The 72,089-nt window shown below is 39.3% G+C and overlaps 1 protein-coding gene across 3 annotated transcripts; it reads right to left on the bottom strand.

Moving 5' to 3' along the window:
• Positions 1-29,359: 29,359 nt before the first annotated feature.
• CRK (CRK proto-oncogene, adaptor protein) lies at positions 29,360-65,919 on the bottom strand. 3 transcript variants are annotated; one of them, XM_051992198.1, is made up of 3 exons: positions 65,553-65,918; positions 57,177-57,712; positions 29,360-32,228 (listed from the first exon to the last, which is right to left on the bottom strand). In XM_051992198.1, exons 1-3 carry the CDS (start codon positions 65,818-65,820, stop codon positions 32,130-32,132), a joined length of 903 nt encoding a protein of 300 aa, XP_051848158.1. In that variant the 5' UTR covers positions 65,821-65,918; the 3' UTR covers positions 29,360-32,129. The 3 variants fall into 3 exon arrangements, with proteins under 3 accessions (XP_051848158.1, XP_051848157.1, XP_051848159.1); XM_051992197.1 differs by lacking the exon at positions 29,360-32,228 and adding an exon at positions 43,457-46,435 and having other exon boundaries at positions 65,553-65,917; XM_051992199.1 differs by lacking the exon at positions 29,360-32,228 and adding an exon at positions 46,337-46,435 and having other exon boundaries at positions 57,347-57,712; positions 65,553-65,919.
• Between the last annotated feature and the right edge of the window lie 6,170 nt (positions 65,920-72,089).

The following is a 72,089-nucleotide window of genomic DNA, read 5'->3' as shown; positions in this document are numbered from 1 at the left end:
AGATATCCCAATATCCCTACAGATATCCCAAAACTCCTACAGATATCCCAAAACCCCTACAGATATCCCAATATCAGGTATGTGGATTTCTGTATACATCCATACCCAGACACATACATATATAAAATATACATATAGTATATGTTATATATAATACATCCTAAGATGTTATATTATGTACACACACATATATATTTATATAATACATATATGCAAGTGCAATACATATACATACACTATATATATGCACCATATACATATAACTATGCATGTGTATGCCAGAGACCATGCTCTTCAAGACCATGTCCTTGAACACTGCCAGAGGCCATGTCCTTGGACGCAGGAGACAAAGAGCTAAGAAGAGCAGCAAACACCCTAAATTCCTGAGATTAGATAATGTGTGTCCCAAGAAATCGGTCATCTCCGCCCAAGATCTAGATAACAGTATACTCTAGGATTTCCGCCACACCTATGGTCCGACATTCTTCTCATTGTAACCCCCCACTCAGAAATCCTATTTAATTAAACTCTCTTCATTCATTAAACAGAGACATTCACCATCTTAAAGCTTGAGTTGCCTCTCTGTCTCTCCGATTCCATTCCAAAGCACGTGGTGCTTTACAGACTGATTGTCTTACAGAGCCTTTGCTCCCCCTCGGCCCTGGTTCCCTTCGATGACCCACTGTTGATGTCCTGCCGGACAGGACAACTGGCGCCCAACGTGGGGCTCTAAGTGGACCTCGGCCCGACATCGCCCCCGAGCATTCCGGGAGAGAATTCACGGTCTCTACGGAACCCCATAAGGGTAGAGGTAAGTTTTAGCGATTGTCGGTAATATGGAATCGTATTTATCTAAAGAACAAATATTCCTTAAAGATCTTAAAGGAAATCTTAAGGAAAGAGGCATAAAAGTAAAAAAGAAGGACCTTATAAAATTCTTTATATACATAGTTAAGGTCTGTCCTTGGTTTATTGTAAATGGCCCTGAAATACACCCCGGGAAATGGCAGAAGGTTGGCCGAGACCTAAAACGAGAAGGGCCAAACGTTGTAAATGTTTTCCCCCTCTGGGCATTAATTAATGAAGTCATTGAAGGAGCCTCTAACAACCGCAAGGTTCGGCAATTACCCCCGGGTCCTCAGATAACTTGGGAAGACGCTGAGGGAAATAAAGGCACTGTCCGCCCTTACATAGTTCCTAATCTACCTATTAACCTATGGGGAAGAGATATTCTCTCACAAATGGGTATTATTATGTACAGCCCCAATTCTGTAGTCACAAGACAAATGCTAAGCCAGGGTTTTCTCCCTCAACAAGGATTAGGGAAAAATAACCAAGGTATCAATCAGCCTTTACAAGTACAGCCGTACCCTGGCCGTGCTGGCCTTGGTTTTCAGAACCATTTTTTATAAGGGCCACTGGTCCGCCCAGCCTGCAGGCGGACAAGATCAAAACACTCCAGTCTGGTTTGACCAGTGGCCCCTTTCCAAAGAAAATATGTTACGCCGTCCATAGATCCTTTTCGCTTGAAATACCCCAAACCTGCCACTAGACCTTAACCCTAATTTCATTTAGGTACCCCAAAGCTAGACCTCAACAAACACCGGAAGCTAGATAATTTGGCGATCAAACTGGACCCTGACCTTTTCGGGGCACACTCAGAACCAATCTGGGTTTTGAGCTGTTCAAGCAGTATTCTTCCGGGAAGAATCTGCGTTCTTTCTTTGGTCTCACTCTATCTCTAAAGGTGGTGGGGAGAATATCTGTGTTCCGTCTCACCCTACTTCCATTTCAGGTGAAAAGGCTTCTCTAAAGTCTTTTCATGGAGCAGATGCTTTGCTTGAAGAAACTCCCACTGACCAAATCCTTTAGAAAGCGAAAGGCCCTTCCTTTGCATCTCAATGCATTCTAATCTTTTTTTCCTGTCACCAGATAGTCCTGCTGTCCAGCAGGAACTGTTGAGACACGAGAGGAAGTGTCTCTTTAACACCACCCCAGACCAAAGAGTGGTCATGTGGCCGTTCTGGGGACCTTTCCCTTCTCGGGGGTCCCAGGCCAGCGCTCTCTTTGCTCTGTTCTGGGGAGATAGCCGAGAAACGTAAGAGGAGCTGTGTTTGAGCCCTTCTCCCATGCCACTGTTAAATGCAATGGAGTCTCTAATGGTCAGGCTGTAGCCACGAGGAGAAAGGTCACTAAATTGGGGTGAGTTTAGAGAATGTCTCTGCCCACGGCAGCTACTCCCTGGACAGGGGTAAGCAGTCTTCCCTTCAGGTTTTGCTCTCCCAGTAAGATTTGGGGACTTAGATGAGCTGCCCTGCCTTCAAGTTCCAGCGTGGAATCGCCAGAGGAGCCCTCGCCATTCAAGACGCACTGCGCTGGGTAAGATGGCATCTCTTCCTCCCCAACCCTCGTTCTGGCCTTTCCTCCCCCTTCTTCCATGGAGTGGGGAGTGTAGAACTCGAGGCCTGGTTCGGACCTCTCCCATGTGGCTTGGCAACCTGCCGTTTAAATGCTTCTATCCTGCCCCCTCCTTGGGGTTACTGTACAGTGGGGAGATTGGGGACTCAATCTTAATCTTCTCTAATTTCCGGAAAGGTTATCACCAACTTTTAAAATAGAAATTTGCTAGCAATTTGGACAAGTGGGCCGCGCCCCTTCCAGACATTTACCTGGCTCTTAAAGCCGCAGCTTCTAGCCCTCGGGACGTGTGCTCGTCCTATACATTTAAACGGGACTCAGTTTCCCTGATTTGGTCATCAAGGCTGTCTACAAAGATGGGATTTTAAACTGCTCTCGGTTTTTTTCTTAGCTTCAGGGCACTACTTAAAACTTTCTTAGCTGCTTATGGAGAGATAATCTAGGTAAGCCAGGCTAGGTCTGTCTGTCTCACACTTTCCTACCTAACCCTACAGGTGGGAACTCTTTTTTGCTCCTAATTTTCTTAGTCCTAAAACCTTTTGCTCTTAGCACACTTGGTTTCTATTCTTTTCTGGATTGGCATTCTATGTCCCTGCCAACAAAGGCTTTTTTCCTGGGCTCCAACCCTGGCCAGGTTGCAGCTTCAAGAAAGACCTTTGGAATGATGGCTGGGGAATAAAATTTTAGGTCAAGGCAAATTAAATTCTTTAGAAGATAGCTTTTTATTTCCTTTCTCCCCTCATTCCTTGACTGCAGCAAGAAATGAGTAAATGAGAGAAACTGAAGCCATTCAAGAATTCGGTGAATACCCTTAGGAAAGAAGTCTGCCTTTCCTGTGTGCTTTTCTATGTTCTCTAGACTTGTTCCCTGTTTTCCCTCCTCCATTCTTTGAGAAGTTACTGAGGGACTAAGATGGGATAGTTTACCTTCCTACTTAGATGGTGTGTTTTCTAGAGGTATTGGGTAATTTGTAACTGAGTTATGCCTTAAAATTTGTCATCTCTGGTGGGCAATTGTAAGTTATATGAAGTTTGGTTCAGTTACTTGTGAACTTCAAGATCTGTGTAATGTTAAATTTAAAACTATCTACTTAGATAAGAAAAATAGTTGTATAAGCTGTAAACCCTTTACTGTGATTCTTGAACTAGGTTTTATCTGAAGTCCTTGATTAATGATAACTGATGTAGAAGATAAAATCCTTTGGGACTGCAGCTAATATTTACTGGGAGTTTTGAGTTCAAGTGTGATTGCATAGACCAGAAGTAGAACTGCCTTAAATAACTATTTTAATTTGTGGCCACACTATGATTGTTGCTAAGCTTTTTTCCTGGGGCTAGAGTTTCTTTATGTAAAGGTTTACTTCGCCCAAGTACTTGGGGCCACTCCCACCTTGCCTTTTGAGAAAGATGACCGCCTTTTACAATGTATGTTGATGGAAGGCAGGGCTAGGCCCCTGACTTGCGGCTCAAATGCCCGGGCTAATTTGAGCTCGCTGGGAAACTCTTGCAGTCTTGGGGGATTTGTCGCTCATAGGACTCTGTGAGGCCCTGAATCTTAAACTCTAGGTCTCTGGACAGGTAGGCTTGGCTAGGCCTTCTAGGGTGACTGGAGTCAATTGGCGACAATTGGCGTGTTTGGATGTTTTTGGAATTTAGATTTTGTCCAAATCCAATGGGTGTGGCCCAGTCCCAGCCAGCCCTCGCGGAGAGAAATGAGAAAAATGATCAGAGAATACCGGTAGATAGTCCCTTGGAAACAAATTAAGTAATTGGAACAAACTGCCAAAATATAAAGGAAAAAGCAAGAAAAAGATGATAAGGTATTGCTGCTTTGTCTGGGGTGACAAAGGCATTGGTGGAGGCACTATTTGGCCTAAATTTGGCTCCCTTGAAGATTGGGTGTGCCAAATACTGAATTTGTGTGTTAATAACAAAGAACCTGTTAATCCAGAGGAGGTTCTATATGCAGGACTATGGCTTTCCGGGGCTTCTATAATGTTGAGTAAGAGTCCAAGTGTAAAGGACACGAAGGAGGAAACTTTAAAGACCCAGCAATGGGACCCATTGTTATCTCTCCCTCCTCCATACTTATCCCCACCCCCAGAAGAAGCCATGGTTTTAGGAAAGGGAAGGTGAGGACTTAATCCCATCAGCTCCTCCGGGGCCCCTCAGGGCACGGGAGGATTTAATTCGATTGACCCCACCTGGACTCCAAAAAGAATCATTCTCCTCTTTTAGGAAGGAATTAGATCAAATTCAAAGAGATATCCGAAATTATCCTTTGCCGGGAACTAAAACCCCAAGTCCTAAATTATATCCCTTAAGAGAGGTTCCTTCGGCCCAAGGAGGTATAGGATTTGTGAATGCTCCTCTGAGCACCACAGAAGTCAGGACCTTTAAGAAGGAAATGAGGTCCTTGATAGAAGACCCCACTGGGCTAACAGAACAGTTTGATCAATTCATTGGAATTTGTCTCCTAGGACCTAACATGCTTCCTCCCAAACAGCTTGAAGGCGTTTGCAACCACACCATACCTGTCAACCTGATGTGGCAATATGTGGCCGCTCCTGACAGCTCGTATTTTGCCTGCTCTGCTGGCCTTACTACATTTCTGGATGCCCGATCTTTTATCAAAAAACGCGATTACTGCGTTTCTGTCTTTCTCTTCCCTCATATTAATATACACCAGGCCGATGATTTCCTTGATATCTGGGAAAGAAAAAGTACTGGCAATTTCAGGACCAGGAGGGAACCCCTTACTGCATTAACCCTGACCGTCCTCCTTGGCCTAGGAGCGGTAGGAAGGGGGACGGGTATAGCATCCCTCATACAAAATGACAAACAATATTCCCAATTGAGCGCTGCTATAGATAAGGATTTACAGGAATTGCAAGCAGGACCTAAACACCTTAAAGACTCAGTAGCATCCTTAGCTGAAGTCGTCCTGCAAAACAGAAGAGGCTTAGACCTTCTCTTCTTACAACAAGGAGGTCTTTGTGCAGCCCTCAAGGAGGAATGCTGCTTTTATTCAGATAAACTTGACCTTGTTGAAAACAGTCTACCAAAAGTTAGGGACAGTCTGGAAAAAAGAAAACAGGAAAGAGAAAAAAAAAAAAATGAATCCTGGCATAAGAACTGGTTCTCCACTTCCCCCTTGCTATCCACTCTTCTCCCTAGTATTCTCGGCCCTCTTGTGGGACTCCTTCTCCTTTCTTTTGGCCCTTGGGCCTTTAATAAACTAACCACTTTCGTTAAATATCAAGTAGATTCTGCGATCACAAAAAGACACATCTTTTATCATCAGTTACGAGACCAAGACACCTTGGAACCTGAAGAGAAGATCGAACCACTCAAATTCACTGAACAGCTCCTGAAACAGACAAGGTGTCAACGATTGAGAAAACTGTTGTTCTCATGCTTTAAAAAATCTTGAATGTCTGTGTAGTCTGTGTGATATATGTTCCATGTTCTGTGTGGTTTGTCTGTTATGTTGTTGTTTGGAAAACAACGTTGCAACTGTACATAGTAAATTGGAGCTCCATGTTTGTTTGTGTGTGTTTGTGTTAAAAGTTAAAATAAGCTTGTAAGAGATAAGGATTCAGCCTCTGTGTTGCAGACTTAGAAAATATCAAGAAGCTTGAAAAATATTTCTCTCTCTCTCTCTCTCTGTCTCTGGCTGACTGCAGCAGCCTGTGAGAAAAAGGGAGGGAAAAGAAAAAAAAATATATATATATATAGAGATTGAAAGGGATTTGAAAGTTTGGAAAGTTAATATACAGCAGTATGCTAACATTTAAAGGAAAGACGTTTGAATAGAATATCTAGGCATTCTCTGTGAAGGCAGAGTAAAACACTAAATGGGCTTCCTTGGAAATTCACCGAAGCCGCTTTGGATTTTGGAATGGGAAAAAGGAATTCAAGGTGAAACATTTCTCTCTGAGGGTGGGGAGTCCTGGAAAAAGCACCTAATCTGTTTTTGCTGATTTAAAAGCTTTGTTAAGTTTTAAGAACAATGATTAAGGATAATTTGCATGTCTTTAAGGAAAAGCCTGCTAGAGTAAAGAACTATAAAATTCAAGCTTAGCCTGGCCTAGGCAATAAATAGCTCTAGAGATAAGATGATAATCGCTGCTAGAAGAAATGTGGTAAAACTTTTAAAAACAGCTGTATTACTTTGATTCAGTTTGTTACCTTCTGAAGGTTGTTAACACAAGTTAATACTTTAAAACCAGCTCTGCTGGACATGTGTGGATCTTTGGAGGTTTATTATTCTCTATAGGGTTGAATCTTACAGGTTTTTGATAGGAAAAGGAAAGAGGAATGAGGTGATCTAGAAGGACTGATTTGCTAGGGAAATTAAAGGTTCGATTGGTATCAGAAGGGTGAAAGAAAGACTTTTGGGAGTAGGTGAAGAAGTGGGGGAAGGAGTCACCCACCCCCACTGCCTTCTGCTACTTTACCAAAGGAGTATCTGGGAAGGAAAGTTCTTTAAGGAGATTGTATAAGTATGTAGTCAGAAGGAAAGAGAAAGTTGGAAATGGGTGGATTTGGGAAGAAACCTGATATTGGGAAACTGATGGGCTAAATCTTGAAAAGGATCCCCATGTAGAAAATTGAGTGGGGAACCTGAGGGAAGTTTTTCTAGGGGGTCAGGAGTGGGGGAAGGATGGCCATATGGAATCTTCTCCGCCCCTCACCTCCCTGAGTATGTTCCTGCCGCTTTTTTCTTAACTGATTTACAGCCAGTGCAGCAAAGTGTGATTTTTAAGGACATGCTTACTTTAGCTTAATTGATTGAATATTTGTTTCTTCATAAAGGTTTTCTTGGTTAAGAGATATGGTCGTAAATGTGATCCATACTTTGGTCCGAGTATTTCTAGTTTAATTGCTATGTTAAAAAATTTCTTTTATGTGGAATTGGGTCTTTTGTATAAAGTTTAAATTGATTGTATTGGGTCATTCTGAGGTTATTTAAAGGGTCTCTGAACATAATAGTTTTTTCTCTTTGTCCTTTTGAAAATGTTTGTTATGGACAATATGCAATTTGGGATATTTTTCTATGTATTGGGTATTTTAAAAGCAAAATGATTTGTATGTATAATGTTCACTCATGTAACATCTACCTAGATATGATAATTGTTCTAAGTTGTGAACTTACTGAGGCGAAATTTCTTTCTGTTATTACTGTAAGGTTATGGTAACTCTTTAAGATTTATCCGAAATTTGATGACATCTGTCATTGGAGTTTTTGGGCTTAGAGTTAATTAGCTAATGCTATTTGGGAGTTTTAAAGCTCCACCCTGTGACAGTTAATGGGACAATTGATTGATAAGCTGTTAAAACTCAATTGCTTATGTTATGTTATAGTTATGTTCTTGAATTTTTCCTTCTGTAACTGTTCTCTCTGATCAGAGCAATGGTCAATAGAATTGTTAATGCAATTCAATTATGTCATGCCTTGCTATTTTCAGTCTGGTTATATGTAATCATTGTATCCTAAATGCTTGGGCAACTATTTCGCCTAGTCAACTGTCTGTTACTGGATATTTGTGTTTTGTTCCTTTAAGGTTTCTACAGGATAAGTGGACAATTAACAAGGGTCTGTAAGACTGCAGCTGTTTGCTTGGCCTGTAAAGCAAACTCATCTCTTCACATAGGAAACTGCTCGTCAATCCATTTTGGCCTCCTCATGTTTTGCAACAGTTTGGTGAACTGAGTCTATCAAAGACTGATCCAATCTTTATGTGCTAGATTTGTGTTTTTGTTTTAGATTTTGGTCAAATTACAGATATTGACTTGCTTCTGGAACCTGGATCAGCTTTGATCAGCTTTGATTGCCAGCATGACACACCCACTCTGCAAGGAATGAGAGCCTCCTATCACTTCACAGCCTGAAGCAGCAGTTTTAAAATGAGACCATGGACTTGATCCTGCATCGAGTGTACTTTGGACTGATATGAGGGACTTTGGGAATGGTTGATGACTGACTGTTAAACCTTACCTGGATCATCTATTACTGTGTGTTTAAGACTTGGGATGGGATTTGTTAAAACTGTAATTGCTGTTATGTTTGAGGGCTTTTTAGGAAATGCTACTGTATTAGTCTGTTATGTATAGGGATTTTGATTTGCTCTTGGGATTTATACGGGGAATGGTCATTTGAAAAGGGGAGGTAGAGATAGAACATTGGGGAAACTGGTATATTTTTTCAATATACCTGAAAGAATGGGAACTCTTAGCTCCTATTCACTTTGCCTTAAGCACTCTTGCCCCACCTCCTCCTCATATCCATACAAGGTCTGGTCTCAGGTATTGCCCCCCCTGCATTCAGTAAATAAGCTGTGGGTGAGCCAGTGACGGGATTATTGTGGCCCCATATTTCAGGATCATCATACCCTCTGGCTGCAGGAACACCCAATGACGGGATTATTGTGGGCCCGTTTTCCAGAAGCACACCCCGGAAGTTTGATGCTGGGGTGCTGGGACGGATGCCGCCCACATAGCCTAAGACAGGGGTCCTGCCCTTCTCTGGCCTTCTAAGGTCGGATTACTTGGGTACTGAATGTGGATGCCGGCCACATAGCCTAAGACAGGCCTCCCACCTATTTAATAATAAGGAAAGGGGGATATGCCAGAGACCATGCTCTTCAAGACCATGTCCTTGAACACTGCCAGAGGCCATGTCCTTGGACGCAGGAGACAAAGAGCTAAGAAGAGCAGCAAACACCCTAAATTCCTGAGATTAGATAATGTGTGTCCCAAGAAATCGGTCATCTCCGCCCAAGATCTAGATAACAGTATACTCTAGGATTTCCGCCACACCTATGGTCCGACATTCTTCTCATTGTAACCCCCCACTCAGAAATCCTATTTAATTAAACTCTCTTCATTCATTAAACAGAGACATTCACCATCTTAAAGCTTGAGTTGCCTCTCTGTCTCTCCGATTCCATTCCAAAGCACGTGGTGCTTTACAGACTGATTGTCTTACAGAGCCTTTGCTCCCCCTCGGCCCTGGTTCCCTTCGATGACCCACTGTTGATGTCCTGCCGGACAGGACATGTGTATAAATGCATAAATGTGTTACATGTGTGTCTCTATCCTCTATACCTGTGTGCATGTGTGTATGTTCCTTTACACGCACATGTGTGTGTGTATATGTGCAGGTGTATTGTATATGGGTGAATAACACCTATAGACACATCTATGACCTCATTGCTCTACGCCTCTTACTGGCTGCTTTCAAGTCCAACACAGATTTTTTTTTTTTTTTTAATGTAAATAGATGATGACCCAGTACAGAGAGCCCTGGCTCTGGAGGGCAAGGATTCGGCTTCAGAGTCTTTAGGTCCTCAGGCCTTTGCTGTTTCTTCTCTAAGAAGAAGGCACTGAATCGGATGCTCCCCTCTCGGAGCTCTGCTCCTATGCTAGAGGGAACTGGGGAGGAACTCCAAAAATCCAAGACTCAGAGAATATCACGGGAAGGGCCCTTAGAATCATCTGGTACAACGGTTCTGTTTCACAGAAGTGGAAACCAAGGCTTGTCCAAGACATCAGCCCCTCCCTGAAACATTCTGGTCTCAATCAGTTTTGAGATGGATCAGTAAAGGGATCAATTCTATTCAGGAGATGGCCTTCTTTCCAGTCCTGAAATGACTCATTATCCTGCATTATCTCAGGGATGAGCCAACCATTGAGCAAGCTTCTTACAGCAAGGCTCCAGTGGCCATTGTGATCAGTCTGTCCGCCAAGTCTTCCCAAGGCCAGAGCACAAACTCCATCCATCTGGCCCCTTTGGATGAATATAGTGGGTATCTTACTGCCTTCAGAATTGGCTTTAAGTGAAAAATCTTAAGACATATTCAATCTATGGTGAAACTTCTCCCACCTCATTGAAAAGTGAGAAGGGAAAAGTGAAAAGGGAAGGAATAAGCTAAGAGGAAGGGAATACGGGAACTGGGAGGGAAAGGGGTAAGATAGGGGGAGGAACTCTAAGGCGGGGGGAGGGACACTAAAAAGGGAGGGCTGTGAGAAGCAAGTGGTGCTCACAAGCTTAATACTGGGAAAGGGGGGAAAGGGGAAAGAAGGGAGAAAAGCATAAACCGGGGTTAACAAGATGGCAAGTAATACAGAATTGGTCATTCTAACCATAAACGTGAACGGGGTAAACTCCCCCATAAAGAGGAAGCGGTTAGCAGAATGGATTAAAAGCCAGAATCCTACAATATGTTGTTTACAGGAAACACACCTGAAGCGGGGAGATACATGCAGGTTAAAGGTAAAAGGTTGGAGCAAAATCTACTATGCTTCAGGTGAAGTCAAAAAAGCAGGGGTACCCATCCTGATCTCAGATCAAGCTAAAGCAAAAATTGATCTAATCAAAAGAGATAAGGAAGAGCACTATATCTTGCTAAAGGGTAGCATGGATAATGAAGCACTATCTATATTAAACATATATGTACCAAGTGGGGTAGCATCTAAATTCTTAAAAGAGAAACTAAGAGAGCTGCAAGAAGAAATAGACAGTAAAGCTATAATAGTGGGAGATCTTAACCTTGCACTCTCAGAATTAGATAAATCAAACCACAAAATAAATAAGAAAGAAGTCAAAGAGGTAAATAGAATACTAGAAAAGTTAGATATGATAGATCTCTGGAGAAAATGTAATGGAGACAGAAAGGAATACACTTTCTTTTCAGCAGTTCATGGAACCTATACAAAAATTGACCATATATTAGGACATAAAAACCTCAAACTCAAATGCAGTAAGGCAGAAATAGTAAATGCATCCTTTTCAGACCACGATGCAAATTACATTCAACAAAAAACCAGGGGGAAGTAGACCAAAAAATAATTGGAAACTAAATAATCTCATCTGGCCCCTTTGACTCTGGAACATGCTCCTTTTTCTGTCTGTCTGTCTGTCTTTATCTCCATCTCTCTCTTTCACTTTCTCTTGTCTCTCATTCTATGTTGGTTTCTTTCTCATCGTTCAGTCTCTCTCTCTGATTCTCTCTTGGTCTCTGGCCTTGATTCTTGGTCTCTGGCTCTGATTCTCTCTGGTGTGTGTGTGTGTGTGTGTGTGTATGTGTGTGTGTGTGTGTGTATCTTTCTTTTCTCGGGCTCATTCTCTCTGTCTCTCATTCTCTCTCAGTCTCTGGCTCTGATTCGCTCTCTCTTTCTCTGGTGGGTGTGTGTGTGTGTATGTGTGTGTGTGTGTGTGTTTGTGTGTGTATGTGTGTGTGTGTGTGTATCTTTCTTTTCTCGGGCTCATTCTCTCTGTCTCTCACTCTCTCTCAGTCTCTGGCTCTGATTCTCTCTTTCTCTGGTGTGTGTGTGTGTGTGTGTGTGTGTGTGTGTGTGTGTGTGTGTGTATCTTTCTTTTCTCGGGCTCATTCTCTCTGTCTCTCATTCTCTCTCAGTCTCTGGTTCTGATTCTCTCTTTCTCTGGTGTGTGTGTGTGTGTGTGTGTGTGTGTGTGTGTGTGTATCTTTCTTTTCTCTGGCTCATTCTCTCTGTCTCTCTCTCATTCTCGGTCTCTGTCTCTTATTTTCTCGGCCTCTGCCTCTCTCTGGTCCCATCTCAGTATCTACTCCTTCAATTACAATATGGTAAAGACAGAATCATGATCTTCCCAGCTTCAGCTCCTGGAACAACCTCCCACTGTCCATCTGACACAAGCTCCCTTTCTCCCCCACTTTCCTATCACTCTTAGAAACACAAACATTTTTCCAAGTCCCCCACAGTCTCAGGCAGAACTAGGAAATTCAACATGTTGGGTGATTTCCCAGAGGACCAGGAACACACTCCTGCCAATTTAGAGAATTATTTGCTGCCTGTGGGATGTTGGGCGTGTCCTGGGCCTTCAGGGCCTCAGTTTCCTCCCCTGTACAATAAAAGGATTAACTAGTTGGCCCCTGAAATATGACCTTGTATGAGTAGATGGTGAAGGAATAAATAGAATTGTGCAAAGGAAGAATTTTCATTCACTCAGGACCTGACACTCAGAATTTCTGCCTCTTAAAACAACTCTCCAGGGCCATGGTCTCCATCCAATGAGCAACAAACAAGGGCAGGTCCCAGAGTGAAGGTCAGGAGGCAGAGAGCCAGCGAGGGAAGGAGTGAGGTTACTGGCTGAAGGAGACTCTTCCATCTTTTTAGGGCAGCGGGCCTGAGTGTCCCCTCCCTCAATTCTTGACAAGGAAGCTGGGAAGATTTGCCACATCCTCATTTGCAAATGTTTCTGGAAGAAACCAGTTGCTATCTGTCTCCTTTATTGATGTTTGCATTCCTTAATTTCTCTGTACCTCAGTTGCCTGATCTATTCAATGGGAATAATTTTGTCCAAATTGAAGGTAGATGTCTAGCTAGAGCTAACACTTTCCGGAGCTTCTAACACTTTGAGACTATATTTTGCTCTGATTTCTCGACTCTGACATCAATATACCCAAAAAGCCTCATCTATCGCTGGGGTCCCGTTTCACTTTATTATTTTCACTATTGTTCGGCCTTTGAAGGGGACCAATGACATCACCGATGACATCACAGAGTCATATCTTGACTTTCAAGTGAATTGGATTGATGAGGCAGAGTTGCATAACGCCATCAGCCTCCATCTCTTCGGGTCATTGAAGTCCGGTGGCAGGACAAAGGTCAAGATGACCAGCGTTGTCCAGGATGCAGTGGCTGACCTGGCCCCCTTTCTGTCAGACCAGTGCTCCTGAATCAAATTTAGGGTTCTTCAATAAGCATGTATTAAGCACCCACTGTGTGCCAGACACACTTTACCTCACTTTTAAGCCCTAGCTTTCCACATTGCCTTGATTTTTTCTCACTTTCCAGTTTTGCCATTTATATCTCACTTCTACCTGCATGTTTCCTTATCTGAAAAATGGATATCATAAGTCATGTTATAGAAATATATTATAAAAGTTTATATTATATTATATATTATATATGAATGTTAGCTAGTATTTTTCCTCAATAGAATTTTATTTTTCCAACTACACATATAGTTTTCAACATTCATTTTTGTAAGATTTTGTGTTCTAAATTTTTCCTTCCTTCCTCCTTTACCTCCCCCCTCTTCAAGAGAGCAAGCAATCTGATAGGAGTTAAGCTACTATTATTATTAACTGCATGACCCAGGGCTAGTGACTAAACTAGATTTGCTTATCTGAAAGGCAGGGCTGTTAAACAGATGAACTCTTGGGTGCCTTAGCATCTCTTCAATCTCAGGGCCCCTTATTTTGTCACTTGGGCTGTTCTGATCCTGTCTTGACTCTCTGACCACATTCCTTTAGTGTGAAATAATGCATTTCCCAGAACACCAGTGTCTGGGGCCCAGGGTTCAATGAGACACCAGAGATTCAGCTTTCCCGGAAGGGAAATGGTCATCCCTTTCAAGGGCTTTAGGCAGGGGTCCTCGAACTACGGCCCGCGGGGCCAGATGCAGCAGCTGAGGACGTTTATCCCCCCACCCACCCAGGGCTATGAAGTTTCTTTATTTAAAGGCCCACAAAGCAAAGTTTTCGTTTTTACCATAGTCCGGCCCTTCAATAGTCTGAGGGACAGTGAACTGGCCCCTATTTAAAAAGTTTGAGGACTTAGGTAAGGGTTCTTAAAGATTGCCTTCTGCTCTTATATCTAGACAAACCCCATCATTTTATAGAGCAAGAGACTGAGGCTCGAAGCAGGGATTTATTTGCTCAAGGTCACTCTGAGCAACACCAGGGCCGAGGTTCAGCCTCAGCTGCTCTGGCCCCAGATCAAGGACCCTCCGCACAGCCCTGTGCTGAAACCCTGCAGGGGACACATTTCTCCGGGCTTTTCCCAAATATCAATTCCAGGCACAAGGTAATATTCATCGTTCCCATAAGGCTTTTCTTCTTGGGTTTTCCCTGGCCACGGGTGTTTCTATGACCCCCAGGCTACCATCACCAGACCACCACATTCCCCGATACCCCTCGATGGTCTTTACTTCCCTCTTGGCCCATCAGACTTGGGTCAATCATTAGTCCTGCCAGCTGCTGCCCTTGCATTTGGGAGTTGGCAACGAGACAAGCTGAGAGAAGGCGGCGGGTCATGAGCCCCCTGCCCTGTGGGCTGCTGCCGGGTCCGCCTCCGGGACACCGTGGCTGCCATTCAGAGACACAGAATTCAGTAGAGATGTGAAAAACCACATGGAAGAGGGAGATCAAGGTTACATGTGGAACCGAAACTGTCGTGTGCAATTCCTAAGGACCCACGAGGAAAAGCCTCTCCACCTCCAGAGGGATCCCAGCCTTCCCAGCAGACTTTTGTCACTTTGCTCTTCTTCCTTCTTCTGGCAACGTGGCTGATATGGAAATGTGCTTTAAATGGCTTCACATGTATAATTGATATCATATTGCTGGCTTCTCCATGGGTAGGGAAGGAGTGGGAGAGAGATTATTTGGAACTCAATTTTTAAAAATGAATGTTAAAAATAGATGAATAAATAAAAGGGGAAAAAAGAAACTATGTCATGAGAGAAAGAGCAAGAGGGATGAAGGAGGTTTTTTAAGTATTTTCTCTGTGTCAGGGGCTGGAGCCTTGATTTCATTGGTGTAGAGAACTCCCTCAGCGTCTTTTCTGCAATATAATCCCTCACAGAGTGACCTGGAACACTGGGAGGCTGGGACTTGCCCAGAGCCACAGAGTTAGTATAAGTGGGACTTGAACTCAGGGCCTGGTGCTTGTGGTTGTTCAGTCATTTCGCTCATGTCCTAATCGTCATGACCCCATTTGAGGTTTTCTTTGGCAGAAACACCAGAGTGGAAATACTCATTTCCTTCTCCAGCTCATTTTACAGATGAGGAAATTGAGGCAAATTGAGTTAAGTGATTTGCCCAGAGTCACATAGCTACTAAGTGTCTGAAACTGGATTTGAACTCAGGATTTTTGCTCTATCCACTGAGCCATCGGCTGTCCCATTCTGTCCGCCAAACTACAACACTTCTCATTACCATATGCAGAATAATTAAATGAACTTGGGCATTTTAGGCTGAGAAAAGAGGACAGGGGAAGAACATAATTATTTTCACATATCGGAAAGACTGTTGTGGAAGAAAAAATAATATTGCTTGCCATCTAGAGGTGGAGGTGGGGGGAAGGAGGGGAAAATCTGAAACACAAGACTACACAAGGATCGATGATGACAAATTATCCATGCATATGTTTTGAAAATAAAAAGCTTAATTTAAAAAAGGAAGAAAGAATAATAACAGGTAAAAATAAGAGGGAGCCAATTTAAGAAAAGCCTTTCTAATCACAGGTGTCCAATCATGCTGTGGAAAGTGGTGACCTTTCATCCAGAAAAACAACTGATAAATAGAAATTTCTATAGTATGGATTTACAAATATACATATGGATTTATACATATGTATGAATTTATGCCCATTTATGGATTTACGTGTATTGATTTACATATATATGTTTACATATATACTCTGGGGTTTTGGTATGTGGATTTACATATATATAGACATATATAGATATAGATATATACATATTTGTGTCTAATAGTAGCCATGAGAGAGAAGATAGGGGAAAAGAAAGTCATATAATAACTTTATTTAAAAGAAAAAGGAAGTTGTAAATAATAGATTTGCAGTTTCATGTGCAATTTTTTTTCAATTATACTTTATTATTGAACATTTGTTGTATCTCTTAAATTCAAAAATTTTTTAAATAAAATAACTTTTTAAAGTGGAAGATAACTTTTATTTTTTATTATTATAGCTTTTTATTTACAAGATATATGCATGGGTAATTTTTCAGCATTGACAATTGTAGAACCTTTTGTTCCAATTTTTCTCCTCCTTCCCCCCATCCCCTCCAAACAGTTATTTTGCTGTACAAAAAGAATTGGACTCTGAAATAGTGTACAATTAGCCTGTGAAGGAAATTAAAAATGCAGGCAGATAAAAATAGAGGGATTGGGAATTCTATGTAATGGTTCATAGTCATCTCCCAGAGTTCTTTCGCTGGGTGTAGCTGGTTCAGTTCATTACTGCTCTATTGGAGCCTGATTTGGTTCATCTCATTGCTGGAGATGGCCATGTCCATCAGAATTGATCATCATATAGTATTGTTGTTGAAGTATATAATAATCTCCTGGTCCTGCTCATAAAATAATATTTTTAAAGTAACAAGCTCTCTCCCCACCCCCCAAGAATTCAAGCACCTTCATTGAAAGCTCTGCACAGTCTGGCTCCAGCCTTCCCAGACATGTTACTACCATTAATTATGATGATTGCTAACATTTATATAGTACTTAAAGGATTGCAAAAACACTTTACAAATTTTATCTCATCTGATCCTCACAACAACTCTGGGATGTAAAAGTGATCATTATCTCCATTTTACATCAAATATGCTTCCCATTACCCTCTTTCATTCCAGCCACACTCATCTATCTGCCTGTGAAAATGACCTTGAAAATTTATGAAATTGGGGACAGCTAAATGGCACAGTAGATAGAGCACTAGCCTCTAGTTCAAATCTGAATTTAGACACTAACATTTACTGGCTGTGTGACCTTGGGCAAGCCATTTAACCCCAATTGTCTTGTCTATCCCCCCAAAAAAAGATTCATGAAATTCATGACTATGAAAAATTCACCATAAAAATGCATCTTGAATCCACATGCTTTTTTTACATGGGCTGTCTCCAAGTCTGGAATGCATTCCCTCCTCAGGGTCTCTTCTCACAATCCCCATTTCCTCCAAAACACTCAAGTCCCCACCTTTCCACAAGGCCTTTCCTCATCTCTCCGGCTCTTCTTGCCTTCCCCAGTCGGCATATTTCCAAATTATCTTGTGGATGTCTTGTACTATGTGTCCATATATGGAAGGTAAGCCCTTTGAGGGCAGACTTTCTTTCATCTTTGTCTTTGTATCCCCAATACATACAGCACAGTGTCTAGCACATAGCAGGTGTTCATTAATCTCGTCCCCAAAGAAGAAACGAGAAATTTCTCGTTCCTCCCTTCTTTGCAAAGAACTGTGTATGTGGAATGTTGCATAGACTGTCAGAATTCCTTCTTCCAAAGGATACCAATAGCAAAATGTTAATAGAAATAGAAATAAAATATTTAATTAATTAATTAATTTTTTAAAAACTTCTTTATTTGGGGAAAAAAATGCTTGTTGATAGATTAGGCTAGATGATAATATGCTATGTGTCTCAGAGAGGAGATTCATGTCTCAAACTGTATTAAACTAGATTATCCCTAAACAGGATTACCGACTCAGGGTTCATGGTTGCCTCCTTCAGCTTCCAACTCCCTCTAGCCCATTAAGAGCTACATTCTTTGGGCACTGATTGATTCCTGCTAGATTCATAGACTTCATTCATGTCCTTCAGTCTCCCAGTGACTTTATAACTTCTCAAAGTAGATGATCTTGCCTTCTTATTCAAGAAAATTGAAGTCACTCAACCACCAGTGTATCTGCCTCCTATATAAGTCCTCCCAATCAGCCTCTTATTCCTTAATACCAATTACTCTCTGAAAATGCCCTGGGCTATTTGGCCAGAGGAGGATAGGAAAAGTCCTTTCACTGGCCCCCAAATTCTAGAGAAAGCGCTGTAGGTGATTAAATCTGCCAATATTTCATACCCTATCTCTAAACCAAAGTTCTTCCTGTTCACTGATCTTATTGCCAAATTGTCGATTTCTACGCTTGATTCCAAGCCCAGCCCTCCATCCATTGCACCACCTAGATGCTCCTATTTTTACTCCATCTCTTTTCTCTAATTTCCTCCATTCACAGATGTCAGTGTCACAGTAACATGTGCTTCATTATAGATACATCCTTCTCATTTACCTTAGGGTTATCTATTGTGGATCATCAGCCTCTGAGAGTGAGGATGGTATTCAGTGTTCTGAGTAAAGGCATAAATGTTTAATAAATTTATTTTTAATATACCATGCTGGATGAGAATTGACTCATCTACTAGTTTAAGATTCCCCTTAAAAAGTAAAGTGTTCCAACATAGCATTTTCACTCTTTTTGTTATTGTTTGCTTGTTTATTTTGCTTCTCTTTTTTGTCTTGTGCAGCATGATAATTGCATAAATATATATGCATATATTGGATTTAACATATAAATATATGTTTAATATTCAACATATATAGGACTGCTTGCCATCTGGGGGAGGGGGTGGAGGGAAAGAGGGGAAAAATTGGAACAGAAGCGAGTGCAAGGGATAATGTTGTAAAAAAAATTACCCTGGCATGGATTCTGTCAATAAAAAGTTATTATAAAATTTAAAAAAAGAAAAAAAGAAAAATAAATAAATAAATAAGTATATGTTTAACTTTAAAAAAAAAAAAAAGTGTTCCTCTACAAACTTCCCTTTCAGAAGGGAAACATTATTGAGGACTCCATGGAGAGCTTTAAATCCTTGCTTTACATCATTCTTTCTCTTACCATCCACTCACACAAAGTCATAGGTCACAGACAGGGTTATGAAGTTAGAACTGAAAAGGACCTCAAATCAAGTACAACTCTCTTTTATTACACTTGAGGACACAGAAAGTGACTCCAATTGATCATAGCTCTGTTGTTATCATTGTACGTCCTTTGTTCTTGAAGAGGACCAATACTAACAGAATGGAGATGTCTTGACTTTCAGGTGAATTAGATTTAAATGAGGCAGGTTCTGCAAAGTCACCAGCCTCACTCTCTCCTCTAGTTTTGAGAGTCCAGCAGCAATATATAAATCAGGACAACTGGAGATATCCCCAGTTGGAAGAAACCTCAAAAGTCAAATAGATCAGGGCTTCTTAAAGTTTTTCCATTTGCAACTCTTTTTTCCCAAGAAATTTTTACAAGACCTTGGGTAAATGGGTATATAAAATAGGTATACAAATTAAACATTTACTGATGATGAAACATAAAGAAATTTATTTTAAAACAATTCTCTGATATGCATATTAATTTTACTATTTATTAAGAAGATGAAGGCAAATTTGCATACTAATAAGACATGTTTGTTTATTTTTACATAAAGAATTAAATCTGGGTGGAATATTTGATATTGCAGAACACAAAACCTTTTACTGTTACCAAATTTTTCTTGACCCCCACATGACTTCATATGGGATCACAACCCACAGTTCAAGAAGCTTCTATCTTCAATTCTGATGGATGAGGCGTTTTTCAACTTCAAGGTGATTCAGGACAGTTTTAATGGTCTTGTGATGGAGAGAGCCATCTGCATCCAGAGAAAGAGCTGGGGGGGAACTGAGTGTGGATCATGACAAAAGGATTTTCACTTTTTTTTTTTTTTTATCATTGTTTGCTTGCTTTTTATTTTCTTTTTCTTTTTTTTTTCCTTTTTGATCAGATTTTTTTTTCTTGTGCAGCATGATAATTGTGGAAATATGTATAGAAGAATTGCAATGTGTTTAGCATATGTTGGATTACTTGCTGTCTACAGGAGGAGGTGAGGGGGAGGGAAAAATGTGGAAGACAAGGTTTTGCAAAAGTGAATGTTGAAAATTATCTATACATATGTTTTGAAAATAAAAGCTTTAATTAAAAAAAAAAAGAATCTTTGCTTGGGGCAGCTAGATGGTTGTCAGGAGGACTTGAGTTCAACTCCAGCCTCAGATACTTAACACTTCTTGGCTGTGACCCTAGCCAAGTCATTTAATCACAACGGCCTTACCAAAAACAAACAAACAAACAAATAAACAAATAAATAAATAAAATCTTGCTCTAGTCCAGCCCTCTCATTTTACAGAAGAAAAGAAATAGAGTAACCTGGGTGATCAGGAATAAAAATCTTTATCCTTTATTTCCTCCATATTTTCACAGACATAAAAGTATCTGGCACTGGGTACAGTGACTGAAACATAGTAGGTGCTCATTCAATATTTAATTGATCTGTGCAGCCTCTCAGCGTGCAATTAAAAAAAAGTGCAAAATCTCTCTGCAGGAAATTTAAAGGTCAGGAGTAGCAGATGTGCTGGATTCACTCAATTATGTAGAAAGATGCTGAGTAGGTTTGGATGGCAGATAATAAATACATGACCCTCTCAGCTAGCTAACAAACCGGATTCCACAAGACCACAAAGAGCTGACAAAAATGTCCCCAAAAGTCAATGGCACTGGCCAGCGTTCCATACATTCGGACCAAAATGGAAATGGTAAGCAATGAGATCGAAGATGCTGGGATTCATGAAACCCCGATTAATACAAACAAATCAGAAAATGATCAAAACCCTGTTCCTCCTTAGCTATTGTTCTTCTCACAGAATGACTAAGCTCTTTTTTCTCCTTTATTATTATTATTACTTTCCCCAGTTACATGTAAAATAACATTTTTTATTATACATCTACATTCATTTTTTTATACATATTTCCATATGTATCATGTTGGGAGAGAAAAATCCCATGTGGGAAAAAAAAAAGGTGAAAATAGTACATGTTGAGCTACATGCAGTCTCCACAATTCTCTCTCTGGATATGGATGGCAGTTTTCCATCCAAAGTTTATTTTGATTTCCTTGGGTCACTGAATTGCTGAGAAATCTATCATCTTGCTGTTGTTATGTGCAATGTTTTCCTGATTCTGCTTGCTTTACTTAGCATCAGTTCATGTAAATCTTTCCAGGTCGTTCCAAAATCAGTCTGTTTATTTTTTAAAGAACAATAATATTCCATTATTACTTTCATATACCCTAACTTATTAAACTATTCCCCAATTGATGTAGAATATAGAAGATGTCTTGGGTTCTGTGAAACAAGCAGGGATTGCCACTCCACCAATTTTCAAGACTTGCAGACAGCCGACAGGACAGCTTTGAAAGTTATGTCTTAATTGTATTTAATTTAAAAAGAAACGCGTACTCCACATAATAGCAACTCACAGAATCATATATAATCCTCTTTTATTCCATTCTACTATATATGTAGAAATGCATATTTTATTTGATGTTTACATACAGCGTAAAACAATTTAGCAAATTCACCTCCCACAGGTGATGTGAAGAGCAGTTGAATTAAAGAATAAAATTAACATTAAAATTAAACAAAATAAAAATAAATAAATAAATACAAGTGAAATTCATATTCTTTATACCAAGAAGTTATCAATTTCATGATAAATCTGCAATTAATTATTAAGGATCTACTTTGTTCCAAGCATTGAAAGGAAAAGTTTTTCAGCTACTCCATTTCAAGAGAAAACCAATATGAGCAAGGTATCAAACAAACAAACAAACAAACACCTTTATCTCTCATCTTTAAAATAATCAGAAATCTCCCTCAGGGTATTAAAATATTGTTCAGTTATGTCTGACTCATAGTTACACCATTTGGTGTTTTCTTGGCAGAGGTACTGGAATGGTTTGCCATTTCCTTCTCCAGGTCATTTGACAGATGAGGAAACTGAGGAAAACAGACTTAAATGACTGCCACCCCCCCCCATCTCTTCAATTCAATTTGCTTCTATCATACTGTACTATTTTCACAACATGTGTCACAAAATTGATTTGAGGACATTTCTGTGCTGCCAAAATCGCTACTTATAGTTTTGAGTTTTTTGTTTATCTTTTGCTTTTCTCTAAGGCTACTTCCTATTATTTCGCCCTTAGGGCATCCTTGGTCTAAAGCCATCTTCCTCTGATCCCCAAGTGATCACCCAATCAGCATGGAACAGAGGTGAGTTCTCTATCCATCTCTCCCTCTCTTGGGCCTTTAATAGATCCATCTTGTTCCATCTTTGTAAAGAAGAGATTCTTCCTCGTACACAGAACTAGCAAGATTATGTGAGAATCAACCATGATAGACTTGGCTCTTCTTAGCAATGCTGTGATCCAAGGCAATTCCAGTAGACTTGGGATGGGAAAACCTCATCCAGAGAGAGAATTATGGTGACGAAATGTGGATCCAAGAATAAGTATGTTCATTTTTTTTTTTTTTTGTTATTCCTTTTTTTTTCTAATGGCTTTTTCCCTTTTTGGTCTGATTTTTTCTTGCACACTATGACAAATATGGAAATATGTTTAAAATGATTGTACATGTCTAACCTATGTCAGATTGCTTTCTGTGTTGAGGGGGAAATAAGGGAGGTAAGAGAGGGAGGGAGAGAGAAAAAACACAAAGTCTTAGAAAATGAATATTGTTATTGTTCAATAAGAAATGACCAGCAGGATGATTTCAGAAAAACATGGAGAGACTTACAGCAACTGATGCTGAGTGAAACGAGCAGAACCAAGAGAACCATGTAACAAGACTATATCATGATCAATTCTGCTGGATGTGGCTCTTTTAAACAGCAAGGTGATTCAGGCCAGTTCCAATGATCTTGTGACCGAGAGACCGATCTGTACCCAGAGAGAGACTGTGGGGACTGAGTGTGGATCACAACATAGTATTTTTACCTTTTTTGTTGTTTGCTTGCATTTTGTTTTCTTTCTCATTTTTTGTGCTTTTGATCAGATTTTTCTTGTGCAGCAAGATATTTGTGGAACTATGTATAGAAGAACTGCATATGTTTAACATATATTAGATTGCTGTCTAGGGGAGGGATGTGGGGAGAAGGAAGAAAAACTTGAAAGACAGGGTTTTACAAGGGTGAATGTTGAAAACTCTTTGTATGTATTTTGAAAATTAAAAGCTATTATTCAATTTTTTAAAAGAAAAAAGATACATTAACATTAAAGAACCAAAAATGAATATTGAAAACTATCTTTATATTTAATTTGAAAAATAAAATATCGATGAAAAAATATTTTATTAATTGATAAGAAAAGTTTCTTAAACTTTTTGTGTGCATCATGTATCTCCCTTTGACAGTCAGCCTGATAACTCTATGGATCCTTTTCTAGGAAGAATGTTTTTAAATATATAAAATAAACTGCATAGGATTACAAAGGAAGTCCATTACAGGGAAACACAGTCATAGAAAAAAAAATTAAGTTCAGAAACCTGAAATTAAGAATTCTTGCCTGAGAGTATGTTTTTGATTGCAAGACATCTCACACACTGAATTTTCTTCTGACCTTTTCTTTGCTTTGTCACAATTACTTTGAATTTGTTTCTCAAGGTTCTGGCAGTGTTACTCAATTGATTTTCAGCCAAAATTCTCAACATGCTTTCAATTCCATCTTCCCAGGTCATTCAAATCAATTAGTTTTTTAAACAAAAAGAAAAACATGTTTATTGCGATATTTTCTTTTTACCCACCAGTTCCTCCTTTTTTCTTCTCCTTATTCCCAGAACCATCTTTTATAATAAAAAAAGAAAAAGAAGATGAGAAAAAAAAATGGATCAACACATTGAAAAACAATCTGTTATGTAAAATGTTTCACATTCATGGACACTCACCCCTGCAAAGGAGTGGGGGAAGCATTTTCTCACATCTCTTCTTTGGGGGCCATGTTCATTCTTTGTAATTTTGCAAGTCAATAAAACCTATAAGGCTTGCAGGTGACCCAAAAAAGCAATGGAGAAAAGCATGGTGGGTATAAATGGGTTGTAGCACACTTAAGAACAGTTGGCATTTACATAGGGCTTTAAGGTTCACTAAGCTCTTTACAAATATTCTCTCATTTTAACCTCTCAACTCTGTAAAGAAGGTACTATGTTATCCTCATTTTACAACTGAAAAAATCAAGGTAGTCAGAAGTTAAAGGACTTGTTCTGAGTCACACAGCTAGGAAGGAGACACGGGTTCAAATAGGATGTGAACCCAGGTTGTCCTGACTCCTGATCCAGTGTTCTATCCACTGCACCATCTAGCTGTCCCATGAGTTTATTTTCTTTTATTATTATTATTATTAAAGCTTTTTATTTACAAAGCATATGCATGGGTAATTTTTCCAACATTGACCCTTCTATAACCTTTTGTTCCAAATTTTCCCCTCCTTCCCCCCACCCCCTCCCCAACTGGCAGGTAGTCCAATACATGTTAAATATGTTGAAATACATATTAGATGAGTTTATTTTCTAATAGAGGATTAAGGGAATCACAGATTTTGGAAGTTAGTTGGACATCTTCCATCTATTGATTATTTCAGTTTATCTTCTATATACTTTGTCTATACATAGTTTGTGAGTTGTCTCTCTTAAATAGATTCTGAATCTCTGAAGGTCAGAAATTCTTTTGCCTTTCGTTGTATCCTCAGTACCTAACAGTGCCTGATGCACACACACACACACACACACACACACACACACACACACACACACACTTATATATAATTTGGGAGAGAGGGCTTGCTTTAAAATTTTGAAGTCTTTTTATTTTAATTTTTAAAATTCAGTTATATTTTATTTTTAGATCTAAATGATCTCCCTCCCACTTCTCCCACACATAGTAGGTTCTCTTTTTTAAAATAATATTTTAATTTCCCCCAATTACATGTAAAAGCAATTAACATTAAAAAAAATTTTTTTTTTGCGTTTAAAATTCTATCTCTCCCTTCCTTGCCTCCTCCCTCCCTGAGACAGTGAGTAATCTGATAGAGGTTCTACATCTGCAATCATATAAAAACATTTCCATGTTAGTCATTTTCTGTAAAAAGAAAGGAAGAAAGGGAGAAAAGAAAAGAAAGAAGAGTAGAAGGAATGAAAGAAGGAAAGAAAGAAAGAAGAGTATGAGGAAGAAAAGAAAGAAAAAGAAAAAGAATGTTTCAATCTGTATTCAGATACTTAAGTTCTTTCTCAGAAGGCAATACCATTTCCCATGATTCTTTTGGAACGGTCTTGGATCACTATGTTGATGAGAATAGTTATTAACAGTTGTTCATCATTACAATATTATAGTTACTGTGTGCAAAGTTCCCTATTTCTGCTCACATCATATATGTCTTTCCAGATTTTTCTGAAATCTTCCTAATTATGATTTCTTAAAGCACAATTATATGCCCTTAAATACATATATCACAACTTATTCAGCCATTCCACAATTGATGGACATTTCCATTTCCAATTCTTTGCCAACACAAAAAGAGAGGCTATAAATATTTTTGTGCATATTTAAGTCCTTTTCCTTTTCCTTTTTTTTTTTTTTTAAACCTTTTTGTGGTATTTCTGGGTCAAAAGGAATGGACAGTTTTATAGCCTTTGGGTATATTCCAAACTGCTCTCCAGAATGGTGGGACCAGTTCACAACTCTATCAACAATGCATTAGTGACCCAATTTTCCCTTATGTCCTCCCAGCATTTATGGTTTTCCTTTTCTGTCATATTAGCCAATCTGATAGGTGAGAGGGGATAATAACAGGTTTTTAATCAGTGTTTTTTGACCTTCTGATTTGCTGAGTTCGGGAGCCACCTAACCAAACTCTCCCAAAAACCATTCCCACTTTCCATATGAGGGGTGGGAGGAGGAAGGCAAGGATAAGTATTTCTTATAGGGATCTGAAAGAGACTGGTTGACACCATCTTTTCTGGGGATGGAAGTCTTGTTCTCATTGCTGCCATGAGAGCTAGAACTGGACAGGGGAGGTTCAGAGGGGTGGGCACATGCCCACATAGGGGATGGTGGGATCCAATAGTACCAGAAATCGCTGGCTCATGAGGATTGCATCAAAACTGACATAAAGGAAACAGTGAAGGCAGCAGAACCCCAGACATTAAGAGCCTCTGTCTTGCACTGGTACACTCGTAGGCTGCTTGTAGTGCAACATATGGTGACGGCTGGATGGACCTGAGGTTAAGAAGACCTCACTAGCGGTATCATCCTGGGCAAGCCATTTATCTCTCAGATTGTTCATCTGTAAAATGGGAATAATAAATAGCATTTACTTCAGAGATCTGTTTTGAGGATTAAATGAGACAAAATGAGACAAAACACAGTGCACAAAAATTGCTTATTCCCTTCCTTTCCCTTTGGTGGCCCACATAATGTGGCTCCTTGAACCTCCTCAAGCATATTGTCTGGGTAGAACTGTCAGACATGAATACAAATCACATAGGACAAGAAAACACAGTTGAGTCATGATCAGAGTTCTTACAAGGAAGATACACTAATAAGAACAAGGATATGCTTGGATGAACTTGGGGTGCTGAAAGAATAGCCAATAGACAGTTGAAAATGTGGAAATGAAACTCAGAACAAAGTTCAGAGCCGGATAAAGGGGTTTGGAAGACATAGGGTTCCAGATTTACAGCAGGTGCTTTAATTTTATTTCCTCATTTTATAGACAGAGAAACGAGGGCACACCTGGGCCTTTCCAAGGTCATCCGGGTGCTGAGTTGCTTTGAACCGAAGCCCATTTATTACAGACCAAACCAGGCTGCTTATCCATCTAGAGTGAAAACGCCATAAAAATGCGTAAGATTGCCGAAGAGAGGAGAGGGATTAAAAAATATAAAATAAAATCCTGAGAAAATGTTGGGCTAAGACTAGCACCCCAAGTTGAAAATGATCTATTGATTTATATAACTGTTCTTTGAATGTGATCTTTCAGTGAATCTAATGGCTATCATAACCTAAGTAATAATGCTAATAATAATATATTACAAGAGAGGCAAAAAGAAGAGAGAATAGGGAGTCAGGAAGATGTGGACTAAAATTCAATCCCTAATAATCTGGAGGGGAGAACGTGGGCAAATCCACACCCTAACTCTAAGGCTGTAAAGTGCAGAGGAGGTGCCAGTCTTGGCAGAGGGAGTTCCCGAACCAATGAAGTCCCAGATCCACCACAGTTTCAGTTACATTATCTCTTTTGATTCTCATAACTATATTGTATGACTGTGATGATCCCCATTTTACATATGGGGAAACTGGGGCCTTTGTAGGGGAAGTGACTTGTCTAACGCCACACTACTAAGCATTAGAACTTAAATTCCAACCTTGATCATCTGACAAATACAGTAATTTACATAATACATTTTTTCTCAACTGTCCATATTCCTAACTTGTTTATGAGATTATCAATTACGGTTGCAAATTGGTGATCACCACTGGGTCCAGCCAGGCTCCATTTCACTCCCAAACCATCTCTCCAGCCATCATCCTTTACTTTCCTGTTAAAAGCATCCCAGTCACTCTTTCTGGTTTTGTAACTACAATCAAATCAACTCAGTCATTGTTCTTTAATGGGATGGGTTATTCTTCTCTCCCATGGCTAGATTCACCATCTCTGTAACTTTCTAAACCAAGATATCTTCATTAAAATGTAAGCTTTCTTGCAAGAAGCGACTATTCTGGTTTGGTATTTGTAGCCCTAGAGATTAATAAATGTTTTATCACTCAGTTCATATGGAGTATGATTTTCTATTCTTAGTGACTTCATTTGGAATTTTTTTGGCAAAGATACTGGAATAGCTTGCCACTCCCTACTCCAGCTCATTTTGCAGATGATGAAACTGAGGCAAATAGCAATTGCTTCTGTTTTGGCCAGAAATAGCTTGAGAGTCTTCCCACCGCCCCCCTCAGATTCTTTCTTTCTTCCTTTTCTTCTCTCTCTCTTTCTCTCCCTCTCTCTCTCTCTCTCTGTCTTTCTCTCTTTCTTTTTTCCTATAAAAGAGGCTATTATTTGCCTCAGTTCTTTCCTAGTCTTAATCACTGAATGGACATTGCTTCAGTCAAACTGAGACCTGGAAAGATCTTAGCTTAAAAAGCCCACAGCCTCCGGTTAAACTCAGATGGTTCTAGAGAAGAAAAAGGTGCTGTTGACTTTGCACAATTCTCTCACACTTAAATCCAATTCACTTGCATGTCCAGGCTTCATCTCCTGGAGACTTAGTAGATAAATCTTAATCAATTGCCTTCAGTTAGAAAGATTGAGTCACTTATCCAGAATTACTCAGCTAGTAAGTACATAGTCTGAATCTGAACTCAGGACTTGATTCCAAGCTTTCTACTCTATCCACCACCCACTATCCAGGCTGCCTCTAAAACGGGGGTTATGCTGTGTTCTGTGAACTAGATTTTTTAAAAATTGTTTTAGCAATTAGATTTCAATATAATAAAATTTTTATTTATTTTTTTATTTTTAAAGCTTTTTATTTTCAAAACATATGCATGGATAATTTTTCAACACTGACCTTTGCATAGCCTTGTATTCCAAATTTTCTCCTCCTTCCCTCCACCCTGTCCCCTAGATGGCAAGCAATCCAATATGTTATACAAGTTAAAATATATGTATAACTATTTTTTGTTTGTCATTTTATTTTATACATTTAAAGATGTTCTGAGAAAGGTTTCAAGATACAAAAGAGGTGAAAATCCCTGCTCTAGAGAAGATTACCCAAGAGAAAAGTAAAGTTTTACTGAAGTAGGCCAGGCCTATTATACCTGCTGTCATTCCCTGCACTCCCACTTTGGTTTTATGCTCAAATCTGGTACAGGTCATTGTTATTCCCTTATGAACATCAAAAGGCATTTATGTACAGAGCCCTACACCAAGTATGATGGGAAAAATAAAGATTAACTAACGCCTAGAATCTAACTGGATATAACTCACAATCTAGAACGTATGATCCCCCCAGAATGAGGGTAGACTAGATCATGGGAAGTCCTTTCCTCTTGGGCCAGGCTGCCCCTGCCCCTTTTGCCTGACCTTCCTAACAATTCCCCTTACCTCACTCATATGGATACTCAGGTCCAAGGAAAGAATCCCATTTTTCTACTCCATTCCCAATGACTATAGGCCTGGACTTCCAGTATCCTCCCTCTCCCAAAGATCCTAGTCCCCTGGGATGAGAGTATAAACTCTTTGCATGTGACAATCATTTCATGCTTTGTATTTCTAATACCTAGCAGTGCTCCAAATAGAACAGGCAAGGATCAATTAATAATTGATTATATATCAATTATACATAAATATATCAAATAATAAAGAATGAGCAGGAAGTTACCAGTTAGAATCTTTTCAATACAAGTCCTATCAACTACCCTAAAATTAAACTCTAAGGAGCAGGCAATTACCTTAAGTGTAGTAGAAGCACTAAATACCTCTTCCAATTGTCCATTTATTCCCTCAGTACTTAGTAGATAAAGAAATGCATAATGCTTTTAAAATTCATTCCCATATAAATGAGTCTAATTCAAAATGACATGTGAAAAGTGCATTAAAAAAGGTTAAATCCTATCTCCCTCCTAAATTCTTAAACCTTTTCCTTTCCAAGTTCACCTTTTTCTGTTGAGGCCATTACCACATTCCCAATTTCCTTGAAAGGATGTAGAAAAAACATGGAATTTAGGGTCAAAAACCTTGAGTTCAATCAATCTAAGAGTCAATAAATATTTATTAAGCCCCTACTACATGCCAAGCACTGCTAAGCCTTTCAACACAAAAAGAGAGAAAAAACAGTGCCTGCCTTTGGGGAGCTTGCAATTTAATGGTATTTAATGTACAAACAAGCCATATGCAAGATAAAGAACAACTGATTGAGAGAAAAAAGGCACTAGAATTAAGAGAGGCTGAGCAAAAGCTTCCTAGAGAAATGGAGTTTTGAAGGAAGCCAGGGAAAGCTGAGAGATGGGGGTCTTGTTCCTAGGACAGTCAGGAGGCCAGAACTTACTCTCTGTGTCCCAGATCTGGGCTTAGAGTGGAGGGCTCAAGAAAGGATTTATTATTAAAATGGGACTTGAACTTTGCTTTAAATGATAGAGCAAAAGCACAGGACAGCAAGGACTTCAGTTTGGCTGAATAGTAGCACACCTGGAGGAGAAGGAGAAGCAGCAGCAGAAGGAAGAGGAACAGCAGCAGGGGAAGCAATAGAGTACTATTAGTAGTAGTTACTATAGTAATAATATGAGAGAAAGCTAAAAAGCTATGTTGGTGTGAGATTTTAAAGGGCTATGAATGCCAGGATAAAAAGTCACTGAAGAGTTTTAAACAGAATACTCTATATTTGTGAATAAGGAAGGTTAATCTGGCAGAATGGGCTTCAAGATGGATTGGAAGGGGGAGAAATAGAAAGACCACTTAGAAGGCTGCTCCAATAGTCTGGTTGATGGTTTTTTTTGGTCCCTCATTCTCCAAGAGGACCAATGTCATCTGGAGGGTCATGTCTTGACTGGTCAGTGAATTGGATTTAAGCAAGGCCGAACTGTGCCAATCACAGCTTCACTTTCTCTTCTATTTATTGGAGTTTAGTGACAAGACAGGTCAGGACAACTGGCATGGTCCCCTACTAACTTTAGGAACAAAGAGGGTATGATAAATGGGGGAGACCTTATTTTCCCATTTTATTTTTAGTATTTTAAAGCTTTTTATTTTCAAAACATATACAAGGATAATTTTTCAACTTTGACCCTCGCATAGCCTTGTGTCTCAGATTTTCCCTTCCTTCCCCCCACCCCATCCCCTAGATGGAAAGCAATGCAATATATGTTAGACATGTTAAAATATGTTAAATCCAATATGTGTAAATATACTTATACAATTCTCTTGTTGCACAAGAAAAATCAGATCAAAAAGGAAAGAAAATGAGAAAGAAAACAAAATGCAAACATCAAAAAGAATGAAAATGATGTGTTGTGATCCGTATTTAGAACCCACAGTCCTCTCTCTGGATGCAGATGGTTCTCTTCATCACACGATCATTGGAACTGGCCTCAATCATCTCCTTGTTGGAAAGAGTCACATTCATCAGAGTTGGTCGTTGTGTATCATTGATGTTGCTACATACAATGATCTCCTGGTTCTGCTCATTTCACTTCTCATCAGTTCACATAAGTCTCTCCAGGCCTCTCTGAAATCCTCCTGCTGGTCATTTCTTATAGAATATTCCATTACCTTCATATATCATAACTTATTCAACCATTCTCCTACTGATGGGCAGCCACTCAGTTTCCAGTTTCTGGCCACTACGAAGAGGGCTGCCACAAACATTCTTGCACATGTGGGTCCCTCTCCCTCCTTTAAGGTCTCTTTGGGGTATAAGCCCAGTGGAAACACTGCTGGATCAAAGGGTATGCACAGTTTGATAACTTTTTGAGCATAATTCCAAACTGCTCTCCAGAATGGTTCATAGTTCCACCAACAATATATTAGAATGAAAGAGACTTTGATGATCAAATCAGACAAAGGGGAAGAGAAACAGACAAATGTGTGACCATTGCCACTGATGTAGAAGGCATAGGGAAGGCAGATTTTGGACAGAAAAAGAACTATGGAGACTGAATGTAAAACAATATATACTATGTTCACTTCTTTTTTGTTTTTTTTCTTTCCTCTCCCATGGTTTTTCCCCTTTGTTCTGATTTCTCTCTCCCAAAATGATTCAATATATATAAATTTTATGTATATTAAAATAAATTTTTAAAAGTAGAAAAAAAAGAAAAGTTGGGGAGAAGAAAATATATATATATATTTTTAAATGTTAACTTATTTTATTTATTTATTTTTTTAAATAACTTTTTATTGACTGAGCCCATGCCAGGGTAATTTTTTACAGCATTATCCCTTGCACTCACTTCTGTTCCGATTTTTCTCCTCCCTCCTTCCACCCCCTCCCCCAGATGGTAAGCAGTCCTTTACATGTTAAATAGGTTACAGTATATCCTAGATACAATATATGTGTGCAGAACCGAACAGTTTTCTTGTTGCACAGGGAGAGTTGGATTCAGAAGGTATAAATAACCCTGGAAGAAAAACCAAAATGCAAGCAGTTTATATTCATCTCCCAGTGTTCTTTCTTTGAGGGTAGCTGCTTCTGTCCATCCTTGATCAATTGAAACTGAGTTAGCTCTCTTTATCGAAGAGATCCACTTCCATCAGAATACATCCTCAAACAGTATCATTGTTGAGGTATATAATGATCTCCTGGTTCTGCTCATTTCATTTAGCATCAGTTCATGTAAGTCTTGCCAGTGCTGGGAGAGGAAAATATAGAGGAAAAAATTTGATTAGAACATGTTGAGTTTTAGGGACGAGGAGAGAATTCAAATGTGGAAATACTCAAAATGCAGCCTGAACTTAGAAAAGGTCATCTTTTTTTTTTTTTATTCTATTACTAATTCAGTAAAAATACTTTATTTTTCCAGACTCCATCCATATGTTTATTATGCAACATAACAAAACTTCAATTCTTAATTCTATAGTTAATGAAAATTATGACACTGGTTAGTCACGGCATTAATCTAATCTCACAGTCTTGTGTAGAAAGGTGGGGGAGGGTAGTTTTCTTTAGAAGGAAAATGAAAAAAGTGGGAATAGCTCGTTTTGGCAAGAAAAAAAGATATTTTGAAAGAACTTGGCACTGTTCTCTCTAGGAATCCAAATTCTTGAATATTACTGAATCTATGGCCTATGTATTGGAGAAAAAAAAAAAGCAGAGAAGAACAATCAAAGTAAAGAATGCTTTAAAAAAATTTTAGTGAACAGATGTTAAGCAATATTCATTACAACAAAATTCCATTACAGAAAAAGAAGTTGGCCCTTATAGTTTATTGCAAGAGGATTTGACCTATACAACTTTCTGGAATTGTGCTTGGAATTACTTACTTTCCACAAAGGCAGAAAATCAAAATTAGATTTGCCTCTTGCAAATATCTTCCATTATATGTACACACTGTGCTTCCAATGTAAGAGGCATCCAGTCAGCTTTTTGATCTGTTAGTTCTCTGTATCAGTGGAGATGGCAATAGTAACAGATAAGCCCAAACAGTAAGGAATCCCAAATCCTCTCTGCTTCTGGAATCTACTACATTCCAAATTGCAGCAAAGCTATCTTCCTAATTATGCTGTGTTTAGGCTACTAAAAAATTAGTTTACATTCTTGTATGGCAGTGGAGGGAGGAGTCCAGAAATAGTGTGCAAAAATGGGAAGGCAGCCTGATAAAGAACCCATGGTCTGTATTGGACAGCTTCAGTGTCCATAGAAAAACATAAGCAATTTCATCAAAGTCAGTTTGTCTGCGGAATTATTTTTGAGCTTATTCCTTGTTCAAGTTTATGGGTAAAAAGCAGGGGTTCCCATTACATTATTAGGGAAAGATACTAACAGCTGACATTTATGTAGTGTTTTACATTACAAATGGCTAGACAGAAGTTAAGTGCTTGCTGGACTTAATGTCGGAAAACTCTTGAATTTGAATCCCATCTGGAACACTTATCTGCTGTGACCTGGATATGTCAGCTTATGTATCTCAGTTTTAATTTCCTCATTTGCAAGATGGGAAAAGAGCACCTACCTCCCAGGACCGTTTTGAGGATCAAAAAAAGCTACATAATAAATATTATCTTCATTATTATGATGATCATTGCTTATATGACACACCATTGAGGCACATTCTTCAGTTATCATCATACCTATTTTAGAGATTGGACAACAGGCAACTTGATCATTTATTGAGCACCTACTATGTGCCAGACACTGAGCTAAATACATCACTTTCAAGGAGTTCACATTCTAGTGGGGAAGAAAGAATGCAAGTAATTCTGCCCATATGTTAGTGACTCAGCTAGGATCACAGATTCAGTATCATAGAATTCAAATCCAGTTCAAATCCAGTCCCATAGTTGTGGCCCTTGTTGCTTCAACAAATTACTTTTTAAGGGAAAAATTTGGAACAGGTTTTGCAAGGGGCAATGTTGAAAAAATTACCCATATGTATGTTTTGCAAATAAAAAGATATAATGAAAAACAAAAAAAAACCTCACAAATTACTCCTTAGCAGGTTTCATTACTCTCCTCAGAAATATATGAATAAACAAGAATCAGCCCAGTAAACAGGTCTAATGGATGTATAACTTTGGCCTTTGCCATTCAGAGTGCTGAGGGCAGGCACCTGGTCTTATGCTTGTGCCTAGCTAGAAGGTTCTTATAGAATATATAGAATTATACAAGAAAGATCACAATATCACCAACAATGATGACTCAGTGGTTTTCCCCTTTGCTCTGATTTTTCTTTCCCAACATGATTCATAAAGCAATGTATTTTAAAACAAACTAATTAATTTTTAAAAAGTGCTGCATTCAATATGCCAGCAAATTGGGAAAATCAATAGACCACTGGATTGGAAAAGACTTTTTACATCTCAATCCTAAAGAATGACAAAAACAAGCCAAATTGCTGAACAACTAACTGCACTCATTTCCCGTATCAGCAAGATTATGCTTAAGATTCTACAAATGAGATTTTAGTAATAAGCTTAATAAGAATTGCTGGAAGAATAAGCAGAGGAACTAGTGACTAAATTACCAACATTTGGTGGATTATGGAGAAATCAAGAGAGTTCCAGAAAAAAATCTACTCCTGCTTTATGGACCTAAACCTTTGATCACAAATCACAACAAAATGTGGCAAATCCTCAAAAAGATAAAAGTGCCAGATCATCTTACTTGTCTCCCTAAAAAAATCCATATTCAGGTCAAGAAGCAACAGTCAGAACCAAATGTGCACCTGACTGATTTAAGATTGCAAAAGGAGGACCTGATTTTAACTTATATCCAGAGTACATCGTGCAAAATGCCAGGCTGATTAACCAAAAGCCAGAATCATGGCTGCCCAGAGAATTATCAACAAATTATCAGATATACAGAAGATACCTCTCTAATGACAGAAAGTAAAGAATTAGAAACCTGAAAGATTGGTGGAATAAAGCAGGAAAATACCGGTTCTCCTAACTTCTCCCGCAAACAATATCAAATACCCCCTCAGAAGAGAACTTTGAACAGCAGAAATAATGAAAAGTCAGGGTAAAGCAATTGTTCACCTAAGACAACCTGGGAGGCCTTAGGAAAGACCTGACCTCCCAGGCCTGTGACTGGGCCAGTTTGAAGTGTAAACACTGCCAATAAGCAGCAAGCCCTGGGGCGGCTGTGAGGGGGGCAGGAACTTTCTGCTCAGGCTTGGTGGGTAGGACAGCTGGGGAAGGGAGCCTGCACAGGGGCTGGACTCCCACCTAGAGGGGCTGACCTGAGTCGTCCCAGCCTGAGGAGGCCACGAGGCAGTGAATTCTGCCACAGAGGGCCAGGATCCTGGGGGCTGCAGGCATTTGCAGGCTAGGTGAAGGGGAGCTAAAGCTTCCAGCTTGGGGGAGAAGAACAAGCCTTGTTCGCAGAGACAGCCTTGTTGGGGGCCCTAGTCATGGCTCAGGGGCAGAGAGGAATACCTGAAGTCAGGTGCCCACAGAGCTGAGAGAACAACAGCACCAAAAAACTTCAGTGAGATGTTATCACCCATACCTCCTGGCTAGAGCCTGATTTTAACACAAAGTTAAGTGACAAGAAATAAACTCCGGCTTGCTCTCTCTTTTTTTAAACTTAATTTTTCTTGAGGGTTTTTATTTTCATTAGGGTGGGAGATCTAAATTTTCTTTCATAAAAGTCATGGAAATGTTTTGCATAACTTCACATGTGATTTCTTAATTGTTGGTGGGGAAAAGAAAGAGAACCTAGAACTCAAAAAATTTTAAAACAAATGTTAAAAAAATTTGTTTTAAATGTAACTGGAGAAAAATATTAAATAAATAAATCAAAAACAACAACAAAGAAACAAACTGCTAACAATGATGTTAATAAGAATAATAATAAGCAAAAAAAAAAAAAAAAAAAAAAAGAACCCAACTATAAGTAGCTGCTATAGTAATAGAGATGATTGGGGTTTAAACTCAGAAGATATTGAACTTAAAATAGCTATTTCTATCTTAAAACAAAAAAGCAAAGTAGCTACAAACCCAAAAATAATTTTTAAAAAAGTTTAAGAAGGATTTTAAAAATCAGAGAGGTTAGGGAAAAAAAAAAAAAAAAAACCAATAATGGGCACAGTGGATAGAGCACCAGCCCTGAAGTTAGGAGGACCTGAGTTCAAATCTTGTCTCAGACACTCCTGGCTGTGTGACCCTAGGCAAGTCACTTAATCCCAATTGCCTCAGGGGGGAAAAAAGGAAAGAAGAAAACAAAAACAAAAACAAATTATGTCAAACTAATTCCATTTCCTTAAAAAAAATAATAAAACAAAATCAAAAGAAAGAACAAATAGAAAGAATGTGAAACATTTCATTAGAAAAGCAACTGACGTGGACAACAGATCAAAGAGAATACAAAAATTATTGGACTAACTGAAAGTTATAATCAAAGTCAAAGTCTAGATACTATACCTTATAAGATAATAAAGGAAAATTATCCTTTCTTAGAATGAGAGGAAACAGATCAAAGAGAATACAAAAATTATTGGACTAACTGAAAGTTATAATCAAAGTCTAGATACTATACCTGATGAGATAATAAAGGAAAATTGTCCTTTTTTAGAATGAGAGGAAAAAATAGGAAAAACCCAGCAATCAACACCTGAAAGAGATCCCAAAATGAAAGCTCACAGGAATACCATAGCTAAGTTTCAAAGCTCCTAGGTCAAGGAGAAAATCCTACAAGCAATTAGAAAAAAATACTTTAAATACTGAGGAATTATAGTCAGCATTACACAAGATTTAGCTGCTTCTACATTAAAAGATCAAAGGTCATGGAACAATATATTTTGTAACAAAGGAGTTGGACTTGTTTGTCCTTCATTCCCCAATCTCAGGGAGGTTGAAGCCATGACATAAATCAATTGGATGGAAGGAGGGAGGGCTGGGCAAGGTCACCTGCCTCACTTTCTCCTCCTGAGACATCTGGGTCTAGTGGCCAGATGTCATCTGGATCACTGGAGATGATTCTAGATGCAGTGGGAGTCCTTGGCCTTTGTAAGTCTTTTTTTTCCCCCTAAAGTCAGTTAAACTTTCCTGAGTCAGTTAAACTCAGGCAACCACCCAGTTAGTGATTAAGACAAGAAAGAATGAGGCAAAGAATGGCCTTTTTCATCTAATTCTTCCCCTCCCTCTAATAAAAAAAAAAAAAAAAAAAAAAAAAAAAGGCAACAAATCTGGGAGGATTTCTAACCAAAAGAGAATTATTATTAACATTCTGTTTATGTCAATCAGGGCCCAAATCAAGTGCATACAGCCTTGGCCTGGGACCTTTTATTGGCCAATCAATGAGAGTCTGAGTGTTTTGAGTTTATGGCAAACTGTTATCCTAAATGAAGGGAGGAAATGAAACATTTAAGAAACTAAAGGGCTTTCAGGTGTGAAGAAAGAGCCAGAACAAATGGTAAACATTAAAAAAAAAACCTTTAAATAAAGTCAGAATCTTTTCTTATATGGGAAAATGTTATCTATAAGTCTTAAGAATGTTATTATTACTTGGATAATTTAAAAGAGCATACATCCAAAGAAGGCTTGAGATTGAGTTGAGTATGAGGGAACGATGCTTAAAAAATAAAATTTGGTGAGGAAAGAGAAGATGGAGCAATTATCTCACAGAAATGAGTGTGAATGGAAGAACTGCTACAATTGAAGTAGGAAGAGGTAAAGAACTGGTAGTGCTAGAACCTTCTCATCTGAACTGGCATAAAGAGGAAATAACACACATAAGTCTTCTTAACATCCAGAGAAATCGGATGAGGGTTGGAAAAGGGAGACATTTGGAAGGGTGGGGAAATTAAGCAATAGGAAGGGAAGAAAGGAATTCTTGGAAGGGATACAGATTAAGAAGGCAGTGATTAGAAGTCAATTAGATTTTCGAGGAGAGATAGATTAAAACGAGAAAAGAAGGATAAAGTGACAATAGGATGGAGAAAACTGTTTAAGTCGTAATTATAATTTTTAATATGAATCCATAAAGTAAAAATGAATAGCAGAATGAATTAAAAACTAGAATCTGACAATATGTTGTTACCAAAAGACACATTTTAACATTTGAGATACATAACAGAGTAAAAATAAAGGGCTGGAAAATGCTTTTAGCTGATGCAAAAAGAACAGGGGTAACAATCATGATTTCAGACAAACTTAAAGCTAAAACAGATTTAATTAAAAGAAAAAAAGATACTTTATTGAATAAAAGATACCATAGAAAATGAGGTAGTTACAATTCTGAACCTATAAGCACCAAATGTTATAGTATCCATATTTTTAAAGAAAAAGTTCTAGGATATACTGCAACCCATTCAACATGTAAAGGACTGCTTGCCATCTGGGGGAAGGGGTGGAGGGAGGGAGGGGAAAAATCGGAACAGAAGTGAATGCAAGGGATAATGCTGTAAAAAATTACCCTGGCATGCGTTCTATCAATAAAAAGTTATTTAAAAAAAAAAAAGAAAAAGAAAAAGTTAAATGATCTACAGTTGAAAATATAAAACTATCTCTTTGCAGATGCTATGATGACATATTTGGAAAATCCTGGAGATTCAACTAAAAAGTCAGTTGAAACAACTTTAGCAAAGTAGGAGGATACAAAATAAACCCATATAAATCATTAGCCTTTCTATGTGTCACCAACTAAACCCTACTAGAAGAGATCTCTTATAGATAACCCCATTTAAAATAAGTATAGATTGTATAAAATATCTGTGGGCAACTATCTGCCAAGACAAACATAGGAACTACATGAGCATAATCATAAAACATTTTTTTATACAAATAAAGTCAGATTTTAAAAGCTGAAGAAATTTTAATTGTTCAGGGGTAGGTAGAACCAATACAATAAAAAGACAATTCTACCTAATATACTTATAAGAAATAGAAAAGTGGAACAATGGATCAGAGTAGACATACAAAACAGTAGAAAATTATAGTAACCTTGTCTTTACTGTAAAAATTTAAGCTTTTGGGATAAGAATACACCATTTGATTTTAAAAAAACCTGGAAAATAGCTTGGCATAAATTGGGTATAGATCAACATATTACACCATTTACCAAGATAAGGTAAAAATGGATACATGATCTAGGTATAAAGGAAAAACATCTAGAAGAATATGGAACATTTTACCTATTAGACTTATGAATAGAATAATAATTTATAACTATAAAAGAGAGAACACTGTAAAATATATGATAATTTTGATTACATTAAATTTTTTAAAAGTTTTGTACAAATAAAATCAACATAGCCAGGATTAGATGCTAAGCAGAAAATTGGGGAAAAAATTTTATAGACAATTTATATAGAGAACTTTATAAGAATATGAGTCATTTCTTAACTGATAAATGGCCAAAGGATGTAAACAGGCAGTTTTTCAATAGTCATATGAAAAACATGCTCTAAATCACTATTAGAGAAATGCAAATTATAACAACTTTGAGGTATCTCACACCTATCAAACTGGATGTAATAATAGAAAAAATAACAAATATTGGAGGAGATATGGAAAATTTGTTACATTAATAGGCTGTTGGAATTATGACCTGATCCAACCATTTTTGGAGGACAATCTAGAACCATGCCCAAGAATTATAAAACTGTGATTCAGCAATACCATTTTTAGGTCTGTTTCCCAAGGTGATCAGGATAAAAAGAAACGAACCAATGTTATAATTTTTCTTTGGGGTAGCAAAGAACTGAACATTGAGGGAATTATCAAATAGGGAATAAACAGGTTATAGTATATGGATGAAATACTGTATGAAATAAGCTGATTGATTTTAAGAAAAAGCATGGATTTACACAAAATAATGAAATATGAAGTGAGCAGAACCAAGGCATTATTACATATGGTAACAAGAATATTGTGCAAAGAATTGTGAACAATTAAGTTATTCTATGTATTACTCAAATTAACTATGAAGAACCTGACAGAAGATGCTATACAATTCCAAAGAACTGATAAATGAAAGTGTGCATAGTATGGTTTTTATAATATATATTTACAAATCTGCATCAAATGGTAGCCTAGTATAGGATGGAGAGAGAGAGCATGAAATTTTAAATGTGACCAAAAACAAACAAATACTTTACAATTAAAAAAATATCTTAAGAAGCTCCTTAATGAGAGAGAAAGAGGCAAGTGTAAAAGCCAGCTTGAAGTTTAACATAAAAAAAAAAAAAAACTAAGATCTTGGCAACTGATCCCATCACTTCCTGGCAAATAGTGGGAGAGGAAATGTCAAATTTTATATTCTTGGGCTCAAAGATCAATATAGATGACAAATGCAGCCGATTTCTCCTTGGAAGAAGAGCTATGGCAAATCTGAATGGCACACTAAAAAGCAGAGACAATACCTTTCCAATCAAGGTTTGTATATTCAAAGCTCTGGCTTTTCTAGCAGCAATGTATGGCTGTGAAAAGTTGGAACTATAAGCAGAACTGAAGCTTTTAAGTTGTGGTGCTGGAGAAGAATTTTGAGAGTCTCTTGGACAGTAAGGAAATCTTGAATGAATTGAATACTTAAACGAATTCATACTATTTACTGAAAGGTCAGATACTGAAGCTGAAACTGAAATATTATGTTGGGGAAAATTAAAGGCAAAAGAAAAAGGGAACAGCAGAAGATGAGATGGACGTTATGGAAGCAATGAACATGAATTTGGATAGACTTGGGTAGATATGGAGGACGGAAGGACCCGTGGTTCATGGGGTCATGAAGAGTCGAGCTTGACTGAATTGACCAACTAGAGAGAGTTCTTGTAATTTGTTTATTGATTGTTCAGATCATGATGTAATCATCAATGTGAAGTAAATAAGTTTAGAAGGAAAAGACCTCCCTCTAGTGATACCAGACAAATACTTCAGATCTGAAGCCCACTTCTGTTTAGCCACGTTGTGATTTAACATTCTGTCCTCCATGAAGGTCTTATGTTGGTGTGTCTGAGTGGCATCTAACTGATCCTGGGTCCTCGAGAACTGTACCAATAGAATGCAAAGTCTCTAGCACAAAGTTTCTCAAACTATGGGTCACAAAACCACATGCAGTCATGTAACAAAATGGGGAGCACAATACATTTCCAACAGTAAAACTATCTGCTTTCTTGAGGAATTACAAAAATGAATGTTGAAAACTATCTTGACATGTTTTTGGAAAAATTAACTACTACTGAGGGAAAAAAACAGTAAAAGTTATCAAATATTCCTCTAAGATTTAATCTTTTTTAATTAAGGCTTTTTATTTTCAAAATATATACATGGAAAATTTTTGACACTCACCCCTACAAAACCCTGTGTTCTAATTTTTTCCCTCCCTTCCCCTCACTTCCTCCCCCAGTCAGCAAGTGATCCATAATATGTTAAACATATGCAATTCTTCTATACATATTTCCACAAATATGCTACACAAGAAAAATAAGATTTAATTCTTTATGTAAAAAAAGCACATTCATTTGATTAGTATACAAATTTGCTTTTGTCTTTAATAAATGATAACTTATATGCAGACCAAAGAATTGTTTTAAGATAAATTTATGATTATCAGTAAATGTGTGCATAAAAATTTCTTGGGGAAAATGGGTTGAGTGGAAAAAATTTAAGAAGCCTTTCGCTAGAAGGCGCTACTCCATTGGAAAGCATATGACTGAAGACTGACTGAGGACAAGGTGATCAAGGGATGACTCTTGAATAAAGATAGGCTTGTCAGACTCTAGGGAAGGGATCTCTTTAAATACAATCTCTTCATTTCATGGATCAGGAAATGTGGGCCAGAGACGTCTTGTCTCTAATTTCTGTTTTAGCAATGTGACCTTGGGTGATTCTACACTTGTATAGTCCATTAATGATTCCATTAAAAAAAAAAAAAAAAAAAAAGCAATCACTGGACTAAATACCAGGAGACCTGGGTTCTTGATCTTGTTTTGAGGAATAACTATGAGTCACAATATATAGTCTACATATAAAATCTAAGTATTTTTATGGTTACCAAGCACTTATGCCCATTATCCACTTTGGCATAGGTAGTGCAAATAATTACTCCTATATTGTAGATGAGAAAACTGAGGATCATAAGGCCTTGGAACTGGAAATCACTAAATTCAGGGGCCATAGCATGGGACAACATGAGGTGAGACTCTGGAATCAGAAGACCTCAGTTCAAACACGGCTTCTGTGATTTCCTACCTGCATGACCCAGAATTCATCACTATTCCCAAACCTTGGTTCTTCATCTGTACAATGTATCTCTGAGGTCTCTCCCACCTGTAAATCTAAGACACTAAGCTAGGAATGGACTGACCTACCTTGTTTTGTCCCTAGTAACTCAGATCTCCTCCATACAATCTGCATCGGCAGGGGTACCCACAGGGATGAAATCACAGCCCCTTGTGGCTCATTTCCTGATGGCTTCTTGAGGTAGACAGCAGTACATGTGCTTCGTTACTCCTCCCTCCCTCATCGACCTAATTCAGTACAAATTAAACACCTTGCTATAGACCTATAATAAAGGATTACATCAGTTTACACAATCCTTAAGTTTCTTCCAGTGGGGTGGGGGGGAGGAAGGAAGGGGGGAATGAGGCTTTTGAAATTTTAAATTTGGAGACTGAATCTGGTTTTCTTGTGGATGCTCAAAGGTCTTCGAAACACAAGTCAATTCTTCTAACAGCTTATGAAAAGAACTAAGAAAGGGGAGGTGCATTAAATGGCAGGAGTTCAGATAGGCCCATAGCTCCCCTAATCATCGTCTCAAAGGTACTAGAGATATTAGACCATATGCAAGCTACCCAGATATAAATCTTTGTATTTAAAAACCCAGCTCCTTTATGCTGTTTATCTATAGCAAAGCAATTTATAGGATGTAAAATTGAAAGGGCCCTCATTTTACAGCATGGTGTGGAGGACCAAGGAAGAGTAACATTTAATATTCAACTAAACAAAACCTCACCATCCCTTTCTGTCATCATTTATTCATCAAATCCTTGCTTCTCAAGGTGCCCTTCAAATAACCATTTCTTGCCTTCAGGGGATAATTGAAAATAGCTCTTCCAAGAAACCCCCAATTAACTTTACCTTTAATCTACATTCCTCTGTCATTTTTCTGTTTGCATTCTGTTGGAAAAATTCAGAGTTGAGACCTCAGTGGCTACACAGGGCAACATAAACCTTCAAGAATTCCTCCTCCAAAAAAAGCTGTCCAGTCTCTAAGTCCAAGACCTCTGGGGAAGGCTAATCCATCACCTCCCAAAGGTTCCATCACCAGACTTCTGCCTGTTGTTTTAGGCGGCTTTGATTTTGGTGCAGGCTTTCTTCCACAGGGCAGGTTTCAAGTATTTGATGCCAACTATTATACATCCCCAGTCACTCTTGGATTAATCTGTATGTAAAATGAAGTTGTCTTGTAACTGTACCAAGGTTGTTGTATCTTTTTTATTGTCATTTGTGTGTATTAACTTGTAGAAACTTCAAAGATAAACTCTTCCCCCAAAAGATCATCGATAACCAAGCCAATCATTTGGCCATATTTTTATTTACTACATATATAAACATATACATTACATGCTACAAAAAAAATTTTTTAAAAATTTTTTAACTGTCAAGAAAGTGTATAGTGTTATAATACAATGGCACATGTTTATATTTTGTTTCAAATTGGTTTGCTTATCACCCTTTCCAAACCATTTACAGTGAAATGTTACTAAAGGATAATTAAAAATTATCTATTTGCATTATTAACAAAAAGAATTCCAACAAATTAACCAGAATTAATCATGTCAAACACTAATATTGAAAGAATGGGCTTTGCTGAAAGATTATATAAAACATAGCAGCCAATTTAGATTTACTTTTGCTCTGTGATGTAATGCACATTTGCAATTAAATAGTGTACTAATATTTTGCTTCCAGAGAGTATTTATAGAAGACATTTGATTTCTTAAGGTCCAGCAACTGCCCATGCACAACCAAATCTTAATGCTGCAATAGAAGAGTCCCTGCTTTTATGGTCACGATCAACCATGATTTGGGCAAAAATGTGAGTCCCAATAATTTTGCATGTGATAAAATCATATAACCATTACAAGCCAATTTAAAAGTCAAATGCAAAGCAAAATACAAAATTCCCCATCGGGTCTGACAGTTTTCTCCACAAAGATTCCAAATAGCTTACTTGTGGGGAAATAGCACTGAATTAATATGCATTTAGGTTTTAAAAATCTGTGCTCATTCACTGAAACCTGACTAACCAATTAGACAAAGCAGAACAAAATGAGTTAAATCGAGTAATTCAATCATTTACTGAGTGCCTATGTGCGTAGCATTATGCTAACACATAAAGAAAAGCTGAAGATTAAAGATCTCTCAAGTTTTACTGTAGTGTGAGGTAAAACTATTATCTTAATTACAGTCAATTCAAATTTGCATTGGATTCTCTCACTAACCCAAGGCTTCCCCCCACTTGTCACATAGCATGATTCTGGGATGCTTGCTTTCCCTTTACCATCTTTTGGCATGCTCAGTGATCACACTCATCTTTTATTAATCTATGAAAACATGATTAGGAAGGTAAACAATTTAAAAAATCTAATAAAACATGTGTTACAAAGCCAAATATAAATGTTTTTATGTTATCCACACCATTGTTCCTTACAATTAAGCAGGGACAAGTGGGAATCGATTGTCCTCCACTGGCTTCAACTCACGTCCCTCTCAGGGGAAATACTGTAAAATCACTTCCTTGTTTTGAGGTGTGTCTCTGACACATTAAAAAAAAAAAATTATAAAAGCCTCATGATCAATCAACAAGCATTTATTAAGCACCTTCATGTACCAGGCACTATGTTCCGTGTTTGTGTATTCAAAGTGTTCTGGAACATTTTTGGTCATTACTGTGTACTTGGAACAGCTCACTCCATAAGAAAATCACCAATATCATCGTTAGTAAGGTTTGTAAACTACATCTGCACACAAAGAAAAACAATGCCAGCTGACAATTCAGCCAGTTTACAATATGAACTAGTTCAAGCACGGATCTGGCCCATGTACAATGAATGGTTCATCCACAAGTTGTTGTCATGATTGGTTTAGAAGCACTGCTCCAAGCACTAAATCCTGCTGCCTTGAATGCAGGTTACACATAAGCAGAAGACTGGACTTGGCCCCAAAACCTTTCATGGAATAGTCTTAAGTGATTGGTCCTTCCACTCCAAAGACTGTATCCAGGAATTCAAGAGATTTCCCCTTAGGCCTCAGCTCAGGCCCTAACTGGGCCAAATAAGTGTAAGTGAAGTTCCTGATACTTGGGACCCTTCTGTTCCCCTTAGGAGGGAAGGTGGGGCCTGTCTGTCTACTGAGTCAAATACTGGCTTAAAGCTATGTGCTGATGAGTCCAGAGCTCTGCACATTCTACTTCACAACTGGTTCTCAAACCTACAGGTCTCTTAAGTTACAAATCTGTAGGTTTAGGGGAAAAAAGAATGCCATGTGTTAGCAGAACAAATTTAATATTAAATCAATCCTAAGAAAAAATAAGAAGCATTGACTAGAAAGGAAGACATATGCCTCGAGTAGTGTCCTCAAAATTCTTAGGATCTGAAATGTCAGACTATGTCTTACAGTGGTCATTTTCTGTAAATTACAAAGCAATCCCAAAGGGCAAGGTAACCTTTTTTAAAAGTTCCTAATCACATTGTGCACAATTTCTTCATGATGAAAAAATACAGTCTATAGCCATTTATGGTATGGATTGAGAATGAAAACACAAAACCACAAAGTAAATAAGGATAATAACCAGGATGCACCACTCCTACCTGTCCATCAATTTTCCTAAGGTTGATTTGTTTTGCCTGAGAGTAAGGGAGCAAGCTATTTAATCTACATGACTGATTTGGGAGAAAAAAAAAACCCAACCAAAATTCAGTGTTGAACATAGTGATGCTGCTTGCTCTCCCTCACGCAATGCAGGCAGGGTAGAACAGTATGCCTGACCAACAGCCATTACTACCTACGATCAGTGATTTTCTAAGTTGACCCAGAAGCCATCCAATTTCGTACCCTGAATATTTTGAAGGTTAGGCATGGAGTAGTTCAGTCCCAGGAGATCACGGGTAATGAATGCTTATATATAAACTATACTGCTTTTGACATCAGTAGGAAAATTGTATAGATGGCAGTTGGAAAAAAAAACAAAACAAAACAAAACAAAAAAAAAAAAAAACTGAGATTGTTCCCATCTGTCAGCAAAACTGTTGAGCTACACTCAGCTGAAGTCCTCGTCAGGATTCTGTTGATCCAGCAGGCGGACATGCGTGAACGGAAAGTGCCCGTGTTTGCCATTACACTCCCCTTCCCACTGGCCACTCACATTAATCTTCGTGACCTTTACCAGCTCACCGACCTGCAGGATGAGAACAAGGAAAGCACTTTATTATAGTTTAAGAATGGATGCTAACAATCTCAGTACTCTGGTTAGGAAGACCTTCCCATGTGATCATGTTGGTGCCGACTTGGCCAAAAAAGTTTAGGCACTGCCTCAGACAGCAAGTTGCCAGCAGCTCAGCCTCATTTACCAGACTGATTTCTAATGGCTAATACAAAAGGGGTATGTTTAAGAGATACCAAGAACAGAAGAAAAGAGAAAACAATCCTGGAAAATATTCTGTAGAATTTCAAATGTCTCAAGATAAAATCATTTAACAAGAACTGTCTTTCAACTACAACATTAGCCTAAATTTCTAGCTTGTACACCCAGGGTCCAATTCAGTGTAGCATACCTACACATGCTTACGCAGCCCAAACAAACTTCGAGAACTACTGCCCTACTTGACCAAAATCTACCAGGCTTAAGGGACCTCAGAAGAAGGAAAGCAAAATCAATTTTGCCATGCACTCCTAATTCAAAGAAAGAATGATAAAATGGTTTCCTCAATAAACTTCATTCCACATCTATAGATAAGGAGTAGCCCACCTATGATGGCTGCATCCCCTTCAGCTCAGTACTTCCTGTAGCCATACTATAAAGTATCTTGGAGACTGTTCTCTAATGTGACTTCTAGTCTTATACTTTCATTTTCCAGCAGAGACAAATTTTTCTTTTTCTTGCTTTGCCTTTTTAAAAGCTTCTAACATTCAGATGGCTTAACGGATCACACACTACACTGTCCTGCTTTGAGAGAGAGAAATCTACCTAATCATATATCCTTACCTGGGTCAGGAATATTGAAGGCTGGCAAGATTAAAGTCATATGGTTATCTGAAACCTCCACAAAAATCATTTAATTACTGATATCTTAAAACAAACAAACAAAAAAAAAAACCACAGGAGATCTAAAGGTAAAAACTAATTTTCTAACCATGAACAAAGAAAAAGTTCAATCTAAGCATTCAAATAGTGTTAAATAATACAGATTTAATCAATCGGAAGGTAAAAGATGCTCAATGTTATCAACTTTAGAATTTCAGTCAAAACTTGTTAAACACCTACTACATATTAAGCACCATGTGAAGCACTAGAAACAAACAATTCCTGCTCTTAAGGAGCTTCCTTTCTATAAGGGAAAAATATTACTACAGATCAGTACACACAAACCAATCACCAGAAGGAGAATCAGAATGGCCATTCTGGGAAAATTAGCACTTAAGCCAAATTCTGAAAGAAGCTAGTCAGTCTACGAGGAGAGATAAAGAATCATCCTTGGCACAGAAAATAATGGAAATCCACTGGTAATGTTTTAAGCAAGAAAGTGACATGTTTAGACTAAGGCAAAGAAACTAGCAGGAGGCTCCCTGCAATAATCCAGGAGAGAGATGACAGCTATATAAATGCAGGAATTTCAGAGGTGAGCCGCTGCAGATGCAGAATCAAAAAGAGGTGGCAACTAATTGGACTTGTGAAGGAGGAAAAGGGAAGAGTGAAGAATATAGGTAGCTGGAAAGATACATTCAGTGATTAACCTTCAAAAGGATTCAAATCAGTAAACTGAATGATTAAACTGCTACAAAAGTTAGTTCACTGATGACTTCTATAGAGCAATAATAGTTAAGCACTGGTACAATACATTTAGAGAATAGATTGGGGTATGTGGGGCAGTGGAAAGGGAAGAATGGGATTGAAGGAGAAGTTTTTAATATGTGTATGTACATACATACACACACAGTAACTAGTTTATAAAAAGTACTTTTATTAGTTCAAGAACCCCAAATATTTTCTGCTTATAAAATAGATGGTACAATATAATGGTCATGAGCTCAGGGGCAGTATGACCAGAGACAAATCATTTGTGACTCTGGGTCCTCTTCGCTCACCTATAAATCAGGTTTAGATTAGACAAACTTAAAGGTGAAGTCAATAATCTCTTATTAAAGGCCTACTATGTATAAAGCACTGTGCTAAGTGCAAAGCAAGGCACCAATGCTCCCTGCTCTCCAGGAGCTAAGTCTAATGGGAGAAGGCTAGATGCAAAAAACTACCTTCAAACAAGATACAGGATTAGTTGGGAGATGATTTTAGAGGAAAGGTATTAAATAAGGAAGGCTGAGAAAGGTTTCTTACTAAAGGTAGAATTTTAGAGTCAAGAGGATGAGAAGAGTTCCAGCCATGAGGGAAAGTCAGTGAAAATGCTACAAGTCAGGACACAAAATTTCATATGAAAAATCAGCAAGCCAAGGAGGCCAGTGTTCTTTTTTGTTCTAACATTACTCTAGAACCTTATGATTTAAGAGAGATAAAGGCCTTGGAGGAGAGATTGGGGGTATTATGAGGAACTTATTTCCTAACGTTTTTTAACTTGAGGTAAAAAAAAACAAGTCCTTCTAGGAAATTAACATTTCTGGGGGAACAAAAACAAATTTATTGATCCTGTTGTTAACCTTGGAAACAGACAAATAAGGGTATTCCAGGACTCTGAGCCTAATTTCAGTTAATAAAAGGTGGACCTAGAATCTGGATCTCAAGCCTTTCCCTAGAATTTGACCTCATTTCTCACATAAGTTTATCAAGTACCTTAGACCATGATTTCCCAAGAACAGTCCAGGAACCCTGAAATGTGCTCATATGGGGATAAGAAAATTAATTAGCTCAATCTGTAGATACTGAGAAAAGAAAGAAATTCTGGATAAAAGGGGACTTCTCGGGGCATATGTCTGCTGGAGTGACCCAAACAGCACTCTGACTTTAGTTTCTTCCCATTTATATTAGCTCAGTGCTAACTCACCAGATTTTTATTGCTGCCATTTCACCATTTTGGGGAACATCTCTGCCTTGCCATACTTCTTCAGCCAAGAAGCCAAAGCTTCTTCAATGTGTGATCGTTTAGATACAGCTATTACCCCCCTTCCCTCTCCCCATGGTACAAGTCATAGAAATTAATGCCTCTGGTCTGACAGTCACATGCTGTATTAAGGTCAAACTACCACCAAGTACATTCCACTTACCCTTTTTTGTTTGTCATTTATTTACAGCTTTGACAAGCATCCACTGGATGCCATTTGCAGAGTAATATAAAACGACACCCGTCCCTTGACTCAGAAGACTGACATTCTGAAGGAGGGGCTGAATGGAATAGTGGATAAGAGGGCAGAGATGACCAAGAAAACAGATGATAAAATACACTTCCCTCCCTTGGCAGCATGGAAGAAGAGATATAAGACACATTCCCCTTATTGGTCAACTTTGCTTGTCTGATTTCCTCTAAAAGTGAAACTTCAGTGGTTATCATGAAATGATCTATGTTTAAAAAAAAAAAAAAAGCATCAATAAAGCTTATAAAGAAAATGGAGTTCAAAACTCTTAGTTCTAACTAGCTAAGACCTCCAGATCTGAGTTACTTTCTTTCTCGACACCTGAGCTTAATGAACAAGTTTGTATTTTATGTTCCCATATGTTCAAAATTCTGAGGTGATATATTTTGGAGTGCTGCTGAACCAGATAATATTCAACAAAATAATCTTAAAAACAGCAAAACCTAGATGTTATATGTGTTTTTAAGTCAATATACACCTACAGAAATCCTTATGTATGGTTTAATGGCCCCCATTTCTATTTGTGTCTGACTCCATTGCTTTAAAACACTATTGCAAGGATCTTAACCTGGAGCCTGAGTTTTTGTTTTTTAAATATTTTGATAAGTCCATTTCATTTGTAACTGGTTTTCTTTATAATCGCAGGCATTTTATACTATATATTTAAAATCATCATTTTGAGGAGTTCATAAACTTTACTAAATGACACATCCAAGAGGTCCATGGCACACAAAGATCTATCTGTACTCACAATTTTAATATCACCTTCACATTTCTATTCATTCTCTAAGGGAAACAGCCTCAGAGACCTCAGTTCAGGTCTACCACAGCCACTAATTACTTGACTCTGGCCAAGCCATACCTTTTGTGCCTAAAGAATGTTTCTACTTATTAATAAAAGAAGAAAAAGAGACAAGAAGTTTGCTGGTGATTTTAAGAAATATTGGAGGTTATTTGGGACTGAAAGAACTACAAAAGAATGGCTCACAGTTCTAATGAGCTTGTGATGGTGAGAGCCATCTACACTCAAAGAGAAAATGATGGGAACTGAGTATGGATCACTATATCGCATTTTCATGCTTTTCGTTGTTGTTTGCTTGCATTTTTTCTTTCTATTTTTTTCCCTTTTTGATCCGATATTTCTTGTGAAGCAAGATAATTGTATAAATATGTACATATAGATTGGATTTAACATTTTTTTTACCATTTTTAACATATATGAGATTTCTTGCCATCCAGGGGAGAGGGTGGAAAGAAGGGGGGGAAACTGGAACATAAGATTTTGCAAGGGTCAATGTTGAAAAATTATCCATGCATGTTTTGAAAATAAAGTTTGAATTTAGAAAAAGGAAAAAAAAGATACTAACAAAAAAAAATAAAATATTGTTTCTAAAGGAAAAAAGAGTGGCTCACTTAGCCCATCTAGGAGTCATGAGTTCATAGGCAGATACCAGAATGAGATGTTCTTTCCCCCAGGACTCTCCCAGGACCAAGTCCCTCCCTCCCATAACTATTCGTTAAATTTTTTGCTTGCTACTAGTTAGATGCTCACTTAGCCTACCCAAGACCACAAGTTAATGAGCAAAACACTTAATGAACACTCCTTTCTTTACCCAGAGCCAACTTTCTCTCTTCTTTCTGTTTCTGTTTCTCTTCCCGGAGTGTGACAAAGAACACTTCATCCTGGAATGCTCATAGTCCTTCAAGTATCTTTCCTCCCTATTCCCCTCCCTATCCTGTCCTGCCTTCCTCACCAAGGCAGGAAAGGAGGCCTGGAGGAAGATAAGGAGGATGTGTGGTTTGAAACCATATGCACTACTTCCTAATTCAGAGCAGACAAAACCTAGCATTTTCTTTCAACATGTTACAACCTTAAGACACAAGGGAGTGTGCTCTTCTATAAAAACAGCGACTCATATTTGCTTTGCTATCTAAACAGACTACTGTCAATTGAAAGATGATTTCACGTGAATATTGGGGGGGAAATCAAAAATATCAAGAATAATTCTGCTTTCATTGCTGAGGATTACCAAATGTGCCCAACAGGCTGAGAGCGGAGCTGACTGACTCACTCCTTGCCAGTTTTCAGGATATTAAGCCCTCTGGCCTGTACACTATGGCAGAAAAGCCTGAGTGAGTTCTTATTAAGAAACCTATAATCATTCTCCAAACAAAAACTACAATAATGCAAAGGATATTCAAAATTTATATTCCATCACCTTGAAAACATGCCTTCTCTGCCCTGAGAGAGAGCGAGAGAAGAGAGAGAGGAGAGAGAAGAGGGAGAGAGAGAAAAAGAGAGAGAGAGAGAAAGTGAGTATGTGTGTGTTTGCTAACTCTGGGGTTCTACCTCACACCTATCCAATGGGCAAAGATAACCAAAAAGGAAAATGGAAGGAGTTTTGGGAGAAACATTAATTAAACAAATGGATTGTTGGCTAAACTAATCTAGTTGAGCCACTAAAGAAAGCTATTTGAAAATATTTCCATAAAGTCACTCAACTGTACCTATAAGCCAAAACCTTAAAGAGATCAAAGAAAAAGGAAAAGAATCCACATGTACAAAAATATTTATAATAGCTGTTCCTTCTGTAGTAACAAAAAACTGGACACTAAAAGGGAGTGTCCATCAACTGGACAATGCTAACCAAATTATGGATTATGAATGTAATGGATAATTAATGACTGACCTTAAGTAACAAAATGGATAGTTTTAGAGATAATTGGAAAGATCTCTAGGATGTGATGTAAAGTAGCTTGTATAGTACCAGAAATATATATGTATAGTATAAATATATAGTATAGTATATACAGAATATGCTGTGTATAGTATAAAAAATTATACTTATGAAAAACAGCTTTAAAAGCCTTACCACTGATCGGCGCAATGACAAACCTAAATCTCAGAGGACTGAAAATGAAGCACAATGCTCCCCACACCTCATGACAGAATGATGACCTGGTGCAAAGTAAGACATATTTTTGGACATGGACAATGTAAGACTTTGTTTTGCTTGACTAGGGGTATTTAGTACGAGGGGGTCTTCGTTTTTGGTTGTCCAAATGGAGAGAAGGGGAAAGAGAGAAAAAGAAATTTCTGTCAGTCCTTACTGGCTTACTTCTAGGGGAAAGTGTTAACAGAGTCACCCTAAACTTCCAAGGATAGCATATGGGTTGGACAACATTTGTCTTTTCCTCAGCAGCAAAGATAAAGCCTATCTCTCTTGGGAAAGAAAAAACTATCACAGTATCACAACCTTCTGCAATATTTTTCATCTTAATCTTCTAATTCAAGTAGTCTGGAGCCCTTGTCTCTGTCAGCATTTTAACAGAGAACTAAATAACATCCTGAGATACAGAACTGGAAGATAAACTATATTATAGAAATTAAGATTTTTTTAAAAAGTCTAGCTTAAAGGTTTCCCCTAATTTCTTTTCTTTTCTTTCTTTTTTTTTGGCTGAAGCAATTGCGGTTAAGTGACTTGCCCAGCTCACGCAGCTAAGAAGTGTTAAGTGTCTGAGGTTGCATTTGAACTCAGGTCCTCCTGACTTCAGGGCTGCTCTATCCACTGCACCAATTAGCTGCTCCTCCCCTTATTTCATATAAGAAAACAAAGACCTGTAGGAGGCTAAATAACTTGATTAAAACTTGTAGAAGGATTAAAACCCCAAGACCAGCTAGAGCCAGTACCTAGCTAGAAGTCCTTCTTTTCTGTGGCCTTCAATCATTTCCCATAGCAAAGTAAAGCACTCCCAAGCTCCATCCAGGCACCTATAGCTATATCCACCACAGAGACAGGAAACTCATGGCTGCCCTGCAAAGGTTATTTCTGAAGCACCAGAGATTTGCAGTTTTCACCCAGACAACAGAGATCCACCCTTTCTTCAGAGGCAGAGAGAAGTGACTTTCATCTATCCACCCACTCCACAAATTTTCCACAAGGTACATATAAATCAAAAGTCCATAAGAATATGGGTCTCCAAGAAGTAAAAGCTCATTCTCCCAAAAGGTCATGATACAATGTGGGCCTTCCCTCTTTTCACTGAGGCCCCTGAGCCTACCTAGTAAGGAAGATACAAAACACTTCTTTAAAGCCTAGGATGTGAAAGACATTGTAAATGTGGATACAAACTCAACAAGTGGAACAAATCTTTTCATTTTACAGGTGAGGAAACTAAGGACCACAAGGTGCTTCTTCAAGAAAGATTCCTATTGGTTGATCCTATTTATCATAAACAGGATTAAGGATAAGCTTGCCAGAATTGGCCACTTGCCCTTTAAATAAGCAGAAACTTTGGGCCAGAGTCCATTAAAATGAGGTGCCATTTCTTTGCTAAGATGCCCCCATGGCTACCATCACTTCCCCTTGGTCCAGATGAGTCCTGGTGGTGATGGATCAGTGTCCTCTTCACCTCCACCTCCAGGAACACCTCTCTTCTTCCCAGCAATGTCTTCTTACACAACGAATTTCCTCCCTCCTTACCTGAGAGTTACCTTATCAATAATATACTGTATTATTTATTGTTGATACATGTATGTTCATGTCTCCCTTGAATTTAAGCTCTTTGAGAGCAGAGACCGCCTCATTGTTGTGTCACCAGCTGCTAAGCCCAGAGTTTAGAACACAACAGGTGCCTAATAAATGCTTGTGAATTAACAGCTCCTTATCTGTGTGCTGGAGACCTGGCCCAAGACACTGAGGGGTTTTTTTTTTGTTTGTTTGTTTTTTAATAATTTATGTCCAAAGAAGCCCTACTCCTATAGCAAAGATTCTCCTTATTTGTAAGCTTAAACAATATCATCAATTAAACACAAAGTGCTAGAGTGTAGCTCCTGACCAGGATATTCTGGTACAGAACTGAGGGGCTGATGAGAAACCAGGGCCACCACATAGCAATGAGGTGCTGTGAGATTAGGATCTGCTATCAAAATATAGAAGAGGAAGGTTAACATCTGCAAACCACAAAATAAGATGCTGCTATTACAGCAGCTACTTGGGTACACTTTAAGGAACTGAAGAAAAAGGAACGAAAAGCTTCCTCTACAATGGACCATTTATAGGGCTTGTCAGTCACATCTGTAGTTCTAGGGAAGGACAGTTAGGGCTGTATGTTTTAGCACAGGATGACTTTTTACTCCCCCTTTCTCCCTCCCTCTCCCTCCCCCCCCCCCCAAATTCTCTCTCTCTCATCTGAGCCATATATTCTCTCTCTTCCAGGTAAAAAAGAGAACCAAACACTGGATAATCAACCACGTTCCAATAACAAACCATTATATCTGACATATCTATGAAATGAAGAACTAGATGATTTTCTAGGTCTTTTCCAAATTTAACCTTTCCTCAAGGCTTGGCTCTGGAGGCACCTTCTCCATTTAGCTTCAATGATTCCTTCTTCTACCCTTAGTTTCCCGCAGTAGTTAATGCTTTTCTCTTTCTCAAATTATCTTGCATTTGGTGATCTAGGGATATGCTTAATTACTCTGCAGAATAGAAGTTCCTCATAGCCAGGAAATGTCTCTTTTTTGTCTTTGTATAGCCGACATCTACTGTGGTACTTTACACACAAACACGAGTAGAAAGGGACTCAGGTTCTTCCTATCATGGCAAAATTACAATAAAGCTCCATTCTAAGGTACCCCACCATTCCAAGATCAGCCCTCCAGAGAGTTATTACTATGACTGATCAGAATATAAGACAGAATCAGAGGCCTGATAAATAAGTCTAATAATGAGCCGTTTTTTTTTTTTTTAAGCCACTAAAGTTAGTCATGTATTTAAATGCACATCACTAGCACTTATAATTCGTAGTGAGGCTCTCTAGCAATCAATGTATGTGGCTCAACACCAACATCCTAGCCAATAAAAACAAATTCATAAACTCTTTTTTATACTTTTATCCTAAAACTAAATATTAATCAACATTGACCTTAAGTGTTTACATCACTATAAATGTTTTAATCTTACAAGATTTGTATTTCACAATAAGCTAGAATGCTTTTAAGTGATAAAGCCTATATGATAAAAGCCAAAACTCTTAAACAATCTATCTTTACAACTAAAAGGATACAGAAATGAAAGCAATAATTTCTCAACCTACTTCCTGACCATAAGCCAGCCTGTGTCATTATCATCTTCACCATCTTACACATTCTGCCTAAATCTAACCATATCAGGTATACTGCCTACAGATCCACATTGAATTCTAAACCCATATCAAACCAATGGCTCATGTCCCCAAGGAGTTCACACTCAAGAAAACACCCAGAGATTATGAGCTTTTCTCTCCTTTTCTAAACTTCAAACATTTCTCTATTACCATGCTGAAAAGATGACCTCCAGTTAAGTCTGGTCTCAATGAAGTGATTAAACTAAAACCAGCTATAATCTACAATTAGGAAAAAAAATGCTCATTGAATGGGAAGCAGTCCTTTGGTTTCTCCAAGTTGGGACTGGTACCATTCCAGCACTCTTCTTTTGATTACATAGCCAATTATGAATGATACCACTCTGTAACTCAATCAGAAAACTCTCACTTTTCAGGACAAAGCTACGTAAGAGAAGTTTACCTAAGAGGGACATTATCTTCAAATTAAAGGAATCTAAAGATGCTCCAAATTAAGCCAGGAACATTTCCATCATCAAAAGCACCAGCCTTGTCTCGCCTCATGCCCAACTGACATATTTTTTAATCAGCCATATGCAAATCCAAAGTATCTCATGAGTGGAGACTGAAATACAGGACTCTTCAGAGGAAAGGTAGAATCTAAGAACTGTGCTGGCCTTGCTATTATATACTCCCCTCAAATAGAATGTGCAAGGATGCCACAAGATGAAGAAAAGCATCAACACAACATTCTTATTGGTCAGAAGAGTATGTACTACCAAAGATAAGACACCATTATAGGAGGGAATGCCTCCCTGGAGAAATGTGCAAACACTTGAGAAACACAGAAACAAGCAAAAGTAAATAAAGGCTGCAGCCCAGAATCCTTTGAAACCAAAATATATCTTTCTTTTTCTAGAAACAGACATCCTATGAATCACCTTACCTGTTCAACAGGCTTTACAGTTTCCTCCTGACATTCTTATCTGGCTATTCAGTTAATACAACCAAATTTGGAGAAAACCACCCCTTATAATGTTAAGACTACTGTATTTGGGAAAAATGTGACATTTAATATTATGACATTGCAATCTGCCTGTTACATTAAAATTTGTGAATGAACCCAAACCTTAAAAAAAAAAAAAAAAAAAAAAAAAAGACAGAAAACAAGGAAGAAATTAGAATGCAGAAGAGAACTCTAGGTTATTTCTTGTAAAGATGGGGTTATTATGAAATTAGCCCAAGTATACTTAGTAGAAGAAATCAATCAGAATGAAGAACAATCAGTAGCCATGCTTCAAGTAGTTATATGGTTATTCATTCTAGGTTAGGTTTTCTATGAAGAAGTATTCATCTCCAACATCAAACTCCTACATCATTAGTTATTGGTTTGACATCTACAGTAACATCACAATGCTGGTGCTCGCGCACTGCACGTCTACAAAGCTGTAATATGTCTGAAAGGGAGATCCCTGGAGCAGATCTCTTCTTTCTACGTTTTGCCCATTATGTACCTCCAAAGCCAAGGCTGTCTTGTCGTAGGCATTAGGGACTCGCTTCTGGATAACCCTGGCATAAATGGGCCCATTCTGGAGGTTAGGGAGCGGAGTGTTGACGCTGGGTTGGGCATAGGGCCCAGGCTCCGGCCCACCCAGTGGCTGTGGGTGGGAATTATCCTGGTTACCTCCAATCAAAGCTGACACTGAGGCGGAAGCAGGTCTATACTTCTCGACGTAAGGGACTGGGATCATTCCCCTCTTGCCTTCGCTGTCCTCCGCATTCCACCACTGCTCTTCAGGCTTATCACGGATTCTCAAGATGTCTCCTTTCTTAAACGGAAGGTCTTCTTCATCATTCCCATTAAAGTCAAAGAGAGCTCGCACATACTCTGCCTCCTCTGGCCTGAGAATTACTCCACTATGCTGCCTGGACCTGGAAACAGGTTCTATCAAGGTTGTAGTGTCCAAATAGTGTATTTTGTAGAATTCCAGTAAAGCAGGCAATGAATCAAATTCTTGATCTCCTATTCGGAGTCTGGCGGGGTTCAGCCCTGAAAGAAACACAACAGGATATTATTCAAAAGAACGTACTGCGTACAAAACAAACTTTAGATTTTAAATGTAAAATACAAATATAATATCCAATTAACTCAGTAAAATAACTGAACATATGACCATGTGAAAAGAGCAGCACTTAGAAAATAGTTTGTTAATTTTAATAGTGTCAGAAATAGTCAAAACTTAGAACTCAGAAATTCCAAGACAGAACATGTTTCACAGATTATACCATTTAATATGTCTGTTTTCCTGTGAAAACTTACTCAGCACCAGAAAAAATAAATTTAAATGTCTCTGTTACAATCACATAAGGAAGGTCATTATGGGAAATTGATTCTTAAGATTCCACAGTTCAAAGTGGCAATCAGATTGACAGTAAACTAGAAAGTATGGGAAGATCCCTGAAAAAGCTCCAGCTAGATTACCACTGCTAAATCTAAAATAAGAGAGTGAAGTACACACGAACTAAATTTTCATAAAACATGATTTTAGCCTACTAGAAGAGAATGAATTTTAGAACATATTCCCTTCTGCCCTAAGGTTCTAAAATGGAAGGACAAAGAACATGTGACCAAATAAAAAGCAAAATTGTCACTGAATGAGAAACAAGGTTTTCAACAGTAGTATAAGATTCAGAGGGAGAGACAGAACAAATATACTGTTTTTATCTTCTTTATATATATATGATAGTTGCTTTCAAATCAAATTATCATTTAAATTCAGATTAAATCTTAATTTAATCCCTATTTATTATTCTTTGTTATCAATGCTAATTTTAAGAAGAAATTTAAGGAAACAGAGGCCATTTATCCTATAATTGAGATAGCATTGCATAGTGATTAGCAGGAAGATTGATTGGAGAGTTAAGGAATATCAGGGTTTTGAGTTCTGTTATAGATACATGTGCATTTCCATGTTCAAAACACCTGCCCCATCCTACTTATTGCCCCAATCTCAAACTTTTCAATCTGATAGCAAATCCAAATTATCTTATGAAGCAAAATTGAAATGTAGATCTCTAGTTCTATATACCCACAGGAAAGTTACTTAGTGACTCTGTGTCCCAGCCAGCTCTCTAAAACTAATTTATCAACTGTTTTCAATCAATTAGTAAATATTTATTAAGAATCTATTATATGGGACAGCTAGGTGACTCAATGGATAGTGCACCAGCCCTGAAGTCAGGAGGACCTGAGTTCAAACCCGACCTCAAACACTTAACATTTCCTAGTTATGAGACCCTGGGTAAGTTACTTAGCCCCAATTGTCTCAGAAAAAAAAAATATATATATATATTATATGCCTGACATTGTAGTAAGCACTGAACATACAAAAGGAGGCAAAAGGTAGTCTTTGCCCTCTAATCAGGAATAGTAATAGCTAACAACATAGAATTTACAGTGTGCCAAGCCCTGAGCTAAGTCCTTTACAATTATTCTCTTTGATCCTCACAACACTAGGAGGTAAGAGCTCCATTTTACACAGGAAGAAAATTGAGGCAAAGCTAAATAACTTGCTCGGGGTCACACACAACTAGTACTAACAAATATCAGAGGCCACATCTGACACAAGGTCTGATTTCAGACCATGCACTACCCTGGCTGCCCTGTAACACTGGAGGGAAAGGGGAAGGAATGAGAGTTTCAACCCCAAGAAAGAATGAGATGATTGGAAATGCTAAGAGTTCCTTGGATGCCTCCTTATGTGGGGACATGTCCCCTGGATTCTTGCCAGCAGAGAACAGGTTGGGGCAGGCTAGAAAGACTTCAAATAAATCTAGGTCCAGAGATGGACTGCTATCCTACATGCCAGTTGTCTGAGACTCAGACTACCTAAATTTGGAGCTGCTCCATATCAAGTTGATCAATGTGATTTTCAGTCCTATCTTTCTAAGTCATGAAGGCATTGCACTGGGAGAGTGAACACCCAGACCAATGAAATTCCAGATCCTTAAAACCTTGAATTCCTAAAAGTTATACAGATGAATGCCATATAAGTGTGGAAAGAATAAGTAGAATAGAGATATGCCTTTAAAACAAAATTCACTTTATTATTAGGGTGAAAAGAAAAAGATGAACTCTGAAAGGACTTCATGGATTTAAAGGCCTACAATTCAGAACGAGTTCTGCAGTGCCTTCTCTTTTCACCCCAGCTGAATAATGGAAGAACAAAGCCCTAATTTAAAGGACAGTACACTTCTCATAAGTAAATATACACATTCCTTGCACAGCACAAAGTCTATCTGTGGAATTCAGGGTTGTAAGCTGAAACAAGTTAGTTAGGAAATCAGGCAAGAGACCCAATTCAAATCCAGAAATTCTGGGTACAGGCCCCAAATCAGAACACTGAGATGAATGCCCAAGTCTTAGAGCACAAACCCACAGCAGACATAGACTAAGAACAAGCAAAAAGCGACCAAAGAGCTCTCAGCATAGAATATGAGTTTTGGGCAATAACTAGAATCCTGAACTTATAGCTAGAGGAGCTGTCAGAGATTGATACTCTAATTCGGAGGTTCTGAGCACAGGAGAGAACAAGGTCTTTCTCTCATCAGCCTAGTTTCCAAGTTTAAGACAGAGAGTTAATAGAAATTAACAGAGAGCTTTGCTCAATATTCTCTTGTCTGGGTCAGTTGAGATTATGGATCACAGAATAGACATGCTGAGGCAGAGAATTGTTTCAAACAAGAAGAAACAAGAAGAATGAAGTGTTTGTAATACTTTCTCCAGCCTTCAACCAACTAACTACATCACAGGAAAGTTGTCACCAGCCTCCCTTTTCACTTGGGAGAGGGAGAATCTAGCTATATTACAAGTATCTCAGAATGAGATAGATCACAAAAGTCCTATTTTAAACAATGAATCCCATTTTGCCACTGATTTCCATTATGTAAAGAAATTTGTAATTTTTTTTTTTTAAATCTAGTATGAAAATTTGAGGAGACTGTTTCCAAGTATCAAAAAGTTGTTCCTTCTGTTTAGGATATGAAATAACTGTCACCCTCGACTTTCCTAAAGACTCTAAGACAAAAGTAAAATTTAAGGGGCAGGCATTGGAGAGAATATCTTTTGTAAAGATCAGACAGCCTGGACCCACACTGGCTCCTATAATAAGTTCCCTAGGATATGAAGCTACCCCAGTTCACCTTTTCCACCTACCATATATTTTGTACTAAGGTACAAACTGGTCCCAAAGTGACCCAGTTCCCAGTTCTTTTAGCAGAAGCCACAACAGCATAGAAACAAATACAAGGTAACAAGCCAAACAAAACTGCAGGATAATGTAGAAATGTAGATGTAAAGTTCCCAATTCTTTCCTCTAGGCTTTAATTGCAATTCCACCCAAGAATAGTTTTTGGGAGGACGAGGGGAGGGAATTTTTATTTTTCCCATCATCATGGAGAATTTCAGGTGTGGAAACTCCTTTCATGTCTATTGACAGCTAGAATCTGAACAGGTTGCTAGAAAGCAACACATCTCTCTCTCTGAAAGTTTGCTTTGTTTCACTTAGGCAAGTTTTCCATCAGGACTTTATTTAAGCACCTGGGTCTTCAGGTTACTGTCTGACAGTCCTAGGAACTGGAAGGTTTGTGGAAACTAAGACTTGGCTGAGCCCAAGTCAGAGCACCAGGTCCAATGAGTAGCGCACGAAGAGAAAGCACACTAGCCTCCTGGTCTTGTCTTTATCTCTCAAGACATTCTCTCTTCTCTTTTCCCTTGCCCCTTATCTATAATTCCTCTTTCTTTCATCTTTCCTGCCTATGTCTTCAGCCTGCTAATGGTAGTCACAGATACTGGTGGGGCCCTTCAGAGGATGAACACTCAAGAGCCACAAAGATTGCTGACTTAAAGCTTCCCCAGAGTCCAAGGATTATTGTGTTCTCTCAAGCAGACCACATCCATTTTTATGCAATTTAAGTTTCTTAAAATGATAGACCTATCCTAACAACACTTGACACCTACCACTGTAGCCTCAGAAGAAATTATCCCATAGGCCAGAATATGCAGAACCATCTAATGACACTTTCTAAGGCAAAGACTGCAAACACAAGTAAAGAATAAGAAATGAAGATTAGGTTGTCAGATGGCCAGAGGCAGGAATGTCTGAAAACAAAAAAGGCAGCCCAAGTGGCCCAAAGGTGGAAAGGTATAAAGGACCTTTACCTTAACAATGTCATCTGGAGCAACACTGGCTACCTAACACTGCAAAGAACCCAATGCCAATGGAGCAGTTGAAAGCTCCCTGATGTACATAATTGGCACAAAATGTTAGATGTACCAATTCAACAACTGCTGAATGTCTACTCTGAGAGAGGCACCACACTAAGCACTGAAGTGATTGTACTCCAGTGGATACATGAAAACGAGGAAGACCTGCTTCCTGTGCTGAGTTCACAATGAAATGGTAGAACATTCTTGTTGCCAATGTGCCCTCTCTACATCTCTTGCTTTCCTTAAAATGTGATGTACAATTCATGTTTTCCATGTAACTTAAATGGAAAGGCTCCATATGTTATATAGAAGAAATGGAAACAATGTGGGTGTCTATCATTTGAGGAATGACTGAACTGTGGTAAAGAAATAGAACGGAACATTACTCCACTTTTAAGAAGTGATGAATATGATGAATTCAGAAAAACTAGTATGAACTTATGTAGGAGTACAATTACAGGATGAGCATAATTAATAGAAAACAATTTTCAAAAGCTGCAAAAACGTGACCAATCATAAAACTCATGAAGCATACTTTCCATCTGTTGGTGGGCTATTGGTCCAGAATGAGATATATATTTAAAACTTTGACAGTATGCTGGTATATTTTGCTTAATTATACCTAATTGTTGAGTAAGATTTCAGTTTGAGGGTGGGAGTGAGTAGAAGTGAATAGAGATATCCCCCCAAAAAGAATACCAATATTAAAAACCAAAACAAAAATCTCTGTTATAAAACCAAGTGTTTAGCAGGGAACACAAACATGGCAATTTTGTCGCTATCTTAAAACGATATACTTTTAAAAACATACATAAAAGTCGTTTCATATGCAATTTCTTTCCCCCCTCTTCTAAGTATATAGGAAGGCTGGTATTTGCTAGTGACAAATATTCACCTATTTCAAACCTTCCTTGATTCACACTGTCTGATCTTGGTTCTCTTTCTACTAAGCATCATCTACACAATTTATCTTTATTACTTTGTAAATGTTCATCCAGACTACCCAACTAAACCATAATCTCAAGAAGGGAAACAGTATCTTCCATTTCCCATCTCAGAATTTTGCAAGGGCCATACCTATTTACAATTACTTTAAGTTTAAGGTGAAAAGGTAAATGCGCATTGTATTTGTTAAACTGAATACCAAGGGACTGTAAATTGTTGAGAATGAGAGTACCTAAATCATCTCTCTGGTACTTCTCGGCTTTAATATTCTGTAATTCATTCTATATTAGAGTTGCTCAACTGAAAAGCCCAACTTCAAACCCTAACTTCCTTGTCATAAGCTAGCAAGTAACCCTTAATACCACCCTAAATAAATTTCTATCCTAACTTAACTGCTGCTGCCTATATTCTATTTACAGAAGAGCAAAGCAATCATTTGCATAAATCTTTCTAAATGAATTCTTATCCAATCTGCCAAAGATTTTTAGAAGCTCTCAATTTCCTTCCCCACCCCACCTTCCTGCCCTAAACAAAGGATGGCAAGGGACTGGGGATAGTTTTCCTTCACAATCTCCATTCAGCTTGGGCACTGAACAAAACCAAGACCCATGGGAAGCAAAGGCACTGAACTATTCACATTCCCAGGTGCTCCTTCCTCCACTGCAATGCTCTTTTGAAAGATATTGGAATCCTGAAATGGCCAAAAGACCTTCTATATTCCCCAACAAAATTCAAACCAACTTCCTTTATAACTTCAAAAAACAGTAAAGGCATTGCAGAAATAACCTTCAAAAAATACACAGCAGCTGAATCAAATATACTAAATGGAAAATAGATAATGTAGTAGAAAGCAACCCAGCTGTTTTTTTACCCTTTGAACTGCTTTCCTAATCACATAGCAGTGATAATCCTAACCTCCCTGGCTGGGCCAAGGAAGTGTCTTGAGTTGCATTTTGTTATAAAAAGGAGAGGTCCTCCCTCTATTAAGGAATATACTGATACCAAGATTTAAAACCTCAGTGTGCAGAGGACTAACAATATCCACCTAGCCTTCAGCTCCACATTAGACCATCAAGTCAAAGAATACCGAGAAAAACAGAAGTCGTTTACGTTTTACTATGTAAGATGCAGTCCAAGATACCCTTACCAACTACCTCGAGGCCAGGGAAAAAAACTGATTGGACATGTGGGCTAACACTGTCCCAATACTGAATAACTAAGACATTAATCAATCTGGAAAAGATGTGCTATTTTATGAACTAATTTTATTTGGGGAAAAAACCCTCAAAAGCACATTTTAAAGTGAGAAACTTTAAAACTAAAAAACTCCTTCATCATTAGGAGTCATTGATTCCTTTCAGTATCAATTACTTTGTATTAACATGACAGCATTTGTCAGTTCTCCTGACTTTTGGACTTAAGATGGTCTATATTAGGAACATTAGGAATAAATTTTTTTAAGTCTGTTATAAAGGATGTCTTTCAAATCAAAGAGATTAGCTTGAATCCAACCTCAAGACACTTAGCAGTTAACAGAATGGAGGTCATCTTTGTCCTATTATACTAACAGCAACATCAAATGAAGATATTGCTGTTGTTTAGGGTTATCTTCAACTTTCAACTATGAAAACAAAGGGAAACACTGGAAGCATCTACTAAATGTCAGAAACTACACAATAAAAGGTACCCTGGTGGTAGCTTAGAGCACAGAGTGATATAGTAGGGAAAATGTCTCATTTTTAGCATTCTTGTATGATCTGGGGAAAAATCACTTAAAGCCTGTTTAACTCGTGTGCAAAAGGGGGAACTTGGACAGAATAACCTCCAAGCTTCCTTCCAGACTTCGAATCCAAGAAAAGAAATTAAAGTCCACTTACATTTGTAAGAGTTGTTTCTGGAAGTAAAACACTCAACTCCCCCTCCTCCCCTCCCATAATCATTCAGGACTACAGTTGTTTCCTGAAATCCCTAATCCCACCTCCGAGGACCAAAGTGACAATTCTGCCCAAGCAGAATAGGACCAAGTCCCCAGCACTCTCCTCCCTCCGGTAAGCCTGCTCGGAGGTCTTACATGGTGCTCATCCTCGCCCTCTAAAGCTTTAATAACTTGGGGTCAGAGCGGGAGGGAGAGCACAACAATCTGAAATTTTGACTTTAAAAAAAAGTACTTGGGAAAAACCATACAAGAGAAAATCCTGTGCAAAGTCAGAACCCAGAAGGGCCCTTCTGAAGAGCTAAGCTGTGCTAATGGATACAGTGCAATGCAAACAGAGACGGGATGAAGATTTTTCATTTCAAAGTGAAATTATAATAAACATGTTTAATCCAAAGATGAGCCTGGTTGTGGCCATGTCAAACCCTTCGGGCCTCGGTTTTCTCACTTGCAAGGTGGCCTCCCGGCCCTAAATCCAAGCCCCAAGGACTCTCTGAATTCGGGAAAGGGACGTCCGGGCAGTGCCGGGCATGACACTTGGCCAGGTCGGGAAGCCTCAGTTTCCCCCGTCTGGACAGGGAGGTTGCTTCCAGCCCGGCGCCTACGAAACTGAGAGCTCCGGCTCTCTCTCCGCGCCCCGAGGATCCCGATGCCCCCTGCACTCCCCGGGGTCCCAGTCCCCTTTCAGTGCCCCAGTGGTCCCCGACGTCCCCGTCCCGCCCGGGGCCCGCGCCGCTCCCTCACCGGGCCCAGACTGCGCGGCGGCAGGCGGCAAGGGCAGCGGCGGGGCGGCGGCGGCGGCGGCCGGGCGCGGGCCGCTGCTGTTGATGATGTAGTGGGAGACGCGCGAGTTCTCCGAGACGCTGAGCACATAGTCCCCGGGGCTGGTGCTCGAGTCCCGCACCAGGAAGACCCCGTGCCGCTGGCCCTGCAGCAGCGCCACCGCCTCCTGCCGGCTCAGCCGCCCCCAGTACCAGCTGCTCCGTTCCTCCGAGTCGAAGTTGCCCGCCATGGCCGCCTCCGCCCCGACACGCTGGGCCTGGGCCCGAGCCCGGGCCTGGCCCGCCGAGGACGAAGCCGCCGCCGCCGCCCCTCCGCCCGCGAGCGCGTCCCTCCACGCCCGCGCGCCGGCCGGCCGGTCTGCCCGCCCCGACCGACGACCGAGCGCCCGCCCGCCGCCCCGCGGACCGGCTCCGGCCTCCGCTCCTCAGCAGCGCCCGAAATGGCGGCGGCGGCGGCGGGCCTTCCCCACCGGAAGTGACGCGCTCCGCCAGGGGCGGGGGACGAGAGTTGGGCGGGTGGCCTGCCGGGAAAAGAGACGGACGGCCGCCATTGGGAGAAGGGCAAGCGCGAGCATGCGTGCTACCCCTCACGCGGTCTTCGCAGGTCCCCTCCCTGGGCTCTCGGGTGTCACTTTCTGGCCCGGGCCGGGACTGCAGCACCTTCCAGGGCGGGGCCGAGGAGGCGAGCAGGGGGCGGGGCTTTACTGGGGGGAGGGGGGGTGTCCCTGTCCCTCTTCCCCATTTTCCGCCGAGGGTCGGGGAAATCCTTGAACCACAAAATGCAGTGTTAGGGCTGGACGGAAACTTTGGCCTCCGGGGGACTTCCTCTTCGGGAGCCGGCGCTCTGAGGCCGTCAGGGATCCTGCTCCTGAGCCCGCAGAGTCCGAAAGGGCCGGAGGCTCGCCCGAGGCCACGCAGCCCGGAGCGTCCCGAGCCCACCTCCCGGAGGAGCAGTCAGTCAATGAGCATCGATTAGGGGACCCCCGCGGGTCTGGCCCTGCGCTGCACCAAAGGCGCGAAGAGCGCGGTCTTCTAGATTAGAGGAATGGAAACTCCTTGAGGGCAGGCAAGGCTGGGATTTCTCTCACTTCCTAGTGCGTGGGGGAAGGGCTTGGAAGGACGGAGAGAATTCGGAACTCAAAACCCAAAATTCACAAAATGTTTAAAAAAAGGAATCTCACCCAGGACTTAGAGTGGTCGGCACTTTGTGCTTAAATCTTTTTTCATTCATTTCCTAGTTCATCCCTCCCCTTCCCTCACTGTCTCTTGTTTTACCAAAGATCTGTACACGAGCCGTTTCTCACGAACCTTCTGGGGCTCTCCATTAAACAGAGTCTTGTCCCGGTGTTCCACAATCTGAGCCCAAGCTACGGTTCCAGCCCCTTTCTCCTATTCCTTTCCTGAGCAATGCAATAGAGTCAACGGAGGAGCGCTCACTTACACCTGCATACTAAGCACGAAGGAGACGGACACAAAAGAAATCGTGCCGATTTAAGCCACATCGTCACCCACCGTTCCCCAGGAGCTTGCGAAGGACACACACACATATAATCCGCCCACACTTACATACTCCACTAGGTTTTTGGAAAACCACGTATGTTCATGGTATTGTGTGTATGTGTGTAGGTATGAATCCATGCTTGCGCACTAATACCTAGGTATTGCAGCATATATGCCGTGTGTGACATGCGCACGACATGTATATATATATATATATAATACCTGTTTATGTTTAAAATAAATACAAGGTAATTTGGGGTACAGACCAATTGGATTGTTGTCGCATTCCCCACTTCACCTAATCTAGTCTCTCCCAATTCTGTGGCTGATCGGGAGCCACCAATTTCAGAAGGTAGATTCCAGCCTCCCTCATCCAAATTTTGTCTCTGCTGTAATCCTTCTTTGCTTCCTTGCCTTCAAGGACTTCAACTGGAAAGCTACCTCATCCGGAACCTCAGGCACCCCCTAATATTAATTGTTCCTCCTCTTCCCAGCTCGAAGGATTACCTCATTTTTTTTTATTAAAGCTTTTTATTGACAAAACATATGCGTGGGGAATTTTTTCAACATTGACCCTTGCAAAATCTTTTGTTCTAAATTTTCTCCTCCTCCTCCCCTTCCTACCCCCTCTCCTAGATGGCAGGTAATCCAATACATGTTCAATATGTTAAAAAATGTTAAATCCAATATATGTATACATAGTTATACAGTTATCTTGCTGCACAAGAAAAATAGGATCGAGAAGGAAAAGAAAAAAACAGAGAAAAAACAAAATGCAAACAACAGAAAGAGTGAAAATGCTATGTTGTGGTCCACACTCAGTTCCCATAGTCCTCTCTCTGAGTGTAGATGGCTCTCTTCATTACTGAACAACTGGAACTGGTTTGAGTCATCTCATTGTTGAAGAGAGCCACGTCCATCAGAATTGATCATATGATCTTGCTGTTTCCATGTCCCATGATCTCCTGGTCCTGCTCACTTCACTCAGCATCAGTTCATGTCAGTCTCTCCAGGCCTCTCTGAAATCCTCCTGCTTGTTGTTTCTTACAGAACAATAATATTCTATAACATTCATATACCATAACTTATTCAGCCATTCTCCACCTGATGAGCATCCACTCAGTTTACAATCCCTTACCACTACAAAAAGGGCCGCCGCGAACATTTTTGCACATGTGAGTTCTTTTCCCTCCTTTAAGATCTCTTTGGGAAACAAGCCAAGTAGAAACATTGCTGAGTCAAAGGGTATGCACAGTTTGATAACTTTTTGTTTTCCAGAATGGCTGGATCTGTTCACAATTTCACTAACAATGTAGCACTGTCCCAGTTTTCCCACATCCCCTCCAACATTCGTCATTATCTTTTCCTATCATCTTAGCCAATCTGAGAGGAGTGTAGTGATATCTCAGTTGTCTTAATTTGCATCTCTGATCAATAGTGATTTGGAACATTTTTTCATATGACTAGAAATGCTTTCAATTTCATCTGAAAATTATTCATATCCTTTGACTATCAATTGGAGAATGGATTGCCTCAAGAAGAATTTTAATTCAATAAATTAAATTCAACAAGTATTTAATAAGTCCCCTCTATATGAGGCCCCTAAGAAAGTAGGGGTGGGGTGCGGAAACCGTTCCTGTCTCCAGGAGATTAGTCTCTTAGTTCTGCTCTGAGAATTTTGTCCTGTTATCATCTACACACAAATCTCACTCCCCCCCCTGGAAAATTATTTGTGTACTTCCTCATGCCCCTTTCCCCTCCTCCCTACTATCAATAAATGATGAGCTTTTTAAGAACAGGACTTGAGCCCTGGGTTCACCTCAGTCCTAACACAATCTTGAAAGCACTTAGGAACTGGTACTGTACAGAACTCAGCTCTGCCCCATCTCCCACAGACGGAGCGCCCGGAACCATTCCTCTCATGCCATTAACGTTTTGCAAAGCCGGAATGCACTCACACAGAGACCAGAACCTAACCCACTTTGGAGAAATGGGTGGGACTACTCTGGGCAGTGACTCAGAGGGCCAGTTCTAGGGTGGGGACAGAGGAGAGAGCAGTTAGTGCAGGAAGAAACTCTAAGATCCTCTGGATACACTTAATCCACATAGTCACTCACCATTCCCCTGGGCAAATTGGACAGCACTGCCCCACCCCGTTCAAACCCTCCTAGGCTATAGTTTCTATTTTTGTATCTCCATTTCCTTTTCCCTATGACCTGATAAGAGCCAGAAACCCAGTGTGTTTGGTGCTGTGCAAGTGGTCAAAGACCCGGACTTAGGGGTCCTCCTGTGATTCTGGACACTAGCTGTCTGATTCTGGCCAAGTCATTTCATTGCTCCCATCCTCAGTTTTTCTCATCTGTAAAATGGGAATAATAACAGTACCAGAGTGGTTTTAAGGCTCAAATGAAGGAAATGGATGCCCTTTGTAAACTTTGAAGTGCTACATCCGATAGCTATTGTTAAACCTAAATAATAGCCCTGGAGTTGGAGGAAGGGAGAGTAGGCAACTGATAGGATCCTAGATGGTCACCTCCTAGTTATAAGTTTCTGGCCCATTAGACCACTGGCCATCTCCAGTCATCAGAACTCCTGCATAAACATATCCTCCCCCTCTTCCCCCTAAAGAAAGGATGTTTTTTGTTCTTCTTAGCTCAGCTTAACTAAGCTGTGTTCCCATAATTTTTTTTTGTATATTCCTCACAGGTTCCTTTACTATTATTATTTTCTTTTTTTTAAATAAAGCTTTTTATTTTCAAAACATACATCAATAGTTTTCAATATTCACCCTTGCAAAATCTTGTGTTCCAAATTTTTTCCCTCCTTCCCCCTCCCCTAGGCGGCAAGTCATCCAATACATATTAAACATGTGCAATTCTTCTATACATATTTCCACAATTATCTGTTCCTATAATTTGGATACTTTATTATAAGGAGATACTTATTTGTGACACTTTCTCTCTTCCTGGCTTCCCTCAGTCTTCTAACTCAAGTGCTGCCTTTCTGAAGTTTATAGCCAGAGAATCATTGCAGTAGCTATATGGTAGTTCCTGCCTCTCCATCTCCCAAACCTCCTTCTAGTTGCCCTTCCAGTCATCATGGCCAGTGGTGATCCCAAAGGCATTTACTAAGGGTTATTGCAGCTGTGATCCTATCCCAAATAATTTAGCCTATTAGATCTCAGTTTCCTTTTCTGTAAAATGAGGTGTGTCAAGCTCAACTTTTTTGAACAAAGGTCGTTTAGATATGGAGTAGCTGACTTTGGACATTCCTAGTCTAATGGTGCAATGAATAGAGTGCTGGGCCTTGAATCAGACAGATCTGAGTTTAAATCCAGTGTCAGACATTCATTAGTGATGTGATCCTGGGTAGTCTTTTGATTTCTGTTTGTCTCGGTTGCCTCAATTTTAAAAAGGCTATCATAATGGCCCCTACCGCCCAAGGTTGTAGTAAGACACAAATGAAATAATATTTGCAAAGCAGGATTTATAAATGCTAATTCTTAAAAGTTTTTCTAACTCTGAGAATCTGTGATTCTGCAAAGAGACACTGAGGAAGGAGAAGCTTTCCTTCATTTCTGGTATTCCCATCACCTCCTTCTGGACTGATGAAAAGGCACGGAAATGCTCCTAAATGCCGGATCTCCAGCTTCTGCTTCAAGCTTTTCTGAAATCCCATACTCTCCAACTTCCTGCTGGCCACTCCCCCTCCACCCCGGCCTTCTAGAATGCTGGCTCTAGCCCCAGTTTCCTGACTCATCCCCTCCCCCCCAGCATGCACACCTGCACCAGCCTTCTCTGTCACCCATTGTTCTATTTCCTCCAAGTGTCCTTCCCAACACAATTTGACATTTACCAATGGACGCGTGGACAGATGCTGGCTCCCCCCAGTTTCCTGGAAAGAACATGAGACAGTCAAAGGATCTGGGCTTGAATGCCAGGAGCACGACTCACTGGGCGTGTGATCTGGGGCATCACTTCTGCAGGCTTTTGTTTCCACCTCAGTAAAAAGGGAGGATTGGGCTAGATTAGAGATGAGCACTTACTCTCTCTTGAAACTACTGGGTCTAGGGGGCAGCTAAGTGGTTCAGTGGATAGAGCACCAGCCCTGAAGTCAGGAGGACCCGAGTTCAAATGTGATCTCAGACACTTAACACTTCCTGGCTGTGTGACCCTGAGCAAGTCACTTAACCTCAATTGCGGAAGAAAGGAAGAAAGGAAGAAGTCTAAACAAAAGGCAGTGGAACAAAGTGGATCATCTTGGACTCCAGAAGAGATCTACCACTGACTGGCTCTGTGACGCCAAATTACTTAAGCTATCAAAACTCTAAATGCGAAGAATCTAAATTACAGAATTGTACATATACAGAAATGTAAATGTAAAGTACAGAAAATAGCAACTTTGTGCTGAGAGAATAAGTTTCCACACTGGGGAGATGTATAAGCTAGAGGCAGCTAGCTGTTGTATGTCTCAATTTACTCATTTATAAGATGGGGGTAATAATTGCATCTACAGTATTGTTGTGAGAAGAAATAAGATGATGTTTGGAAATTGTTTTGTAAACCTTAAAGTGTCAAATAAATGCCAACTACTATTATTTTCTTTATGTGAAATGAAAATGGATTAGTTTGTTTTGGTTTTCATGAAAAGCAACAACTTGGGTGGAGCCAGTAGGACAGAAAATTTAGGAAGGGCAGTCCTGAAACTGTGCGGTGAAGGTAGCAAAGTGGATAGAGTGCCCACTTTGGAGTTGGGGGGATCTGAGTTCAAATCAGATCTTAGACACTGCTTAGCTAAGAGACCTTGGGCAAGACACTTAACTCCAACTACCTCAACAACAAAAAAAGGAAAGAGGATGAAAAAAATAAAAAGAAAAAGAAATGAAGGAAGAAAGAGAGATAAAGGAAGAAAAAAGAGACAGGGAATGAGGGAGAAAGAAAGAAAGGGACTGAGAAAGAAAGACAGAGAAAAAGAGATGGGTGGGGGGGAAGCCCTGAGA

This window comes from Antechinus flavipes, chromosome 4 (genome assembly GCF_016432865.1).
Source record: "Antechinus flavipes isolate AdamAnt ecotype Samford, QLD, Australia chromosome 4, AdamAnt_v2, whole genome shotgun sequence".
NCBI lineage: Eukaryota > Metazoa > Chordata > Mammalia > Dasyuromorphia > Dasyuridae > Antechinus > Antechinus flavipes.
The sequence above is the reverse complement of the archived record's forward strand: the minus strand, read 5'-3'. Positions and strand labels throughout refer to the sequence as shown.

What these genes read in the sequence shown, in the direction of transcription:
- CRK (XM_051992197.1), bottom strand. Translation starts at nt 65,820, where the DNA reads ATGGCGGGCAACTTCGACTCGGAGGAACGGAGCAGCTGGTACTGGGGG. An exon ending in CGCCGCGCAGTCTGGGCCCG is followed by an intron (nt 57,713 to 65,552) that starts GTGAGGGAGCGG and finishes TGTTTCTTTCAG; the next exon opens with GGCTGAACCCCGCCAGACTC. An exon ending in AGACAGCCTTGGCTTTGGAG is followed by an intron (nt 46,436 to 57,176) that starts GTACATAATGGG and finishes CTCATCCTGCAG; the next exon opens with GTCGGTGAGCTGGTAAAGGT.